Raw genomic sequence first — 63,092 nt, forward strand, 5'->3', positions numbered from 1 at the left:
TTGAAGTGTTTGGGATGCTAACTTATGCTTATAAAACGACTAAGAAAAACGCTATTAGGTGCTAACTTTTGCTTATGAAAAGGTTAAGAAAAATACTTTTAGGCCAAAAGCTAGAAACATATTGGGAGGTGTATCTAGCTACTTTCTTTTTTTTTTTAAATAAATTTAATTTTGTTTGACTATTTTACCCTTATTATAATAATTTGAGTTCAATTTTATCGTTTTTAATTTATTTTTAAAACTGTATTGATGCATGCAAAATAGTAGGGGTCCAACGGATTTGGACTAGCATAAATGTATTTATGTGGAGCATTATTGAGCAAACAATCGTGCAGGTATGACGCTGGGAACTTTGCGATTGTCCACATATCTTAATCCCGAATGTCAAACATTCTTTAAGTAAGGACCCCTTTCGCAAGTCCGATGGAAGTGGTTTATCCATAAGCTATGAAAAAAGGAGCTAAATTCTACAAAATATCTAATTGATCTATGGGCAGAATTTGTTAGTGTAGTAAGTAAGACACGACACTTAATACCATCAGTATACCTGTGCAACAAGGCTGCATTTTCGAACTTATGGATATGTTCAGCTAGATCAGAGTATTGTCATAAGCAGGTAGGTGTTAAGGCGCCCGAAAATGAGTAAGGAGCTCTTCTGCCATGATGTCCTCACTGAAGGGATTGTCGCCCTCAACAGGCCTAATCTCCTTTGTCACCTAGTGGCGAAGTTCCACCACCTCTTTCCTTAGTGACTACGAACTACCAGGGGGCGGACGTCCAGCAACCTCCTTGCCTGCAAATTCAATGGGAGTGGGATGATCCTGCTGGAGCACAATTGGAATCTGCTCGTCCATACCTTGACTTCCTGGTATTCCTCCTCTTTTCGGTTGGGAAGAGGGTCCTGCTCTGCTAGCTTGGGGACCACAAAAAGTCAAATTGATGGTCTCTATGATGAATTAACGTAGCTGCTCGCAGAAGAGTGGATTCATAGAAATAGGTCCAGCTGTTGGGTCAAGAGTTGGTGCTGGAGCGTCAGCTCCTGAGGTCGGATCTGGAACAGAAGCATTATCAACTCCCAAAGTGGGATCTGTAGGACAACAGGTCCCACTGCAGTAAGGAGGGAATAGTAATTTCTCACATCAAAATCCAAGTGTTTGCACAGACGGCACCAACGATGCGTACCAAAAATTTGGTCACATCATAAGGGTCAAAGGATAATCTATGAAATTCTAAGATTATCGGGGACTGACCCTGCAAAACAAAGGTTATCATTCTAATGCTAATTCAGTAATGGATTACAGAAGAAATAAAAAGAGAATTTGATCAAAAGTGAGAATAATGGTGAAATATGATATAAGAGTGATAACTATTCGTATGGAGTAAAAATTTAGGCTTAGAATAGCTAAAAGAACCAAGAGAAAATAATGAGGGTAAGTGAGAGTTTGAGTATGAAGAATAATGTTATCGAATGACTGCACAAGACCTCTATTTATAGGCTTATACAGAGCATGATATGGAGGTGATTGTGAAGTGCCGTTTGTAGTTGCAAAGCCATTTGAATTGGCTATCACCCAGAACAAACCGACGGAGATTTGAACTAGATTTGATTTAGATACACGAGCTGGGATGAACCATGCCACGTCTGCCTAAAAATCCAGGAGTTGGTTATTTGTAAATTTCCCAGCTCATTTGCCTCCGACTTACTTACAACCACCTAGAGATATTTTAAGGTAATGTGTTTAAATTTGTTGGAAAGTTGTATGGCGTATCCACCTAGCTGTATGATAATGTATCCAGTTGGTATAGGCCTATTTATTGGGTCTGTCAGTTCAGTGAAGTAGGATGTAGGACCATGGACTTTTCCTTCTTATTGATGAGCCTTGCCCTCCTACTGATTGGGGCCAGCTGCGTTCTCAGTCTGCTGGGTTGGTGTGCCTATTTTTGTGGGCTTTGCCTCTCTACTAGTGGGCTTGATCCGTCAAGTTTAGGGGCATCATCGATATGATGCAAATTTTTTATCTTTTTAGTAATTTTGATTTTGGACGACAATAGTAGTTAAGTTTTGACAAAATTGACTTATCTTTATCATTATAAAAAAAATAAAAGTTAATTGAAGTGTCCTAACAGATAATCATTATATGATTCTCTCCATAATATGGTTAGATTTTTTTTTTTTTTTTTTGGGTAAACACTCTTAATTGTACAAAAAGAAAATTATTATATCATCAACAAATATATATATTTTATATATCTATTCTATATTTTTTCTTATTATCTATGTATAATATTTTTTTAAATAGCCAGTAATTATATCAGTTATAGTTTCTTATATATACCAAATTTTATTTATCATATATTATTCTACATAAAATATTATCCCTATATGATAATAAATTATAACTAATAAACAATTTGGATAAGTGTATACAAAATTTATTTTTATTTATTTAAAGGATTATCACAAAGATAAAGGGGTAATTGAAAGTTTTTTTAGTTTGAGGGGTAATGACGAAGGTGGTATACTTTAGAGGTGTAAAATGTATTTTAATTCAATTTTAATTTTCTATGGATTAGTCATTGTTACATTATAAAATTTAATTTATTTATAATTTTTAGTTTTATTAACCTTTCTAAAATATTCCTGTGTCTCTTTAAGTTTTATTTTGCCATGTAAGAAAATTTTAATTTAGATAAATATTTTTATCCAAAAGATTTACAAATTTGTTCAGATAAATTGGTTAGGAATACGATCTAAAACTCATACTTATTTCCATCTCGTTTAATATTTTTATTTTATTTTTTATTGTTATCATATTACATTTGAATTTATTTATAATTTTATTTTATTAACTTTTATAAACCACAATTATCTGGTGTCTCTTTGAATTTTATTTTACTATGTAAGAAAACATTTTTATTTTTATTTAACGTAGATACAATCTAAAATTCATTTTAATATTAAATAACACTCTTATATTTTTATACTTGCTAATTATTTTATTTTTAAATTTTGAATTATTTATCAAATACTCATTTATTTTAAACTTTGAATTATTTGAATTTTTTATCGACTTAATTATCAAATTTTTATTGATTTAGCATAATTCGAGTGCTAAATATCGAATCCAAGTATAAAAACATTCAGTAATTATCAAAATCGAACCGATTAATTCGATTCAATCTTTAGTATAATATAATTGCGTACTGAAACTTTTATTTACTAAAATTACTAAACTTTTATTATAGACTTCAGACTTGCTCGACTGATTTTCCTTTTTTTTTTTTTTTTAATAATAATCAGTTACAATAACAATACATAAATTTCAATTATCAATTCTCAATATATATCAATTAACGATATCATATATACACTACAACAAAAATTGATTATTTCGCTAAATCATAAATTTCTATGACTTAAAATTTATAGTAAATCAACAGTATTTATCAGGATTAGACAAAATCGACCATGGTTTATCAATATTTGCTATAGTTTTACCTATGGCTGAATATTTGCCACGGTTTCTAGCTGTAGCAAATGTTTTGGCCTCACTTACAGAAACAACGGCTAATAGTTGTTGTAGACTAGTAGCGGCTAATTAGTTAGTATATGCCATGATTTTTTATTTTTAACAATGGTAATTAACCGTTGTAAAAAGTTATATTTCTTCCAGAGATGCATAATTAATCAACAACTACTATTAAAATGAACTAATACCCAACAGATTGATGGACTCGAATCACAAACTCTTGGATACAGGGTCTCAATTTCATCAATTAAGCTAGATCTGTCTGCTCGGGCTTGCTCAACTTCTATTAAATCAATTAAACAAAAGAGAAAAAAGCAAACAACCCCTTGTGATATTGAATATGAGTAAATTATCTCCTATGAAAAAAATAATAGCAATATACCTCTTTATATTTTTAAAAATTGCAGCAATTTATTCCTTTGTGTTTTTCAAAATAAAGTAAATTATTTTATTTTAAAAATTATAGAAAAATAAATCACTATTAATTTTTTATTAAAAAATTATTTATTTATTTACAATGTCATATAGAGATAAATTGGACAACACCCTTAAACAAAATGACGCTTTTCCACTAGTTTCCCGAAGATAATCCTTTGCACATGTCCGAGGCTGTAATATTTTGACTCAGACATTGCTTGCACATTGCACATGATTATTTAAATATGACTGAAGTAACTCAGTCGGCTAATGTCGAAACTTCTTATCTATTATGTTAAATAAAGTGGACGTGTTAGGTAAGATATGATTACACACTAGATGTTCAGAACGTTAATGTGACATGTAATCTATCAGGACCACGTTTAGGGGAGATTTGGCTGAAATGGTTGAAATTCGGCTTGAGACACATTATTAGAATTAGAGACGATCTTGATTTGATCGTTATTATATGTGAGATAATTGATGTTCAAAAGATAACAGTTAGTAAATATGTTTTAAAATCAGGTACAATTTGGAACGGTTTTGAGTACGCACCTAAGCAATTATGCGAAAAACCGTTCATAACTATGAGGTTTATTTAAGACGGAATGTGTTACAATGACCATTCCAAAAGCCAGTATAGTTGGAATGATTTTGTTGTTTTATCAATATTGTATTATTACGACCGTTCCGAATAAAGTACAAAGGCTATAATTCAACGGACAAAAAATCGTTCCTAAGTCCGGTCCAATGACCATTGCAAATTGTAAAATAACGGCTACTTTTAGAGCTAAATATGTGGTCTAGTACCCATTCCAAAGCCCATTTCAATTTGTTCTATATATATTCCTCCCTTTTTTATTTAATCTCACTATCTTCTTCCATTCTTCTTATTTTCTCCATATTTCCTCAATCTTTCTCGAATTTTTTTGATCTCTCACTATCCCACTAATATTTTTATACTCTTGTTCGTCAATCTCTCTCAAATTTCATTCATATTTGAAGTTATTTTAATTAGGTAACAACTTTAACTATTTATTTGTCAATTGATTATATTTATTATAATTTTGTCAATTAAATTTAATGTTATAGTATTACATATATATGTATTTGTGTGTGTGTAAGACTCATCATGTTAAGACAGTTGAAGAGATGGATGTATGAGAAGAACCTTCCGAGTAGGGCAGGTCTTACTCCAGAGTTTGAGGATGGTGTTGCTACATTTATAAAATAGGCCAAGTCTCAACATGCATATATGGACGGTGAGAAAATTAAGTTTTCTTATTTAAAGTGCAAAAATGAAGTTTTCAAAATCCCGAACGAGGTAAACTTTTACTTGTATATGAAATATTTTATGTCGGAGTATTATAATTGGATTTCTCGTAGCGAAGAGAGGGTGTAGGAATATTTTGAGGCCGTCACCGCGGCCCCTTTGCAGGAGGAGGAAACTCCCATTTCTCATGACGAGGAGGGTACTAGTGCGCATTAAGGTGATGCGGCGCATGGTTCGTGATGCTGTCGGGCCGGCTTTTTGGTCTTATAATTTATAACCAGGATGGTGTGCCTCATGATGGTACGAGGTTGTGTCCTACTGATGCTGAGCCTAGTTCATATTACGATGGAGGCCCCTATGATTATGTGTTTGGGCTGGCATCTCAGTTTCACAATGTATTGCATGCTGCCGAGCAGCCATTGGGGAACAGTTGCACCTAATCTCAGTTGATACCTGTTACTAAGTTGGTGAATATCAAGGCCGAGGGCCATATTTCTCAACATATATATGATCAAATATTCCAGTGGGTTGTACTGACCCGCGACAGTGCGAAGAACGAGACATTCACAATGCGCGCTATGTTGATGTGGACCGTGAATGACCTACTCACTTATGAGATGACGTCTAGATGAATTTTCACTAGTGTTATGGTGTGACCATTTTGTATTGAAGACACGTACATTCTATTTGTAGAACGGTAGGAAGGCATACTACTTTGACTAGCACAAGCAATTCCTCCCCCCGGACCATCCGTACCGTAGGAACAAAAAATCACTCACTAAGAATCGAGCAGAAAGGAAGGTTGCGCTGCCAGGATTGTTGGGAGAACATATCCGCAATTGGGTTGAAGAATTTAGTCTTGCAGTTGAAGTACCGTTGTCACTCCCAGACGGGTACAATAGTAAGCATAAGTGGACAAAGAAAAGAAACTTCTGAGAGCTCGAGTACTGGTTGACGCATTTGATACGACACAATCTTGTTATCATGTACATAGAGAAAAATGTGTTTGACTATCGTGATGGATATAAAGGAAAAAATGAAGGATAATCTGAATGGACGGAAGGAGCTGAAGATCATATATAATCTACCTGAGCTTGATGTGGAAGAAAGGAGGCTGAACGTGATGTCCAAAACCGTATATACCCTGACCAAGGAGTAGAAAGGAAGAATATGTGAATGGATTAGTCATCTTAAGTTTCTTGATAGTTGCGTGTTTAATTTGGCTCGTTTTGTCAACATGAAGGAGTTGAGGCTGCACGGAATGAAAAGCCATTATTGCCACGTATTCATGCAGAAGTCGATCTCGGTTGCCTTCCGTGAAATGTTTTCTGAACCTGTGTGGAGTGCTTTAATAGAGGTTAGCCTTCTATTCTAAATTCTATGTTCGACGACATTAGTTGTAAACAAGGTACAAAAATTGGAAGCTAGTGTCGCGACCATCTTATGCAACCTCGAGAAAATATTTTCGCCAGCTTTCTTCGACTCAATGGAGCACCTAATTGTTCACCTGCTATATGAAGCACACGAGGGAGGGCTTACATGTATCCATTTGAGAGGTAAATACACGAGTTATTCTAGTTTTTTGAAATAGTTCTAGTGTCATTTGGTTTCTAATAAATATTCAGTTATTAGATTTATTCGAGACTTGAAAATGAAAGTGAAAAACAAAGCACACATCGAGACGTCAATTGTAAAGGCTTACCTTGTAGAAGAAATCGGTCTATTCACTTCTCACTGCTTTGACCTGCAGATTCTTTGCAAATGAAACAGGCCACGTAGAAATGACGACATCTGTATGAGCGACACTAGTATCCAGCGGTCTATTTTCAACTAACCTGACCGAGGCAGTGGTGCAATAAAGAAGAGATGGCTCAGTGGATCAGAATGCCACATAATTGAGACGTACATATTGACCAACTGAAGTAGTCACGCCATACTACGAGTAAGTGTAAATATACCAATATAGTTTATTCACATTGTCATTTTGGACTTTTAACCATTGTATTGATATGTATGTGAACAGGTCCTTTTTAAATGAACTTTACGAGAACCACCATTCAGAGGACCCCGTTATTGAGGAGTTAGTAGCTACTCAATTCAAGGATTGGTTCAAACCTCGTGTAAGTTGTGTCTTATGAATTGTGCCGTTTGAATTGGAGCTAGTAGCTACATGTAGATCGTTGTGTTTAAATGTCATTAGGTCGACTCAAAGGTGCATCCTCATTATCATCTCGTTGATGTAAACTTCAAGAAAGTATACCAAAAGAACAAACCTTTCATCCTAGCACAACAGACAGTACAAATCTACTATACGGAGTACCCTAGCATGAAGAGAGATAAAGTGGATTGGATTGGCTATCTGCAAAACAAAAATCAGAAGAGTCATTGATGACTCTCGATGGACCGAAATTGCATTTCAAGAAGATGAGATAATATCTACCCCACATGTTGCGACCGACAACCATAATTATGACCTGCATGATCCAAATAATATACAATTAGTCGTTGAGCTTTCTATTGCTAATCAACAAGGAGCAGGTACATCCTGATCGGCAAATTGTGAATCTGATGACCAATCTGATGAAGATAACTTTGACGAGAATTACGAGATTAAAGAAGACAATAATTATGATTAAAAGTTCAATGTTTCTTTAATTAGACATTTGTAAATAATTCTTGGATAAATTACTGTTTAATTATATATATATATATTTAACATATTTGTCTATTAAGGAATGGTTATAAATAGAAAAGACCGTTCCTAAAACGTTGTAAATAGCCACGGTCAATACAAAAACCGTTCCTATTGTAACTATTCCTCGTTGTACGTGCATATTATTAAATATAACACTAGGAACGGGCAAACAAATAAAAACCTTTCCTGAAACTAATACAAAATTATTCACAAATAAGAGGAAAATTCAAAATTTATGAATGGTCAGAATAAATTAATCATTTCCAGAGGAGTTCCAGACAATTTTCACTTGGCGCCATATGGAAAGTGGAGGGAAATTCAATTTTAAGAACGGTCACCGTTCCTAGATTAAATTTAAAGTAAACCGTATCGTTCCCTACATGAATAGTAATAAAAAATCATGCTTAACTTTGTAACAAAATCGTTCCTAACAGGCACAAATTATTCCTAGTTCACTTTTCGGTTAAGGTATCTGTGCATCCGCGAACCTGATTAATTCCAAACTTAAATTTATAAAAATACTATACATTTTTCAATATATATATAGCAGTTTGATGTAAAATGGCATGGTCTGATTGACAGTTACATTGTTTTGAACCTCGTTCGTTGTGAATTAGATACGATATCTCAGTATACGTATAACAAAAAGTTCCAAAACTTCATCAAATGTATTATCTTGTCAGAGTAATCATATCCAACGGTCTGAAGAAAAGTTTAACGATCTGATTAGGCAATGCAGTATAATAGTATAAGATGCTACTAACAATCTTGGATATACAAATATACTTGATCTAAGAAAATGTACAATTTATGAAAAAAAATTACATGTGTCCAATGGTCTACATAAATTTATGGTCAACTTTTTTTTTTTTCCAATAACATGTCCGGAATGATTTTTTCTTTATTTTTATTTTTTTAATTTAATAAAAAAAATTTACTCAATTAGGAATGGTCGGTGTATATATAGGAACGGTCTTTCTATGAGACCACTAAAACAACATCGTCTGAAAATAAAACATTGTCGTTTAGGTTGTTTTAGCATGGGTTAGGAACACTTAAATAACTAAATTAGCGTACCAAATTGAAGTGCAAGGAACATAATCCATAGCACATAAAACGTCATCGTTCTATTTAGTTAAGAATGATCTTTGGAACGTTTTTTTTTTGTTTTAACTGACCGTTCCAAAATTTTATATATATTTGGATACTTAGCAGATTTTTTTCCTTTCTCTCCCACTGTCTCACTCTATTTCTCTCTCTCCCCGTTAGGCGACTGTTTGCCTTCCTCCAATCGCTAGCCACCGTCCACCCTCCCTCTCTCTCTTAATCACGGTTAGTTCTCCCCTCCCCGTCAGGCGACTGTTCGCCTTCCTCCAATCGCTAGCCACCGTCCACCCTCCCTCTCTCTCTTAATCACGGTTAGTTCTCCCTGTCTCTCTTTTTTATAGTTTTTTGCCCGATATTTTTAAATTTTGATTTTCCCATTTCTTAAATTTTTTTCGAAAATATTTGTGAAAATATTTCTGAAACTATTTTAGAAAATAGTTACTGAAAATATTTTTAGGAAGGGTTTTTTAAAATATTTTGAGAAATAATATCTGAAAATATTTTCAGAAAGAGTTTCTAAAAATATTTTCACAAATTATTTTCTAAAAATATTCTGAAAATATATTTTTCTAAGATTCAAATATATTTTCTAAAATTAACAAAGTTTTTGAAAATATAATATATTTTTCTGAAATTAAAAAAGTTCTTAAAGTTATGGGACCAAAGTGAATAAGGTCAAAGTTATGGGACCAACAATGATATTTTTCTTACTTGATTTAAATTAATGGTATCATGTCCTTTTGGTCATTTTATTAATAAAAAGAACTTATTATCTCAAAAACACTCTAATATTTTGTAAGATATGAAAGCCTCTTATATGCTTTAAAATAAGATCCAACATTTTATAAGCTCATAAAACATACAATGAAGGAGCTCATAAGATGTTTTAAATAAAATTAGCCAAACACCCTCTAAACACATTGTATCAATGAATAATGAGTTAATAATTAGGGTAAATTATATTGACATTCTCTGGTATTATATCTAATTACACAAGCACTTTCTATTATTTGCTACATATACAAGTACACCCTTAAAAGGGTATCGATGTAATTTACTTCCTCGGGGCGTTTATGCAAATGTTTGCCTCCAAAGAGGTATCAATATAAATGACAATTATCACGTCAAGAGTGTAATTACAATTTCATCTATATAGTATTTGTGTATTTAAATTCTTGCCGACATCCCTCTTCTGATTTAAAATGCTAGTGATGTTTCATTTAGTTTTACTCGTAGAGCAGCTGATCAAGCTGCTCATTTGTTACCACATTCTGCATTTAGTTTTGGTGAGGGATCCGACCCATCTTTTTTTCTGTATGAAACACTTATGGTCGATACCCCGTCTCGTTTATAAAGTATATTTTTCTATTTTTTAAAAAAAAAATAATATTTTTTAAAATGTGTCAACATAATTTGTCAAAATAATTATTAATCTCCAGATAGGAATGTTCAGCTATATCAAGACACAATAATTGTACTTTGTGATGGGATTGGCTCTCAAAATTTTGGAGTTTGCGGTTAGAAAATTGTAGTGGACGTCACTGTTGTGAACCCATCAAGTCCACAGGTGCGGCTTCTGAGTCAACCTTTCATACTTAAATTTTTGGAGTATTTAGCTATTATTTAAAGGGTGTTTGGTTATTATTATTTATAAAATTCGATAAATTCATATATTGTATAATAAATATTAGATATTGATAAAGTGTTTAATCTTATTTAAAATATTTGAATAAAATAAAATTATGAATCTTATGAAATGTTAATGGGTGAATAGTAATTTATCCCCCTGTGATATTGAAAATGAGCAAATTATCCCCCTAAAAAAAGTTGCAATTTAGCCCCCTGTACTTTTTAAAATGAAACAATTTACCTCCTTATACAGGGAGGTAAATTACTTTATTTTAAAAATCATAAGGGGGTAAATTATTGTATTTTAAAAAATATAGGAAAGTCAATCGCTATTTATTTTTTCACAAGGGGGTAATTTGCTCATTTACGATATCACAAGGGATTTGCTTGCATTTTTTTCAAATGTTAATGATAATGGGAAAAAAAAGTAACAACGGCAAAAATTATATACTGAATTAATGTCCTTTTTAGTATTCTCGACTCTTAATATAAGCGGCTCATCCATCTCTAAACGAATTAATGGTCGTATTTAAACAGCTCAGATTCATAAACTTCGGCATGAAAAAATTAATGACCTAATTTACTTATATAAAAAGCATATGAACAAATCCTTACTAATTGTGAATAAAAATAAATTCAGGGATGCAAAGGAAATATCACCTCAGAAGAAATTAAAAAAAGAGCAGCACAAACAGATCAAAGACCAGATCATCCATGAAAGGATATAAAGAATTCAATAAGGACTAAGTTGCAATTTTTCTCTCATTACTGTAAACTTAAAAAATGATGTAAGAATTTCAATTGACGCTTTGTAATAAAATCCTCCCTACAGTTTTATGTTGCAGCAGAATTAACGTACATCCTCTTTGGCGTTGATCTAAAGTCATGATTGTCTCTCTACGTGCAGATTTTAACGATTGACCATGACTCCAGAATAAAACTCCATTAGCTCTCAGCAGTGTCTCATCCCATGTGCAAGACTACGAGGTGACTAGGAACCAACACAGTCACATTGCAAAAACTCTACAAATACTGTGAGAGTATAAAATATTTCTCAACTCATAAACTATATGAAATCTATATCTCTCTCAATGTATCAAATGAAGAAAGCTAATGGCCCTTTAAATAGTTGAAAAAATTTTACCGTTATAAAATATTAAGTGGCCTAATAAAAACTCATAATATTATACTAAAATCAATTATAAATAGATTACATAAAATATATAAAATATAACGGCCAAATACTTATTAAACCTTATAAAATCATAATTAAATTATTATAATAATGTAGCCATAAACCTTAAATAAATATCAAATTAAACTAGCACATTAAGATCAAATAAAGTGTTGGAAATAATTTGACAATATTGAAAATTTTAAAGCTTATTTCCGACACAAATTACCTTCTTATTGGAAAAACAACAGTTTTACCTCCCTGTATTTTAAAAGATGCAGTAATTTATCCTCTTTATTTTTTAAAATGAAGCAAGTAAATTGCTTGATTTTTAAAAAAAGACAAACGATAAATTGCTATTATTTTTTTATAAAAAGATAATTTGCTTATTTATTATATCACAAAAAGATAAATTGCATTAGACCCCTTTTCTTCTCTAGTTTTAAATCACATATATATGTCATGTGAATTAATTCTAGAGATGGGTCTTTTTTTTTAAAAAAGAATGAAAAGGTACGTACCTTAGCCATTTCAGCTTTAACACGAATTTCATTTTTATGTTTAGCATTAATTTCAAATGATTGTAATAAAATTAAATTTATTAATTGTCATAAAGTGTTAAAATAAACATGTTTTAATTTGATATGTCATATATTACAACACTCAATCAATTAAGTTGAAACAACAATTTTATTGCTTTCAAGATTTAGTTCCGATAATCGAAACTAAACAGTAATAATATTGTAATAAAAGATATACGTGGTTCCATAAATACGAGGTTTTAATATATTTCCTCCAAGGTGTAGACGCCAGACTTGGGGCGACAGATGGTGCCATGTGTCGATCATTCGGTGCTAGCTGTAGATATACTTACTTTTGGTTCGGGCTTCTTTGCGTCAAGGTTTGTTTAGTCTTAAGCTAGTTCTTTTCAGGAGATATCTTAAGGTTCGGGCCCATATTTCTTTTTAGCCCATTAGTTACCAATCATATAACAAGCACACCACAAAACAAGTGCAATAAACATGCCATCAATTGTGACGTAGAACAAAAAATAGATGTGTTATGGAAACATTAAATTGATGAAAGTCGAAAGCATAATACTTGAAGTGTGTGGTTTGACGGTATATAAGTTTATAATTTATCATTCAAAGGGAGTTACAAAGTGATCTACCTATGCACTTGATTGTCTTTTTTTTTTTATATATTAAGATAAGGGGTCGCCATTCATCACAAAATTCCGTCGTTTTGACCATAATTTGAGTATCTCTTTAGCTTTTCATTTTTCAATGAACTTTAATTCTTTTTTCTTTTTTTTATTTTGTGTTATTGTGTTGTTATTGTTTAGTTTTCATATTTTATTAGATTATACAAGAATGTTGAAGTGTTTTTGAGCTTATAACTCTTTAAAATAATTGAAAATTTAGGAAATTTGATACATATTTAGTCTAAGTTAAACCTTCTTCTTTTAAACTACTTGCAGATTTTATTGCTGGAATTATCCATAAACTAAAAATAGAATTGAAGAATCTCAATTTTATCACTTCCACCCCAGCAATTTTCCATCATTGGTCAGGAAAATAATTGGTAGATAAAAATATAACATATATATATATATATATATGTATCTTACTACAAAAAAAAAATTAAATTTTCATTGCACTATAAATGATCACAGCTTAAAAATTGTTATAAATCACTATTATTAACTATGGGTAAATAAAACTCAAGCAAAAATTTTAATTTTTACCATATTCGTCAATATTCGTCATTTGTCATGATTTTTGCCACACTTGTAGAAACAACGGTTAGTGACTGTTGCGAAGTCATTGTTAATTTATATTTGCCACGAATTTTTTCTTTAGCTATAGTACTTAATTGTAGTAGAAAATTATTTTTTTTTTCTATTGTGTGTGTGTGTATATATATACAATATGGATAATTACACCCTTCTCCTCTAAGATTTGGTGTAATTACACGTAAATCTCCTGTGGTTTGAGAAATTGCATCCAAAATCCTTGATATTTGCTTTCTTCCAAAAAATAAGTTCCTGCACTGGTCAAAATTTACTAAATTTGATTATATTAACAAAAAAAAAATGAATGAAAATTGATATTTACCCTCTATTAACTTATTGCAGGTTAAATAATTTATTTGGACTAAACTACCCTTATAACGATGAAAATATACCTCCTTACATGCATTACCGTGTAAAATGTATGAAGGTAGTTTGATCATAAAAAAATATTTGACATATAATAACTCAATAATAATTATCCGGGAGGTAAATATATATTTTTTTATTTTTTTATTAATATCAGCAAATTCGATTAATTTTAACTAACGAAGAAACTTATTTTATAGAAACAAACTTCTAAAATATTAGATAAAATTTTCGAAATTATAAAAAATTTAGATGTAATTAATGAAATAAAAGGAGAGAACTGTAATTATCACTAATTTAGAAGATGAAAAGGACAAGAGATATAACCCCCAAAAAAGGAAAGAAATTGCAATGAAGCGGACACGTGTACGGCCAAACATAGAGATATTGAGCCAGAAGCTATCACATACGAACACGCTTCCCATCACAATTATTTCCATCATGTTAACAATTTTTATTAAACTATGTGCAGATTCACAATACTTATCCTCAGAGAGTCACAGGGGATTCGTGGCTTACATACACCTAACCACCAGCACTTTAATTCCCCTGAGGTGAACAGCACGTCGACATGTCCGATTTTAATTGGCTGCCAAAGACACCCCTCGGTTTCTGAGGAACAGAGGATACACATATTACATCCATATCCACATCGATGGAAATCGCAGCAAAACGACAGCGCAGCGGGGGGGAGTGTGGGGGTTCACACTCAAAAGTGAGAACAGCCGGCGGAGATGTTTGACTTCTTTCACCTAAACCCCACCTAACATTAGTTTATTCGAACAGGTCAACACCGCTCTGCGGGCCCATGATATCTCACCCGCATTGAATCATTTTGTCCGCTGGTGGGACCCACACCGGCACGTGGCACACTACTGTGTACCCTGACCCTGTTATCTCATCGTCCACCTAAAAATCATTTTTTTATGAAGTGTACTAGATGCAATATATTCGATTTTTTTAAATAATAATTTATGTATATAAATTTTTTTAAAAAACATATTAATTACAACATATTTTCATAAAATTTATCATAATTATAAATATTTTTTATTCTTTGAAAAATTATAAATACCCCTCACATATAATACTTGTCTAACACATACCTCCCTGCAATGGAGACTTAGGAGGGGGTATTTGCTACACGACCGATAATTCTAGAGGATATTTGTAATATTTGTAATTATGACAAATATCAGAGAAGATCGTTGTAGTTCACCCTAAAAAATATTGATGGGGGGTTGTACTGAAAGTCGTACCAAAATCTTTCGCACAGTGTCATTCAGAATTCGTTATGGTGATCGAAGGTGTTTACCATCGTCCTCGATCCATTCTAAATTCTAAAATGTATTGATTCATTATGACCATCTGATCATTTTAGTGTTTGTAGTTCATGTAAAATTATAAATTTAGAGAAAATTTATAAATAGTCGTCCTTTGTACAATACGTATAACTTTTATTACCCTAATCGTATTGGGAAGAATTAGTTTATTAATATAAAATAAAATAAACAATTTTCGTTCATTAATTGGAAAGTCGATTTTCTAAAAAAGTTGATTTTTTATTTTTTACTAATTAACTTGAGCTCGAGTTGTCCTTCGAAGATCACGACCAAATAAAAATAAAAAACATGAGTGGCAAAAAAAATTAAACTGCGATATTAAAATTATCAAGAATTATATTATCAAATGATTTTCATAATTTTAATGATGATGATTCTTTAAAAAAATATTGTCAGTAAATACAATTAGTGATAAAATTGTTATTGTCAATAGTTAAATGACACATATATAACGATGGTATACTAACAACAATTATACTTGTCATTATATTTAGGGTAAATTACAATAACCTCTTTTAAGGTTTGACATGATTACGTATACATTTTCGTTGTTTAAATACTCCTTGATGTTTGATGAAATTATGTAATTTTTGGATAGAGGTATGAAATAGTCAACTTTGCCCTTCCTGTATTTTATTTTTAAAAAAAATTAAAAATTTATGAAAAATCAGAGGGGATGAATGAAAAAATTTTAAAAATTATAAAAATATATCCACTTAATTCATAAAAAAACTGAAAAAAATTAAAAAATAAATAAAATTATAATTCTTAATCCATAAGGGCATTTTGGTCAATTTACTACATAAATGGATTGAAGTCTGACGAATTGGGCTAATTGTTAGACGATCGTTAAAATCAGGAGGGTATTGACAATTTTACAAACAATGAGGGGTATTCGTAATTATACCTAATTTCAGAAAAGATTGTTGTAATTTAACCTTATATTTATATTGTCACTATAAATGAGACGTTAGTTGTCTATAGAGCAACAGAAGGATACAAACTCCGATGAGTAGAGTAAAAATACCATATTTATGTTAATTTGTTTTTAACTACATTAATATAAAATGTACAAAATTCAATTTAATTTTAATCAAAATATTTAATACATCACTAATTCAAAATAAAAAAATATATTTCAAAAAATAAATAAATAATTTTTATTATGAAAAATGACGTCATTGACTCGACCAAAGCTTCGACCGAGTCAAATAGCCAGTGTCGACGACGGTGCCAACAGAGAAATAAACAGCGGAAGGCCAGTTAACTGCGAATCGACGTGTCGCATTATTAGAGGAGGGTAAGGGGATTGGGCCCAATGCACTGAGGAACAAATAAAAGATGCCTTTTTTTGGGAGTAGTGGGCTCAATTGACAGTCCAAAGCCCAATCATTTGTCCCCTTGTCTACGTGTCCATGGACATTTAATGTGCTTCCACGTGGTGTACCCTGTGCCGCACATGTGGTACAATTCAGCCCATTAGGCCCACGCTTTGACACTAAGGGTAGGAAGGGGGATCCGAATTTAATTCACAGTACTTAGGATTAGGAAATGTGCTGCCCAATTGTGCTCTGCTGTCCCTTTCAATTTTTTATGTGTCACCTCCAAAAAATAAAGGAAAAATTTGTCACAATGAATGTTGATGTGTGATAAATAAAACCCAAAAAGAAAATGTGCATTAATGATATTAATTGGTATGGCAAGGCACAAAGTCATACTTGATGTGAGATTTCTGGAAGCAACCAAAATAATAATAATAATAATAATGAAAAAGATAAATTATGTCGATATTATTTAAGATTGAGTCTAATTACACAGATATTTTCTATTATTTGCAAAATTGTAAGTACATTTTGTGAGGCTATAAGTGTAATTTACAACGACACTCTCTCGAGGGTGAAAACTTATAATTTTGATGTTGATTCTCCCACTGCATGAAGTGTACTTGTAATTTGTAAAAGATAGGAGATGCTTGTGCAATTAAATATAGCATTAGGGTGTTTTGTTGTAATTTTCTTCAAAAGAAGTTTGTAAAGGATTTGAATCTATCTCAATATTAAGGAATAACTGCACTGCCCTCTTTTAAGGTCTAGTGTAAGTATACGTAAACTCCCGTAGTCTGAAAAATACCCTTACAAGGGTAAATATTTACCTCCTTATACGTATTATCTTGTAAAATTATGTACAGTTAGTTTGGTTACAAAAGATTTATTTGACCTGCAATAGGTCTGTATTATGTCAATCGGTGTTAGATACTCATTCAGCTTTCTTTGTTAATATCTAAAGATTTGGTAAATTTTGACTAACAAATGAGTCTATTTGTTAAACAGAAATAAACAACGTGAATAGTAGATATAATTTTTCAAACTCATGGGCTCTATGTGTAATTACACCAAATTTTCGGAAAGGCAGTGTAATTATCCATAATATTAGTTATCAACACTTGATATATTAGTGACACACACTAAAAGAAATATTTTCTATATTCTAATAAGCAGGATTTAAAAATAATGATAAATTAATACTATCAATTATGGTCAACACAAACTGGCATAAAAAGTTTATGTTAGTGACCACACGTCAATATTTGTCTATATGTACATATATATATATATATATATTGTCATGACCTTTAATTATGATCAATATTTTGACCTCACATATTGAACTAATAATCGATTGTCATTGCACAACGGTAATTAATTACTAAGTATTGTAATTTAACTTTTGTCCATATCAATTACCCATAATAAAATAATATCTCTTGTAGTATCACTTAATATCTTTTGAGGGGGCCTGACTGTAATTTACTTCACGTGGTGTTTGTGCAAGTTTCGGTCTCTAAGGCAGTGTTGAAGTAAATTACTATTACACCAATATGTCTTAGCCTAGTGCTGAGGCTAAGTCTGAGATCTCTTGAATAAGTTCGAGATCATGGGTTTGAGTCCTACAGGACGTGTGGGTATTTATCTCATTTTATGTAGTATTTGTCTTACTTTATGTAAATTATTATAATCTGTTTACAATTATATTAATGTATTTGTTGAATTGAGAGATATTGTAAATTTTTATTTTTTATTTTTAGTATATTAATGTATTATTTGAATCAATATAATAATAAAAGAAAGTAAATTACTATTGCAAGAACGTGGTGAATATTATTTTCTTTTAATGGATAAAACGAAAAAAATTAAATGATAAGTATAGTACTACAATTCTCAATTTATAGATAGGGTTTTAAATATTAAATATGCTTTAAATTGCTGCAGAATAATTATATACGCAATAAGTATGCAATTTAAGTAAAAAATGAAACTGAATTATTTCTTGCTGCTAGACAATAATTTAAATACCTCATAAATTAAGAATAAGTATTTTGGAAAAGGGTAACTGAAATTTCAATATTAATGCAACCCTATTTAATCTTTTTAGAAACATGAAAGCAAATACTACATACACTAAAAGAATTGTGATTTTTCATTATAATTAATTGTTATAGTTAAAAATAAAAATATCGTGGCGAATACTAACCAATCATGGGTGGCAACAACGGAGAATTGCAATTTACGTTCCATAATTTATCCCTTTTTTGATTTCGGTCCCATTATTTTACGACTCAACAGATTTAGTCCCATAAATTTCAAAAAATTACAATTTACGTCCCATCACCTGTTTTCGTTAAATTGTTAATGGAAAAAGCACGTGCAACTCACATGCAGTGCTGCTTCTGTTATCAATTTAATGGAAATGGGTATTGGACATAAATTACAATTTTTTTGAACATGTGGGACTAAACTGCTAAGCGTAAAACAATGGGATCAAAATCGCAAATGAGTAAGTTATGGGATGTAAATTGCAATTTTTCCAGCAGATGGCTAATGAGAAATGGGAAATGGGGTTGTGACCTTGTACAAAAAATATTTACATAGCTCACATCCAACTGACCCAATTTCACATGCTACTTGTAGCTCGTATCCTCCTTGCCTACTTTTAGATCATAGGATTTTATTAACGTTTTAGAAGTTGGGTCATTTTCAAGAAATGTATACGTCCGCTTAATTTATACCAAAATATTTTCTCCATCTCTATTCTTCCCTCTTTAAATAAAATTTTGGTTTCAACAAAATAATTATTTTTGTGTGTGTATATTTTTATATCGTTATTTCTTAAAGTAGTTGCAATGAGTTAGTTGGTTTAACAATTAAAACAGTTGCTTATTTTAAATTAAATGGGATGTTCGTTATTTTAGCCCATTGAAAAGGGTAAAATACATCTACATCTCTTGAAATTTGTTGTTTATAAGTTATCTTCTCATTGTTTGAAAAATTATAAATAGGCTTCTTATGTTAACGTCTATCTAACAACGAACTCATTTTGTTAGCCTCCATTATGTTTCTATATGTCGATTAGAGTAGTTATTCAAATCATTCTGATTTGTTGATTAAAAAAAAAGAAGAAGCATTTAAGAGATAAGAGAAAGAAAATGACAAATGGCAGAAAATTGCAATTTACATCCCATAACTTACCCATTTGCATTTTTTATCCCATTGTTTTACGACTCAACAGATTTAGTTCCATAAGTCTAAAAATGTTCCAATTTACATCTCATTACTCATTTTTGTTAAATTATTAATGGACGGAGTACTGCACATGCTCTTCCTGTTATCAATTTAATAAAAATGGGTAATGGGATGTAAATTGTAATTTTTTTGGACTTGTGGGACTAAATTTGTTGAGTCGTAAAACAATGGGATCAAAATTATAAATAGGGTAAGTTATGGGACGTAAATTGCAATTTTTCCGTCGCAACGGCTGTTACCCGTTGTTTCTGCAACTAAATACTATGGCAAATACTTTACTCATAAGTAAAATCATAACAAATATTAATTAACTATGGTTAAAACGTAAGTTTTGCTCGATTTTATCTAATCGTGGTAGATGTATTGTTTTGCTACAATACTTTTCAAATTCCTATATTCATTTAATATTTATTAATTTTGTAATTAGTTATATATGTGTCATGTGTAATAAGGAAGATATAATTAGGTAAAATAAAAATTTATTTATGTAATTAAATTGACAAATGAAGAAGCTTTAATTTCTCTCTCTACAGAATTTATTATTATTATTATTTACAAGAAAATTACTCAATAGCTATAATCATTTTTGATGCAAAAATCAGCATGGGCTAGTTAGCAAAAATTATAGCTACTAATCTACATTAGTTAATATATATTTTAAACAATTCACCAGTTAGTAAATTGTTTATGCTAAGTTTATTAGCAAGTAAGTTTTTTGTATAAAATAATATAGATTAACAACGAGAACTTGTCACTCTGATTTTGTTTGTTGCTATTTTGAGCTATATTCTTATAGGGAAAAGTATTATTTTAGTCCGTTAAGTATACCTAATTTTAATTTTAGTCCGATAACTATGTCCATTTTTATTTAGGTCCAGTAACTTACAAAATTGCTTATTTTGAGTCCTCTGCTAGATTTTCGGACAATTTTATCCCTATGCAACTTTTAAAAGGCAGTTTAGTCCATATGCACTCATAGGGGTAAAATTGTCCGAAAATCTGGCAGAGGACTCAAAATAAGCAATTTCGTAAGTTACTGGACCTAAATAAAAATGGACATAGTTATCGGACTAAAATTAAAATTAGGCATACTTAGCGGACTAAAATAATACTTTTCCCTATTCTTATAGGATTATTTATCTATACTAATATAAAAAAAAAACCTACTTTTTACTCACAACCCCCAGATTGTGACACTGGTCACCATATTTAAAATATAAGTTATACCCTTAAATATTGATATCAATATAATTACTTATTTATTCCAAATGGTTTACGTTTTTTTTTTAAATCGTTAATACGCGATTATATTTATTTCTTATTTTCGCTCATATTAATCACTCGATCTATTTTTAATTATCTATTAATTTATTTTTAAAATCTTTGTCGTATATATGTAATTATATAAGTACAGATATTACGTGTCAGGATGGCTAGCGAATAAATGAAACTTGAGAATAAGTCAGCCAAATGCGTGTAGCAGTCAGTAATCAACAAGTACCGTAGTGAATGTTGTGAGCGGCGGATTTGCTTTGAATATACACATTAATGGACCACATCAACATGTATCCAGTACCGCAAGGGGGCTAATTAACTGCCCTCAATTTTTTTCATCACATTTTCATATTATATATATTGTCACAATAACATGTATTTTTTCCAAATTAAATAAATATATATATATATAATTTAGATTATAATTTAAAAATAGAGCCACATACAATACATACCAAAAAGGGTGTTTTGCTTTTTAAAAATATTTTATAAGTTCTTACATCGATTTTATAAGATGTTTTATAAACTTATAAAATGTAAAATTTTATTTTAAAAATAAACTCGTAAAATATTTGGATGAAACAAAATATTAAAGCTTATAAGATATTTTCACATCTTATAAAATGTTGTGGTGTTTGGCATAATAAGGTATTTTTATTGGTTAAATGAGAAAAAATAACATAATACCATTAAAATAAAATAAGTTGTTATTTTTTAACATATTTTGTATTTAACTATTTATAAAATACTTTAAAAAATAGTACAGATTGCTAACCTCTAAATAAAAAATTAATAGATAATTATGATTACAAAAATTTAAAAAAAAGTAAGGAATTATTACCTAAATTTTTTTAATAAAAATTATATATATTAATGATAGTAGAAAATTTGCATAGATACATAATTTATTTTTTTTTTGTTAATGTTATGCTCATTTCTATTCGTATAATTCATAATATCATGAATTTATATTTTTTTGTAAATATAATATCAATAGTAATATTATTTTTATTTAATTATAATAATTTTTTATTAAATAATGAAATACTTTTTTCTTTTTCAAATCCAAGAAAAATTAATTAGCAATAAAAATTTTGGATATTTTAAAAAATATTGGATGAAGTTACTTTTCTTAGGAGTTTATAAGATTCAAACATCTTATATTTTTGAGATTTTATAAGCTCTTTAAAATTTTTTTGCCAAACACCTGTTAAGTGTGAAACAGGTTTAATAGTACAATAATTAATTATTTCCTATAGTATAAATCACAACAGGTTAAAAATCGTAGTAAATCAATACTATTTACCACGGTGCAATCGTAGAGTTTTAGGCATATGTCTTTTGTCTTGTACACATGTAAATACATACTCATGGGGCATTTTGTACCTCCTGAGGTGCAATTTTCAATCTTTTCAGTATTTAGTGCTATAAATAGAAAAAATCTTTTTAAAACTATTATAGGGGAACTGTGTATTTGAAGCTTGGAGTAGTGTGTGTGCTAGTGTCACTCTCAAGAAGATCCCCTTGTTCTAGCATCATTGTACAATGTTTATTGTTTTTCGCCGTTTATGAAACCCACATTCTAAAATTGTGCCCAATCTACTGCCTTTGTACTGCACCTTGCTTGCTTGTGTTATTGCTGTCGAATTTCGTGTTGTTGTTCTTGGCGGTGCCTTGTACTAGTGTAGGCTGGAATTATGTTGTTATTGCTATTGGGCAGAACTAGTCATTTACTATCGGACTACTAGCTACACGGTGCCCCTTTGCCCGCATTGCTAAAGGCATCCTACGAGAGGTGGTATTAGAGCCTCGGTGCCTAACCATGGGGCCGAGGCGAGTTACTGTGACCCAAGCAAGTTCTACTTGAATGTCAAACCAAGATGCCGACAGCCCGAGATGGGCAGTATCGCCCAGTGAGTGAGCCGCAAACCTAGAGGATGAAACCTCTCGTTTGATGGAGATGGTGATGAATTTTTGGAGGACAAGGTCTCTTTCCTGGAATAGGAGATCACGGTCCTGAATTTTGAACTAGAGGAATATCGGCAGGTGGTCCAAGAAATGGGCAGTGCCTTTGGTGGTAGTGGCATTGTTGATATGCAACATGAGATGGAGCAGATGTCTATTGAGATTGGTCTGCTCTAACGAGTAGCGAGCAACGCCCCAATTGGTGCTCATGATCCTAATGTTAGGCTTCAAATTCCTAAATTGAAACCAATAGTGCTACTTATGACGTGAAGAAGATCAAAAACTTCCTTTTCAATATGAAACAATACTTCCTTGTTGCAAATATGGAGACGAGGCGAGGAAGGTGACAATTGGAACGATGTACTTCAAGGATGATGCCAAACTCTGGTGGCGCACCAAATATGCTTAAATTTAGGCCAACTAAGTGCGTTGGATACTTGGGGCTTTCTTCGGGAAGCGATTTGAGAGTAGTTCTTTCCAAAGAATTTGGAGTATAATGTCAGATAGGCAACGCAAAAATTCGAACATACAATCTCTGCGTGAGATACGTGAAATACATTTCGGCATTAATGTTGGATATTTGAGACATGTCAGAGAAGGATAAGATCATCACTTTTGTTGAAGGTCGGAAACCATGGGTGCATCTTGAGTTGCAGTGCCAATGGGTGACTGATTTGGGATCGAATGCTTGACAGATTTCAACCCTGAGTCCTGAAGGAAAAGGTAGACAATGTTTAACCCTACACAGAATAAGCGGGGAGGGGCAAAATCATTTAGGAGTAATTTCAATAGAGGTAGGGGAGATCGAAAGCCCCAAGCATCAGGTAGTTCATAGGGCAGTTCGAATAGGAACAAGTCCTAAGAGAACACGCTGAGAGAGCCATAGAAGAGCAGCAGATGCTTCCTGCGCGACGGCCTACATTGATGTCGGGTCTGCTCAAAGAAATAATTGTTGAACATGCTGGAGACCTTTACTGATAAGGCGTCGCCAACAAAGCTAGTGGAGCCACGAGCAATTGTGAGTGGCGAGAATGAATCTGAGGAGGATGGGACAACTTGGTGTGTCATCTCTCATTGGTGTAATATGTTGTCCCACCAGGTGGCAGCGAAGAAGACGATGCCATCCCCGTCGGGGAAGACTGTCCTGACTATAACTGGGAGCTATTTTGAGGAGGAAACACAATCCAAGACTTCTAGGAAGAAAGATTAATGTTCGTTGATATGAAGATTCATGATAAGCTAATCTATGTTATGATCTATACTGGAGCTACTCACAACTACTTTGCGAGCGCCAAGTGGAGAGACTTGAGCTCAAGTTAGAGAAGGGAGTTGGTCGGGTGAAAGCGATTAACTCCGCTGCACAACCTATTGTTGGTTTGGCCAAATCTGTGCTAATCAAGGTTGGTCCTTTCGAGGGCGAGACCAATCTTTCTGTCGTGGTGATGAACGATTTCAAGCTTATCCTTTGGCTTGAGCTTTCTCCAGATACATGTACCATGGTTTTACCGCATGTTGATTCACCGGTGATGTTGGGAGCCAAACCTTGTATCATCCCTACACTGGTAAGCGGACGAGCAAGAAAAATCTATTGGCCATGCAATTTGAGAAGGGGCAAAAGCGGAGTGAACCATCCTACTTTGCACCCTTTCTTTTAAGGAAATTAAGCAGGTGTCATGGCCCAGCCCTGGCCTAATAAAGAAGTTATTAAAGGAGTTTGAAGATGTGATGCCTGACAAGCAGCCTCGGAAACTACCGTAGAGGAGGACAGTCGATCACAAAATCGAGTTGGTGCTTGGCATGAAACCTCCCATCAGAGCACCATATAAAATGTCACATACTGAGCTTGTGGAGCTTAAGAAACAACTAAAAGATATGTTAGAAAGCGGTATTATCAAATCGGGTAAATCGCCATATGATGCGTCAATGTTGTTCCAAAAGAAGGCCGACTGTTCCTTACGTATATATGGCAACTATCAAGTGCTAAATAAAATCACTATGAATAATAAATATTGAATACCACTTGTGGGGGACTACTTCGACCGTCTAAGCTTGGCGAAGTATTTTACGAAGATAGACTTGAGGTTAGGCTATTGGTAGGTCCAAATCAAGGACGGCGATGAAGACAACAATTGACATGAGGTATGGAGCTTCCAAGTTTCTTGTTATGCCTTTTGTCCTGATGAACGCTCCAGCAACCTCCTCGGAAACTCCAAAGTTTACTTGACGAATTTATGCTGGTGTATTTGGATGATTTTGTTATCTACAATACGGTCTTGGCCGAGCACATAGAGCATTTGCAGCAAGTTCTAACGAGACTCCACGAGCACGAGTTATATGCAAATAAATGCTAGTTTGCTCAGCAGAGTTGAATCACATTGTGGAGAAAGGACAGATTTGGATGGACCCCATGAAAGTTCAGGCTATCAAGGAGTGGCGGCTGCGGAGCAATGTATAGGAGTTGTGATCATTACTCAACTTGACGAATTATTATAAGTGTTTTGTGAAGTACTACTCCGAGGTAGCACGGCCCACGACGAATAAGATGAAGACTTGGAATTGGATACCCTAATACCAAGTGGCCTTTGACAACTTGAAGGAGGCGATGGTGACAGATCTTGTGTTGGCCTTACTAGACATGAAGAAACCTTTAGTGGCAGAGACTGATGCTTCAAACTTGGCATTAGGAGGGGTTCTAATGCAAGACAGCTCCCAATTGCCTGTGAGAGCAGGAAACTAAAAGAAGTGGAGCGGTGCTATTTGGTGCATGAGAAGGAATTACTGGTTGTAGTTTATTGCCTTATACTTTGGCAGCGTTATTTGTTGGGCTCTCCATTCATGGTCAAGATAGATAACACTACTGTGAGCCATTTCACGACTCAATCGAAGTTGATCAATAGGCAGACACGTTGGCAGAAATTACTGTTAGAGTTTCATTTATGTTGGAGTATTAGGCTGGTTCTAGCAATCATTCGACAAACGCCCTAAGCTGTAGGTGGACTTAGCGACTTTGGGGTAGGTAGCAGTGCTCTCCTCTAGCGCGTTGCCACCTTTATGAAAGATTGGGCGCACGAGTTATTACCAAAAGATCCAGTAGGACAGGGTCCACCTTGTTGAGCAAGGCAATGCTCGACAGTTTTGGTTAGAAGATGAACTCTTGATAACCAAGGGAACCGCTCATGTGTACCAAAAGGCAGGGACTTGAGGAAATCATTAATTTCAAAATGCCATGACATTTTTTGAGCAGGATATTCGAGAGAAGAGCGCACCTACACATTGGTGCAGAGGACCTACTATTGGTCATAGATACAGGATGATGTAGAGACATATGTCGGCACTTGTTTGAATTTCCAGTAGGACAAGGCAGACCACCAGATTTGCTACAACCACTTTTCATTCCAAAAAGATTGTGGGAGAGCGTCTCTATGGACTATATTTCAAGATTGCCTAAAGTGGGAGACTTAAGCTCCATCATCATCATGGTAGACCAACTATCAAAATATGTCACATTCATCATAGCCCTAAAGCGTGTTATGTCGAAAGGGACAACTCATCTCTTCTTCAAGAATCTTGTCTAACTTTGGGGCTTTTAGAAAGATATATTTGGTGATTAAGATTCCATTTCATTGGTGTATTCTGGACTGAGTTGTTCGAACTCCTCGGGTTTAAACTTAGTACGAGCTCAAGCTATCACCTTAGCCAAATAGTGCGCTTCAATTCGATGTTGGAGGAATACATTCGACACTTTGTGCTTGGTACTAAGAAGAATTCGGTAAATCTCTTGGGTGTCACCTAATTGTGTTTCAATACCCAAGTGAGCTCATCCACTAATAATAGCGCTTTTGAAATTGTCATTGGTCAATAACTGTTCATCTCTGGACTATTGACTTCCCACAGATTGTGAGATCCCCTCTCGCTTGAAGTTTCTCTTTAGGAATGAAAGCAAAACATTGACATCGCCAAAAGTTGCCTACAGAAATGACAGAAGTGGATGAAAAAAATATGTAGATCAAAACTACTGAATCATCGAGTCAACACAGGAGACCTTGTGATGGTGAAGGTCCCAGACTCGAGATTATCAAAGGCATCAAGGGGGAGAGATTCTCGTCTGATGTAGATATATGTCCACCCTTTACCTATCATCAAGCATGTTAGAACAATGGCTTACAAGGTATAGCTGCCTTCCAAGTGGAAAATCCAAAGCATCTTTCATGTGAACCAACTAAAGAAATATTGAGTAGAGAAAGAGGACGACGCCCACAAGTTGAATTAATGAAAATGAAGAAGAAGGTAGTTGAAGTGATTCTGAATCACCTAGTTATTGAGCAGACAAAGAGGACAACACCCACAAAATTAAATTGACGAAAACGAAGAAGAAGATAGTTGAAGTGATCCTGAATTACAGAGTACTGTAAAACATAGTCACACAGAATACTTGGTGAATGGAGGGGATTCGAGAACACTTGGGAATGGGTGATGGAACTTAACGATTTCAAACCTCTTGTTGAAACCTACCATGCTTCCTTGGCGTCGGGGACATTGCTTTTGCATGTGGAGAAGAATGTCAAGGGTCGTTTATTCCATTACTATTTACTATTTTCTATTATTGTAATATTGGTCTGTATTAAGAGGTTTTTGTAACCCTCTAATTTTCTGTAATAGTTTGATTAGGGCTTGATTATTTGAGCTCATCATTTTTGGGATTTATTCCCAACAATAATGATAAGAATTATTTGTTGTCTGTAATTATTTTTTGTAATAATCTATACAATTTTTTAATCTTTTTTATAATAACGACTTTTATAAAATAATTATGACTATTATCTAAAGTATAAAACTTATTGTTGCAATAAAGTAGAAATTTCTTGTCGCCAACTCTCTCTCTCTCCCTCTCTCTGGCACACATTGAATAGGGTATGTGCACGAAAGCATAAAGCACCAAATTAGACAATACTGACTTTCTCATATAGTCGTTAGATGCTGCACCTAGTATCTTACATACTCCGTGCAACAAATTTTGCCACCTACTCAGACAAATGTGACAATTATCAATAGTATACATGCCAAGATTTGTTCCAACCAGTGCATAAAACCCAAATCGTAACATCAACTTTATCATCGGGTTCTTCATATTGTCCCAAATATTCATACATCCGATGCAACACATCTCGACATGTACCCGTTAAAAGGTATGTGTCGATCATCGTTGCAACCCGTGTCAGAGCGGATTTTGGCACACATCGTATGGTCCTTTATATGCTTGTTTAGTATGTTTCCCTATGATGTAAACCAAATTAATTCTACAAATCAATAATCACTCATATATATATAACACATGTCAACATGAAAGCTCAGCCATCGATTTGTATCCTTACAACTTTAGAGCTAATTAAAATTATTAGCAGCGTGGAGATTTGTCATTGGAAAATCGAGAAATCATATCATACATACGATTGATCAAGTGGGGGTCCGATTGATGACAAGGAGCAGAGTTTTCAAATTTAATTATCAGCCTTGTTTTTCTTTTTTATTAATTACATTTAGTTTCTTTTAAAAATATAAAATTATAATTTTTTTTTTAAATTACACTTACATTCTTCGTAGAATTCTTTGTTCACCACTATACCCATTTCGTTAGAATTTATACGGAAACTGCTGACCTCAGTAAAAATCTATGCATAAATTTATAATTTTAGTATAAATTGTTGATAATATGCTTAGTTCTATCATTTATCAGTGGCTACTATTTTATCTGTCCACAGTAATTTGAGAATAATATCTTATTATAATTACACTCATTTGACTTTATGTATATTATATTTATTTTTTTAAAAATATTAAAATATTATTAGAATATCTCGTTAGTTAATTTATGTAAAAATTATAATGACTTTTATACTACAATACGACAACTATCAAAATTAGAGGTAAATTATAAGTATAGATAACTAGGAACACATGTTTAATGAAAATCATAACAATATATATATATATATATATATATATATATAATTTTTGCAAGAATTCTCTCTCTCACACTCACTCTCTCTCTTAATCACCTCTTCCTTCTTTTCCTCTTTGTCCCTTTATTTCTTTCTTCCTTTTTGTTTGTTTCCTCTTTACATATGTAATTGTCATTAATTCGATAATGGACCGGAAAGGCAAAAACAACAATTCTTCTTTCTACCCAAATTCTTGACACGTCCACATTTCCATTCCACCGCAAATTCACAGCTTCCCACATCGGATGTATATAAGGACAAATATTACTACTCATATATATATATATAGGACGACGACTTTTTATATTTTGCAAACATCCAATTACTTTTTATTGCAACTTTAGTTAATCCTTTAATAGTAGATGTTTGGTATTTTTTTCAAATGATAATTACGTAATTATTTCAATATTTTAATAAATTAAATAATATATGAATTCAATCATTATATAATACTCATTTAATATATCCATATATTTAAGAATTAATAAAACAAGTTGTAATAAACTTATATAAAGTGAGACAAATATTTACACTCGAATTCATGACGTCGAACTTGTCTATGTTAAACAAATACTGCATAACGTAGGACAAATACCTTCATGTGCGGATAGACACAAACATATAACCTTAAACTTGTTCATGGGACTCAAGCTAAACTACTTGGCTAAAACATCAACGGGTCATAGGTATTTGACATTTTGGTTCTGCAAAAAGTAAAATTTACAATTTGGTTCAATATTTTTCTGAATTTCACATTCTGATGACGCATTTTCCCAGAAAATTCTAGATCTGCAAGGGACTTGGACGTGTGGTTTTCAGATCAATTTTCAAAGATCCAATGAAATATATTCTCAAATCACAAAATTTACAAACAAATAATGGATGAAATTGCAAACTTCAATTTTTTAAGGGAAAAGTATTATTTTAGTTCGCTAAGTAGGCCTAATTTTAATTTTAGTTTGATAACTATGTCCATTTTTGTTTAGGTCCAGTAACTTATAAAATTGCTTACTTTTAGTCCTCTGGCAGATTTTCGAACAATTTTGCCCCTATGAGTACATATGGACTAAAACTGCATTTCAAAAGTTGCATAGGGGTAAAATTGTCCGAAAATCTGCCAGAAGACTAAAAGTAAGCAATTTCATAAGTTACTGGACCTAAACAAAAATGGACATAGTTATCGAACTAAAATTAAAATTAGGCATACTTAGCGGACTAAAATAATACTTTTCTCATTTTTTAAAGGACCAAAAGGTCATATACCTATAATTAGAGAACCAAAATTTCAGCATTTTTAACCTTACAAATACTTGTTAATTTAAAGAAGCTATTAATTAATTCAATTGGCATAATATCACGTCATTAGTTAAAATTTAATATATTAATGTCGTATTGATTATGCTTGTCAATGGATAGGTTATTATCCTATTCATACCCAAAAAATAATTTTGAGACTCATACCCGTATCCTACCCAATGAGTAAAAGATCCTATCATACTCTAGACCCATGAAATTAAATGAGTGGGTGTGGGTAGGGTCTAATAGCCTAAAATACTTATGGGTATGAATAAAAATACTTATGGATATGATTATCGGCTTAATACCCTAAAATACCAATGGGTATCGATACAGTCTAAGCCCAAAGATGCTCATTTGTTTTTTAATTTAAAATTATTACATTCGTAAATTTTTAGTAATACATCAACTAAATTTATTTATTATTTTAAAAATTTATATAGTATAAAATTATTTCATTACATATTTTATTTATATTAATTACTTATTAAAATTTTTATTAAATATGCTAGGGCTTTTTATGTTGATTCCATAATTGCTAAAAATTAATTTTATGATCAAATTTAGCAAACTTATTAACTTGACATTTAGAAAATTAAAAAATACGAAATAACTTAATTTAGTTAAGTTTGACGAATAAATAAAATTTGTTTGAACTCAAATTATTAGAAATTCATCAAATCATAGTTGAATGCAAATACAAATTCAAATGATACTTAAGAGATCTAAATGAAAGTTAGATATATTATACTTAATTTCATTTACTTTTACCATTTCTTATGTCTGGATTTTTATTTTGAACTTGTCTCGACTTCATAATAAATTAATATTATTGGTCTATTATTTCGATAAGTTTAAGATTCTTATTTAAAATTTTATTAATATCGATCCGTCGTTTAGATCAAATCACGTTTATTATTTAAAATTTTCAATTTGCACCTGTTGAAATTTAAGAAGTTAGTTTTAGTTTATCGACCGATGGGTCCTGAAAATCCACTACTAAGTTTATTTAGTAACATACATTGTTTGACTTGAATATAAATTTAAAATTTGAGAACTGTTAATCTTTTAAATATATTGTAAAAGAAAAAAAAAATAAAATAACAAATGGGTCTCAAATGGATAAGACCCAAGCTCTACCAAATTCTTCTGAGTATAATTTGGATAATACCCTATGGGTATTTTATAGGATAAAGTATGGGTAGGGTACGGAAAAAAAGTAATGGGTATTTGTTGGATTTGGATCCGAGTAAGGCGATGCCCGCCCATTGACAGTCCTAATACTGATATGATCATAGTTATAACATTTTATATGGAATCACATCAATATTTAAAATTTATATTACACTAACCTAATATTTATTATAAAATTGTTGGCATATAACAAGCAATAACATAAATATTTAATTTTTAATAATTAATTCTTTTTTCCTTAGAGTCAATTGGGTGGCGTAAAGGTTATCTATTTAGGAGACTAATTAATTAATTAATTAATTTTTGTATCCCATTAGATATATATCTTAGTTTTAGGGATTATATATATCATATTTATCAGTAATGTACCTACCAAAATTCAATTTAATACAGGCGAAAATTAGATATTAAGTTGTTATCACATATAATTAGTGATACAATCTATAGGGATAGGTATATTTGTTACGGGAAAAATGCAAGCAACCCCCTTGTGACATTGCAAATGAGAAAATTACCCCCTTATGAAAACACAAATAGCGATTTACCTCTCTATATTTCTTAAAATACAACAATTTACCTTCCCTCCCTATAGTTTTTAAAATGAAGCAATTTACCTCCCTGTATAAGGAAGTAAATTGCTTAATTTTAAAAAAGTACAGGGGATTAATTGCTATATTTTCTCCATAGGGGGGTAACGTGCTCATTTTTTTAATATCAGAGGGGGATAAATTGCTATTCACCCTATACATGTCCCATTAATGTTTTTTTTTTTTTGTGAATGGTAATTACGAACATGATTATAATAACACCTCGATAAATTGAGCAATACACTAATTCAATCAATACATCAGTATGACTAAGAATAATAAACAAATTACAATAACTCATATAAAGTGAGACAAATACCCATATTTCTGATAGGGACTCAATCCCATGACCTCGAACTTATCCATGGGACCTCAGCCTTAACCATTAAACTAAAACATGTTTGATAGTTCCACTAATTAATTGACTTTAGTGACAACTTTGTATGCAAATTTTTGTCATTAATTATACGTAGCTAGTGACAATATTTACTCAAATATTGTCACCATTAAAATTATATAATTTATTATAGTGACAAAATAAACACTATTATCACTTAATATATATAACTACTGATTATTTTAATATTATGACTTATTGTAATCTAAAATTCTATATGTAGAAGTAAATAAAATTAGAATTTTGCCCCATTAAAATTTTGAAATTGCATTCATGGGCCAAAAAAGTTTCTTCTTGACCCCAAAGACAAAGAAATTTTTGTTATAAGTAAACACTATAATAAAATGACTTAATAGCTATGGAGAAAGTTGATACTAAAATCAACATCGAATTAATTAGTAAGAAAAGTTTTTGTTAGATCGCTGCGCTCGAAAAAAGATTACTATTGGCTACAATATTAATAGATATGGCTAAAAAAATGATAAAAAATTATTATTAACCATGGTTAAATAAAATTGGTATAAAAAAAAAACTAATTTCTCCAACATGGAGGAATTATTCGCCACAATTAAGAACCATGTTAAAAATATTTGTCATGACTTTTAGTCACCCTCAAAAAAACTACGACCGCTATCATTGCATGGCCGTGATCAAACTATTTGCTATTGCTATATATTATTGACCGTAGCTATCAGTCATGGTTAAATATTATATTTCTTAGGGAAAAGTATTATTTTAGTCCGTTAAGTATACCTAATTTTAATTTTAGTCCGATAACTATGTCCATTTTTGTTTAGGTCCAATAACTTACGAAATTGCTTACTTTAGTCATCTGACAGATTTTCGGACAATTTTATCCCTATGAGTGCATATGGACAATTTTACCGGTATGAGTTATTTTTTTTTGTAGTAAAGAATTATAAAGAATATTGATTAATTGTTGTCAGACTTAAGTTGTTGCATTAATTTTATTTAATTATCATTAAAAAAATTAATTTACCATTATTTTTAAATCATAATAATTGATAATATAGAAATCAATCCATTTCTAGACAATTAAAAATAAACATTTTTTTAGAAAATTATGTTTTTATATATTGGGACTCGGAAAAAAATACTAATTTTATTTCTCTCTCAACTTTAATGAGGGAATGCAGTTTCCGTTCGTGTTCAATTGGCTAACAAAATCTTTTACGTGCATATATATAATTATACAAAATGCTGACTCATCAGTAAAGAATTAAATGAAATTTACGACTTAGGTATGGCACTGTAAGCAATGATTTCTTTATTTTAAAATTAAAATTGAAATTTTATGAACCAGTTCGATATTTGAGTTTGAATTCTACGAAACGTGTGGGTGTTTATCTCATTATATATCACTTTATTATAATTTATTAATTTTTAATTATGTTGATGTATCGAATTAATTGATATATTATTTAATAATCTTTTTATTTATTAAAATAATAATGTACTTATATAAGTATGATTTTTATTTAAAAAATAAAGAAGGTACGGCATCGTAAAAAATTTTGAAAAAACAGGAAGCTGACTTAGGCAAACGGCTCCCTATTTTGGTGCCATCTCATGATGTAGACTGTGCAGGTACGTACGTTGACAAGTAAATCAATTACTCGTCTTTCCCACCTATACATTGGCTACGTGGTACTCTTTTCTAATTGAGCCCATACCTAGGAATTGGAATTTCCATGTAGATTTTAGTTCATATACAGGGAGGAGGTTTCGTGTAACTATATGTAAATTTTTTATGATGTAAAAAATTACTTTTAGTATTTATGAAATTTATTTTCGTTTAACAAATAAATTCTTTCGTTAGTCAAAATTTATAGAATTTTGTTGATATTAACAGAAAAAATGAATGAAAATTGATATTTACCCTTAATTGACTTATTACTGACTTATTGTCTGTCAAATAATTTTTTTCAGATTAGACTATCCTTATAACGATGAAGATATACATCCTCATATGTATTAATACGTGAAGACGTATGAGGATAATTTGATCATATAAAAATTTGTTTGATCTGTTATAAGTCAATAATAAATCAATTGGGGCGAATATGGAACTATTACTGATATTTTTGTTAATATCAACAGATTTGGTGAATTTTGGCTAATGAAAGGATTTATTTGTTAGACGGAAGCAAACCTCCTTAGGATTGTTAGAATTTCTCAAATCACAGATGGTTTATGTGTAATTACACAAAATCTCGGGAGAATGGAGTGTAATTATCCCTATATATTGATAGATATATGAACTTTATTTTCTAATTCTCCTTCCAATATCTCTTGATCTTTTAATTATGTATTCTAGTTGGTCTATATAGAGCGAAGTTGAGGCTCCATGACTATGAAGTCATGAGTTCGAACCTCATAAATATAAATTATTTTTTTGCTACACTATAAATGATTACAGTTTGGAAATTATGATAAATTACTACTATTAACCACGGTTAAATAAAATTAAAGTAAAATTAAAATATTTACCACGTTTAGTCAATATTCACAATGGTTTTCAGACAGAGTCATTCTGACCACACTTGCAAAAACAACGGCTAATGACTGTTATGAAGCCATAATTAATTTGTATTTGCTACGATTTTCTTCTGTTGGCTATAATAATTAACTGTAATGGAAAACAATTACATTTATATTTTTCTATTTATACTTAACAATCAATAAGTTTTGTAGGGACACGTACCCGTATCATTATGGTCTATTTTTATTTGATTTTTCAAAAATACTAACCCCTTTTTTTTTTTTTTTAAGTAAGAGCAATGAAATATTATTAATGACAATAAATTGATTACAATTAAACCTGTCAGATCCAACAAATACTATTACAACAATCATACTCTGATCAATAAATCTAAACAACACCTACTATTCAGTAGAAACAACAAATCTACTATTCAGTAGAAACAACATCCCATGCATAAGATGGAATCCGAATACATGACCTTTAAAATCATGGGGCCTTAACTTCACCAATTAAACTGAACCTCATTCTCAATACCAACTCTTTATTATTGCAAACATTATACCACTACATATATAATTTCATAGCTACCAATTAAAGAACCATTATTGATGATATTTTTTTAACTTTTGAAAATGTTCACCAATCTTTATGAACTTACTATATGTCCATTTGCTTTTCATTTATCATTATAGTCAGTAATGTATAAAATTAAAAGTCCGACACTTAATCTAATGAATTTGATAGCTACCCTTTAAAATATACATAATTTTGAGTCATGTTTTTTTCCTTTATAAATGTGTAAGTATAAGCAAACTCATAAATGTTGTTCTTTATTTTATTTATTTTTTATATTCTAAATATATATTTAAGTATACTCGACTGTTGGTAATGAAATAAAATGTGTAGCAGAGTTGATATAAGATAATATGATTTGTATTATAAATACACATTATATGCGAAATAAAGCTAATAGCAACGACATATATTTCTTATAAAATATAGATTAAGGAAAAAGTGTTATTTTAGTCCGCTAAGTATGCATAATTTTAATTTTAGTCCAATAACTATGTCCATTTTTGTTTAGGTCCAGTAACTTATGAAATTGCTTACTTTTAGTCCTATGGCAGATTTTCGGATAATTGTACACCTATGCAACTTTTGAAAGACAGTTTTAGTCCATATGCACTTATAGGGGTAAAATTGTTCGAAAATCTGCCAGATGACTAAAAGTAAGCAATTTTGTAAGTTACTGGACCTAAACAAAAATAGACGTAGTTATTGGACTAAAATTAAAATTAGGCATACGTAGCGGACTAAAATAATACTTTTCCCTGTAGATTAACTTTGAATTTTTTGAGCAAATTAAAAAGAAATAATAACATCTTAATTACAACATAACTAAAACATTAAGATTACCGCTCTATGTATGCATTTCTATATAGTTAGTGATTATTATAAAGATATCATTTCATAAATGGACTATTTTTTTTCTTTTTTTTTTTTAATTTTTAGGCACTGCCAAAAAAAAATATTTTTTTTCTACACTATAAATTTTCGGGGCTTAAAAATCATAATAAATAAATACTATCTATCAGGGTCAGATAAAATCAATACAAAAAATAAATTTTGACCATAATTAATCAACATCCACTTTGATTTTACTTATAGTCAAAATATCTGTCATAATTTTTAATTAGCTGTCGTAAATATTTTAATCTTACTTTTAGAAACACCAACTAATAAATTAGGATGCAGTCGTGATTAATTAGTAATCTCAATATTTTTTTATTTTTAATTATGATAATTAGTTATAGTAAAAAATCATATTTATTTTAGTGGGGAGAGTTTAAATTGGAGTTTTGACCTCTAGGATTTGGTTTTTCAAACCATGGAAATTTAAAGAGATATTAGGGTGTTAATTACTTGTAATTAATATACTAATTATTCCCCAAAGAGGTCACTGTAAGTAGCCCAAACAAATAAAATAAAAATTGAAGTAATGATTACACCGACGCGGTTAATTTATCCTATATAGTAGCTGCTATTATTCGATCACTAATTTCCCAACACTTATTTTAATTAATTACCAGAGTGAGAGTTTCATTAATTCTTTTCGATCACAAGTGGAAACCCTACTTCAAAATTAAACGAAATTAGGGTTACATAGTTAATAAAAAACTTTCAGGGAAAAGTATTATTTTAGTTTGCTAAGTATGCCTAATTTTAATTGTAGTCCGATAATTATGTCCATTTTTGTTTAGGTCCAATAACTTATGAAATTGCTTACTTTTAGTCATTTGACAGATTTTCGGACAATTTTAATGAGTGCATATGGACTAAAACTGTCTTTCAAAAGTTGCATTATGGTAAAATTGTCCGAAAATCGGCCAGAGGACTAAAAGTAAGCAATTTTCGTAAGTTACTGAACCTAAATAAAAATAGAAATAATTATCGAATTAAAATTAAAATTAGGCATACTTAATGGACTAAAATAATACTTTTTTCAAAACTTTCACTAAGAAACTAACAGTAAATAAATATATATATATATATATATATATAAATGATAAGCGAAGGAACAAAAACTTGTTATATACTAGTGTAAACACTAGAAAAAATTTGCTATTATATACATTTTAATAGCTACGGATCTAAAGATAGTGGTAAATGATCATTATCAATCATGGTCAAATAAAATCGATGCAAAAATTTAATTTATTTATTATAATAGAAGTATTCTCCGTTAGCAAAATCACGGCCGATAAACGTTGCCTAGCTGTAGTAGATAACTATTTACTACGTATGATTATTTTTTTTTAATCATGTTAATTAGTTATGATTAAATTTTATACTTCTTGTAGCGACATCAATTGAAACAAATTAATTACAGCCTTTTAGCAAATCAATATACTAATTAATTTTTTGTTTCACAACAACAAATGACTTAATAGCTATCAAAAAAAATTTAATATTAAAATTAGCATCAAAGTAATAAACAAGTAAAATTCTCGTTGTAATTAATTCATATTTTTAATATATATTTTAAACAGTTCGCTGCTAAATTCTTTAGCAATTAAATTTTCTTTGCTAAATTTATTAAAAAATATAGATTAACAATAAAGAATTTAATTGCTAATTAATTTGACTGTACACATTTTTTCCCTAGCTATTAAGTTAATTTTTTTAGAATTTTAGTTGATCTTCCATTTAGTTTATATATATAATATTATATTTTATATTGATGAGGACTGTACAAATAATATTGAATTAGCTAAGGTAATAAAATTCCTTTGTTTTTTGTTTTCTTCATCAAGTACATTAAAATGTTGTCATTGATTACCACGCGGTTTGTGAGGCAGAGAGGGAAAAGAAGAGAAAAAAATGAAGAAAACAAGAGAGAGAGAGAGAGAGAGAGAGGGGGAGAGAGAGAGAGAGAGGATCACTAAGCAAACAGCTGACTTTCTTGCAAGCAAATGAGTAAATGCTGTTTGCTGTCCGGTTTTGACTCTTTGGAAGGTAATAGCGCCCCTTTTACCCCTTCGTCTCTACATAGTCAGCCTAAACATCTACTTTGGTCTTTTCTCTATATATTCCCCAAGAGAAATCCCACCCCTTCAGTTAGACTCCTGTCCTGTCCCTGCATTTGCATTTCTCTCCTATCCTATACACAAACCTCTCCATCAAAATATACAAACCCTGCTTCAAAGAGGAGAGACAGAGAGAGAGAGAGAGAGAACAAAAACCCTTTTCTTGAATTAATCGAAAAAAGTTCACCTTTTCCTTTGTTGTTTTGATTCAAAATTGATATGGGAAGACCACCTTGCTGTGATAAAATTGGAGTCAAGAAAGGGCCATGGACTCCAGAAGAAGACATCATCCTCGTTTCTTACATTCAAGAACATGGCCCTGGAAATTGGAGGGCTGTTCCTACTAACACTGGTAAGAAAAACAGCAAGAAAATCAAAAGAAAATTTTTGTGGAATCTTTTCAATTTTCTACTCATTTTTCCTTTCTCAAGTTTTGGTTAGTTACAATCATTTAAAGCTGTGCAATAAATAGTCTGCAACTCACCACCACCGTCTATTAACTCCTGTGCTAGAATTCAAAATTTTCAGTTTGATTCCTCACTCAAATCTCTTTAATTAATTACCCTTTAACTTTTCAGGGTTACTCAGATGCAGCAAGAGCTGCAGGCTCCGGTGGACTAATTACCTCCGGCCGGGGATCAAGCGCGGTAACTTCACGGAGCATGAGGAGAAGATGATTATCCACCTCCAAGCTCTTCTTGGCAACCGGTATGTGTTTATATGCGTATATCTAATTTCCAAACCAAACAAAACGCATAGAACACACTAACTGTGAAGCCATGCAAGATCTCTTCAAAACTAGGGTTGGATCTACTAATGGACACTAATCCTAGCTAGCTCTCAAAAGCAAGATTCATACTTAATTGATTAAATTAGTGTGTTTTAATTAGAGTGTGTATATAATTTGTTTGTGTGCAGATGGGCTGCCATAGCTTCATACCTTCCTCAACGAACCGACAACGACATCAAGAACTACTGGAACACTCACTTGAAGAAGAAGCTGGCGAAGCTTCAAGGGCATGATGAAAAAGGCCAGAATGGGAGTTCACCTGATTCCAAATCAGTTTCAAAGGGCCAGTGGGAGAGAAGGCTGCAAACGGACATTCACATGGCTAAACAAGCCTTGTGCGAGGCTCTCTCCCTTGATAAATCAGGCACAGATTCGTCGACACTCGTTTCTCTCGACCCTCAAGAGACGATGAGGCTGCCTCAGACATCTACATATGCATCAAGCACTGAGAACATCGCTCGTTTGCTCGAGAACTGGATGAAGAAATCACCGAATTCATCTCAAACTGTCTCATCTGAGAGCACTAATTCGTTCAACAACCCTTCATCAGTTGGTATGAGTTCCAGCCCTAGTGAAGGGGCAATCAGCACAACGTTCCTCAGCTTCAATTCTTCGAACTCCGAGTCGGTGTCGGTGTCGGTGGAGGATCAAGAAGCCAAATTTGAGGCTGCAAATTTCACACCTGAAAATGGGATTGTTCAATATGAGAGCAAGCCCAGCTTGGAGACTCAAATGCCCCTCAGTTTGCTGGAGAAATGGCTTCTTGATGATGCTGCTGCACAAGGGCAGGAAGGGGATTTCATGGACATGGCCTTGGGTGATGAAACTGCTGATTTGTTCTGAGGAAGGGCTTAATTCTTCAGAACAACTGAGCAGTTTTAATCAGGTTTCTTTGTTTCTTGGGGGGTTTAATTTTAATAGGCTTTGAACTGAATAGTTTTTACTCTATATATATGTAGCCTGATGACAGAAAGATGAGATGATCTCTTCCTTGTGTTTCTGGGAGGAGCATAAAGTGTAAATTACTAGTAGTGTTAGACTCTATTTGCATATGTGGTGGATAGGAATAATTAAGCTCTTAATTCTTATCTTCTTGGAACAAAATGTTTGTACTTGTGCATCATTTGGTGTACATTTCTGAGAAATGAGAATTACGGTTTGACTTCTAATGGTTTGGGATTGAGCAAAATGCACAATTGTTTGGCTGCTAACTGGATTGATTGGCCTTGGCTTTGGAGTTGAAACTAAATTTGTGCCTGAATTATTCAATTTTGCCAATAATATTGTTATAAAATATGGCCATAACTCATTTGGTAGGTCCAGCTCAAACCACCCACACCTTTCACCAGGGTGGCTCAGTCCAATTACCAGCTTGACCCATTCTTTAACCCGGTCCATTATCCAACTCGGCTCCTCTTATATATTTACCCTTTTACAGCTGGTGAAACCCTAACCCTATTTTCACCATCTTCTCATCTCTCTCACTTCTCTCTAACTCTCCCTTCTGGGTTTTCCTCCTCTGTCGTTCTTCTTTCTCTCCAAAATTAATGCCTTCCCCTTATATATATCTCTGATGGTTTTCTGATGGAGACAACAATCAGAAACCTTCTTTCTCTTTCTCTCTTTAAATCAAAGACTTCTTTGTGAACGAATCTCTTGAGTGCAAGATTGAGTGATTTGACTAGTCCTCTTTGGACTGAGCCTTTGGTGGTTATTTGGGATTAGCAACCGTGAGAGGTTGCCGGTGTTGATGGTTGTGGGCTTCCCTCTACTGGATCTGGCCGCTGAGCCAATCGTTTATTTCTGTTCTCTCTTTTTTTATTTTTTCTTTTACTGCTTCTTCTTCTATAATTTTAAATCTTTGTGATACAGTTTTAAGAAAAGTAGGAAATCAAGATACAACTAAAGATTTATGGAATAAATTAGAAGAATTATATACTTAAACTTCTTTACCTAGTAAAATGTTTTTGCTTGAAAATTTTTTTCGTTGTAAACTGAATTTGTCTAAAACCAATAAAGAGGATTTGGACGATTTTACAAAATTAATTCAAGATATTAAACTAAATGGAGATAAAAATATTGATGATTATTCTCCTATTGTTTGATTAAATGCTATTCCTAAAACCTATATTGATGTTAAAGTTGCTATAAAGTATAGTGGAGATAACGTTAACTTAGACACTGCAATTAATGGATTAAAAACTAAAAGAAATGGACTTTAAAACTAATAAATCCAGTCAGGTCCAAAATGAGGTAAATCACGTTAGCGGAAGAACAAAGAACAAAAATTTTGAATATAAACATAGAAGACATAGTAAAGGAAGGAGTAGAAGTTGAAGTTGATGAAAGTCTAGAAATAGGGATGAAAAGAAAGAAGATGCTATAATTATGGAGGAAAAAGACATTATATTAAAGACTGTAAAAGTCATAACGAAATAAGAATAAAGAAGATGCTAATATGATTACTGAAGAAAATTCTGGAGAAGTATATATGGTTTGTGATGTTAATTCTATTCCGTCTTTTCTGAATATGAATGAATGGTTAATTGACTCTGATTGTACTTTTCATATGAGTTCTTTTAGAGAAATTTTTACAAATTATAAATTTGAAAAATTTGGGTTTTGTGTCCATGGCTAATGAAAAGCTTTGTGAAATAAAAGATTTTGGTGACATATGAAAATGGTTACAAGTTAACCATGAAAAAATTAAGGCATGTTCCTGATTTATGCCATAACTTGATTTCTTGTACTGCCCTGGAAGAAGATGGGCATGAGGGTAGATGGGAAAAAGAATTTATGAAAATAATGAAAGGGTCTATGGTTGTTTTCAAAGTTGAAAGAATAAGAAATTTAATGTATGCTCTGTAACTGTTTTGAAAAATGATAAAACTAGTTTATGGTATAAGAGATTAGGCCACATTAGTGTAAAAGGCTTAGAGTTATTACATAAAGAAGATGTTTTAACTGATAAAGTAAATAAAAAATGGATTTCTTGTGCACTAGAAAAACAACATAAGATTCATTTTCCTGCATCACCTCACCCAAATCCCTCATCATCATCCTGTACACTTGATTGTGTTTATACTGATGTATGCGAACATGCTAATAATGCCACTCATGATAGAAATAGGTATTTTCTGTCAATAATTGACAATTATTCTAGAAAAGTTTTTAGTTTCTTAATGAAACAAAAATCTAAAGTTTTTGAAAAATTAAAAAATTGGAAAACTTTAGTGGAAAATCAGATTGGCAAGAAATTGAAAGCTTTGAGAACAGATAATGGTTTAGAATTCTGTAATCAATAATTTTTTCGATTTGTGTAATGAATTTGATATTAAAAGGCAAATAAAACCACTCCCTATACCCCCCCAACAAAATGGAATAGCAGAAATGATGAATAGATCTCTGTTAAATAAAGTAAGATGTATACTAGTTAGTTCAGGTCTGTCAAGAATGTTTTGGGGAGAAACTATTTTAACTGCTGCATATTTAATAAATAGATCCATGCTTGTTGCTTTATTAGAAACAATAAATGAATCTTTGTGGTCTGAAAAACATGTTGATCTTTCTTCTTGCACATTTTTAGATGTTCTGCTTTTGATAAACTTGATCCGTTAAAAAAAAACTGTGTTTATTGGTTATCCTGAAAAAATTAAAGGTTATAGGTTATGGCTTAGAAGCCAACTTGATTTAAAATAATAATTAATAGGGATGTGACTTTCAATGAATCTGAAATGCCTTGCATCACTAATACACCTAGGAAAAACAAAGATGTAGATATAGAATGTACCTTTAATAAGATGGAGGAACCATAGGGAAGAAAAAAAACAAAGAACTAATAATCTTGACGAGAATATAGAAAATTATGAACTTGAAGATAACTTGTAAAATTGTCAGCATGTTAGGGATAGGAAAAGAAGAGAACATAGGCTTCCTTTTAGATTTAAATTTATCTTGTGTTAAATGCTGAAAATTTTGAACTTAGTTCTTATGAAGAAGCTTTACAATCTGCTAATTCAAAACATTGGATGGAAGCTATGAATGAAGAAATGAGATCCTTGCATGCTAATAAAACTTAGGTTCTAGTTTCAAAACCTAATAACTATTCTGTTGTTAATTATAAATGGATTTTCAAAATAAAACAAGAAAATGATGCAACTTGTTTTAAAGCAAGGCTAGTTGTAAAAGGTTTTACTAAAAAATAAAGAATTGATTATACAAAAATTTTCTCTCCTGTTGTGAAATATACCACTTTAGAATCATGCTTGCTCTTATTGCTCATTTTTTGACTGAGAATCGAAATAAATGGATGTTAATTAAAACTGTTTTCTTGCATGGTGACCTAGATGAACAGATTTATATGCAACAACCTAGTGGTTTTATTGATAAGCAAAAATCCAATTATGCCTATTCACTAAAGAAATCCATGTATGGATTAAAACATCCTCATGGCAATGGAACAAGAAATTTCATCTGTTCATGCATTCTTTAAATTTTAAATGAAGTGCCTATAATCATTGCTTGTACTTTAAATATGATCATTCTGTTCCTTTATTTCTTTTGCTATATGTCGATGACATGTTAATGATAGTCCTAGTATAAAATTGATTAAAGAACTAGAAAATAACTTAAGTAGAGAATTTGAAATGAAAGATTGGGGTGATGCTAAGAAAATGGTAGGAATGTTTATTGATAGAAATGGAAGTAATTCAATAATTTTTTTGAATAAAAAATCTTAAATTGAAATAGTGTTGAAAAAGTTTTCAATGTCTAATTCAAAACCTTCCTCTATTCCTTTAGCTTCACATTTTCGGTTAAGTAAAAACCACGAACTAAATTGAATCTGAGAAAAAACAAATGAAAAAGATTCCATACTCTAGTGCAATAGGATTTGTTATGTATCTTATGCTTAGCACCCACCCAGATATTGCTTATCTTGTTAGTTGCCTTAGTATATATATATTTAATGCTGGGTTACCTCATTAGGATGCTCTTAAATAGTCATTTAGGTATTTAAATAGTTCTACGAATACCGGCATAAAATTTTCTAAGTGTGCTGATAGTACTAAATTAATTGGATATGTAGATTCCAACTATGTTAATAATAGAGATAGTAGGAAATTAACTACATCATATGTGTTTACATTATGTAGTACTTGCATAAGCTGGAATTCTCAACTCCAGCACATTGCTCCCCTTTCGAACACTAAAGTCGAATATATTGCGACTATTGAAGCTTCTAAAGAAGCAATTTGGCTAGAAGGACTATTAAAAGAAATAGACTTTCTGTAGGAAAAAACTATTTTTGACAGTCAATCTGGAATTCAATTTTGTAAAAATCCTTTCCTTTATGATAGAACTAAACAAATAGATGTTAGTATCATTTTATTAGAGACATAGTTGGAAAGGAAATTATTAACTTAGAAAAGATAGATTTTGAATCCAATCTTGCAAATATGGAAACTAATAAGTGTTTACCAATAGAGAAATTTAAACTTGCCTTAAAATCTTGAACTTAGAATAATTATCTTTCTTTAGTATTCTTTGCACTTTCTAACTTATATATATACAAGTACTTTTCTTGTTTTGCGGGTTCTATTCCGGCAAATGACGGTGAAGAAGCCAGACTCGATTCTGGATTTGGTCCCTCTTTTGGGTCTTGGTCAAAAGTGGAGAATATTATAAAATATGGTCCATGATCCATTTGGTAGGTTTAGCCCAAACCACCCATACCTCTCACTAGGATGGCTCAGCCCAATTACAAGCTTAGCCCATTCTTTCACCCGGTCCACAACCCGACTCGGCTCCTCCTATATATTTACTCTTTTACAATAGGTGAAAATCCTAACCTTATTTTCACTATCTCCTCGTCTCTCTCGCTTCTCTCTAACTCTCCCTTCTTGGTTTTCCTCCTACGCCGTTCTTCTCTCTCTCTCCAAAATCAATGTCTCCTCATATATATATCTTTGATGGTTTTCCGATGGAGACAACGATTGGAAACCTTCTTTCTCTTACTCTCTTTCGATCAACGAGTTTTTTTTGAACAAATCTCCTGAGTGAAAATCTGAGTGATTTGAGTAGTCCTCTTTGGACTGAGCCTTTGGTGGTTTTTCGAGATTAGCACCTGTGAGAGGTTGCCGGCCTTGGTGGTTGTGGGTTTTCCTCTATCGGATTTGGCCACTAAGCCAATCATTTATTTCTTTTCTCGTTTTTTTCTTTTGCTGCTTCTTTAGATCTGTAATTATTTATACATATTTCTGTATTCTTGGTTTGTATAAGGGTTTTCATAACCCACGATTTTCTGTAATAGTTTGTTGGGGTATAATTATTTGGGCTCACTACTGGTGGATTTTTTCATGAAAGATTTTGCTGAAATTGTAATTTGAGGTTTCATAAAAGTTGTAATTTTAGTCCTGTGACTTTATAATTTTGACAATTTTAATCCTGTTTTGGCTAATTTGATAAAAAAATTGCATGTAACTTGCACGTGACATAATTAAATTACAATTTTAGTCTTATAAATCAATTCGTGTAGGACCTAAAAATGTCAATTCTTCTAAGTTATAGACTAAAAATATCAATATCCCCTAAGTTACAGGATTAAAATTGTAATTTAATTGGGTCATACGTAAGCCACGTGCAATTTTCTGGCCAGTTTACCCAGAAAAGAATGAAAATTGCCAATATTTTAATGTTACAATACTAAATTGCAAAAGCCAATTTTCGTACAAGTTAAAAAATGTCACCTCCATGCATTATGACTAAAATTACATTTTACCATTGAGGTTTCACAACTAACAAGGTCTTCCATAGTCTAATTCCACAATTACATGTATTTTCTTGTCTATTTATTCATTGAATGTGCTCTTAAATTTGAAATTGTTAACGTAAATTAGCTTTATATATATATGGTATGTGCAATCAATAAAATAATGACTTATTCATAAAAAAGAAATTATTCATTTTCTGTAATTAGAATCACATATATAGACATATATAAGCTAAATTGTATTTACTGCCCCGTATATTAGGGGTTAGCATTTCAGGGACTCTAGCTAAGGGTGTTGCAAATACAATCCCAAAATTATTTTTTTTTTTGCTATTGAAGGACTCCGGCAACCAAATTTTGCAAATTCGCCGGAAACTACTTACCTGGACACAAATTAGGGTTTCAAATTGGGGCTTTTACTGATATGACGAGGGAATAAAAAATTATTGCCAACTAAGCGCAAAAAAAAAAAAAAAAAAGAATAAAGAAAACAAAAAATTATTGCCAACTATTCTATTCATATATATATGTATATCTCATATATAAGACATTTTCTTTTTCTGATTCTTACATTTTTTACTTAGAGAATCCGCTAAGCTTTTAAAAAACATGTTGAAGCTCATAAGATATTAAATCTTATTTTAAAAATAAACTTTTAAAGTGTTTGAATAAAATAAGATGTTAAATTTATAAGATATGAACACATCTTATGAGATATTAGGATGTTTGGCATAATAAGATTTTTTATTGGTAAAATAACTAAAATGAGCATGATACCATTAGAGTCAAATAAGTTATTATTTCTTGATGTATATTAATTTCCTTTAAAAAAATTTTAAATTCTTTATAAATAGTACACATTAATTTAATTCTGAATAAAAATTTAATAGATATTCTTTTTACAATAACAAAAAATAAATAAATTATTACCTAAATTTTTGAATAAAAATGATATATGTACATTCATGCTAGTCGAATATTAATATTGATATATAATTGATATTTTCTTTGTTAAGGCAATGATTAGTTCTAGTTTATAATGCATTGAATTTATATTTTTCAATAAATATAATATCAATACAAATTTTATTTTTATTTAACTATAATAATTAGTTATTAAATAATGAAGTTTTTTTTCTTTTTTTTTGAATATTAGAAAAAATAAATAATAATATATGTTTTAAAATCCTAGAGAGAGAAGGAGTGCGTGTGTGTGCGTGTGGGAGAGAGAGTACGAGTGAATGAATGAGGATATTTTTATCTTAAAACACATTAATTTTATATAGTTTATAAACTCTTATAAAAAAAATTAGAAAAGTTAACTTTTCATTTTTAAAGAGCTTATAAGATTCAAAATTATTAAACACTTTATTGGAGCTTATAAGCTCTTAAACATCTTATAAAATGCTTTGAAGAGCTTATAAACTTAGCCAAACGCCCTCTTGATAAGCTATGGATGAGACAGAATTTTGTTAGATTTTTGTTTGACTTTTTAAAATGTTGTGGTTATGCAATTAATGTTAGTAGTAGGGTTGCAATTTAAGCTTTCAATGCATCTGTGGAGAGGAAAGCTCAACTTGTAATTTTCTTGAGGCTATGCATGACATAACATTAATGAATTAAATTGATAAGAATTGTCCTTAGGGCACTGGATGTGAACAGGCAGGTTAGAATTATACCATACGTACCATCAAAATAATACATTATTAAATATATATAACGTCAGGGAAAAATTGCATAATGTTTGGATTCATTTTCTGACTGTTTTGTTGTGTTTTGTAGAGATAGAGAGAGAAAAACAAAGACAAACAAGTGTGTGTTAGAGATAATATGTATGTTTGGATTTGTTTTTAGAGATAATTTAAAATAAGTATTATATGTTTAATGTTGTATTTTGAGAGACAAAAATTACTATTCATTGTCAAATCATGTCTTTTTTATGTATATTTATGTATATGTGTGTGTGTATATATATATGTATTTATACTAAAACAATTAAAAATACCTAAATAAGGTGCTTTTGAATGATGACAAACATTGGGCATGTTTTGACTTGTCTGGAAAATTATTTGAAAATAAAAATAAATATAGTATTGTATTTTTGGTGTCCTAATAAGCTAATTTTTAATTTAGTCCCGTATCATATATTTTTCTCACATTGCATCTCATATATTAATAAAAATTCTCAATTTATTAGTGACGAGTGGATGATTTTTAGGATGGGTTTTGTAACATCTTTTGTGTTGAATTTAATATTAGCTCAGTTTGTAAGGCAATTTTGGAGCCGTACTGTTTGTAATTTTGCAATGCTATATTGAAACAGACTCTGTTGTTTTTAGTAATTTTAATTGTAAATTAATTATTTTCTTAATTTAAATTTGATAGTTAAATTTTTTTATTATATAATTTATTTAAATTTTAATTTATAAATTTTTTTTTCTAAAATACTTAAGTAAATTAGAGCACAACTAAATATTAAACGCACAATTAATAACATAATATATATTAATTAAAAAAAGAGTATGAAAATACAACTTTGACAAAAAAAACTGCCTAATCTATAGCTCAGCCGAAGACACGATTCTTGTTCCTGTTGGGATTTTTTTTTGGTGGAAATCCATAGAATTGAAGATACATTTCTATTGCCAACATCCATTTTCATTTGGCTTGAAAAACATTCAATTCAATATTGAATGTAATGAAACTGTTTTTCAAAATCAGCCTCAAATTGCAATTGAATGAAATGAAACAGCAATATTTTTTTTCAAAATCAGTTTTCGGTTTGGATGGGGATTCATGGCCATTAATTTTGTCTTCATTGTTGTTTTTAATTGCTGGATTTTGGAAGCCTATATAAAGGCTTGTCTCTTCATCATTTTGAACACACCACAAACAATAAACTTTTCTCTCCCTCTCTCTCTTTCGGCTTCTATATTTTGTTTAAGATTTGAGCTATAAAGTTCTGATTATGAGCTTCTGAATGTTTAATCGAGGTGTTTTTCGGTATAGTGCTAAAATCGAAAGAACTGTAACCGTCTTATCCTGTGAGAAATTACGTTGAACCCGGTGCACTACTGATACGGGACGTATATTTTCTTCAAGGCAAGCAATAATTCTGCGATTCGGTTAAATTTACGACTTCAATTGGAATGAGAATTGTTACGATACAATTCTCGTTGTAAGTTTTCGATTTAAATTTCTTGTCATAAATAACGTTTCTAATTGCTTTATGTTATTTGTTCCAACGTGGCTTTAATTGCTTTTGATTTCTAAATTCGATTGTAATATTTCAAAACGTCGTTTTGATTGCTTGAAACCAAAAATTTTTCCAACAATCTTGAAAAAAATATACAGGTTTTGAAAAATTGGATTTTTTTATTGGAACTGTTTTGGAAAACGCTATTTTCAGACTCATTTTTTGAAACGTTACTTTTTGTTTTCTAAAATACTAAAGATGGCCGAGCCGATTTCTGTTGCAATTTCGATCACAACCAAGGTCGACTTGATCGGTTTGCCAGACAAGTTTTCGGGCCATTTTTTCAAACGCTGGGAACAACGAATGAAAATTTGGTTGACGATGAAAGGATTCTTGTCTGTGATTCAGGTGATCAGACCTGAACCTACAGATACTGATCCCAAAACTGCTAAGATAGCTAAGTGGACAGAAAGGGATCAAATAGACAAAGGAGCAATTTTGTCAGCCTTGTCAAATACGCTCTTCGATGTCTATTGTTCCGATTCTTACACTGCTAAGTCTCTATGGGATGAGTTGGACCAGAAATATAATACTGAAAAGCAAGGACTCGAAAAGTATTTTGTTTCCAAGTTCATGAGGTATCAAATGGTTGAAGATTGGTCTGTAGCTGAACAGACTCATGAGATTATCAACCTTGAGCATGCTCTGGCTGATGCTGAGATGAAGCTTCCAGAGAAGTTTCTGCTCATTACCATAGTGGACAAATTTCCCAAATCTTGGAAAAATTTTGGCATGACACTCAAGCATCAGAAAGGGAGATTGTCTGTGGATGATCTTATGATTGCTATCAACATTGAGGAACAACATAGAAATCAAACGCACAAGATGCCTGTTGAACATCAACCAAGGGCCAATCTTATAGTGGGGAATAGAAAGTGAATAAGATTAACACAAACTCGAAAGCCATCAATAAAAGTAAGGCCTTCAAAAATAAGAAACCAAAAGCAAACAAACCATGCTGGAACTGTTGACAGGTTGGACACTGGGCCAAGCTTTGTCCTAATAAAAAGGCCAAGACTGGGCAGGTAGCTGTCGACATAGTTGTGGGAGGTTCTAGCGGTGCTAGCACCTCAGGAGCAACTGGCGCATATGTATCTATACAACCCAAACTCCTGACTATTTGTGAACCGTATGATTGGTTGATTGACACTGGAGCGAATGTTCACGTTTGTTCAGATAAATCTCTCTTTGTGTCTTATCAGGCCATCAGTGGAAGGACAGTAAGCATGGGGAACTCCAGTACAGCTGAAGTACTTGGGATAGGAAGCGTGGACTTGAAGTTTCCTTCAGGGCGCATTCTGTCGTTAAAAAGAGTTTATATGTACCCACTGTTAGAAGAAACATCATTAGTGGTTCTGTAATAGTTAGGGATGGATATGAGTTAGTCTTTACATTTAATAAAGTTGTAATTCAATAATTTGGTATTTTTGTCGGTAAAGGCTATTTAGACAATGACTTGTTCAACGTTCGAGTTGATAATAATAAAATTGATATTTCTGATTCTATTATATTGAATGTGGAATCTTCTACTCGTGGCATAGTAGGTTAGGTCATTTAAATCTAAATTCGATCAAACGAATGATGAATTTGAATTTAATTCCTAGTTAAAATATTAAACGAAATCACAAATACCAGGTTTGTGTAGAAGCTAAATAAGTTAGGAAATCCTATCAGTCAATTGAAAGGGATTCAGAAATACTTGATTTAGTTCACACAGATATTTGTGAGTTCAATGGAGTTTTGACCAGGGATCATAAACGATATTTTATCACCTTTATAGATGATTGCAGTATATACTGTTATGTGTTTCTCATGAAAAATAAGGATGAAGCCTTAAATAAATTTATTTTGTTTAAAACTGAAGCAGAAACCCAAACTGGTAAGGAACTTAAAAGACTAAGGTCTGATAGAGGAGGAGAGTATGAGTCAAGTAAGTTCAATGAATATTGTCAAACTTTTGGCATTGTTCATGAAGAGACTCCTCCGTATTCCCCTTCATCTAATGAATGGCTGAACGAAAGAATAAAACATTCAAAGATATGATTAACAGTCTCCTACTAACCTCTGGGTTACCAAAGTATTTGTGGGGAGAGGCTTTGAATATGGCTTGCCATATTCTGAATAGAGTCTCTATGAAACACAATACGAGTACTCCTTTTCGAGTTGTGGAAAGGTAGGAAACCAAGCCTCAAATACTTTTAAGTGTGGGGGTGCCTGGCAAAAGTGCTTATCCCCGAACACAAACGAAAGAAATTGGATTCTACGACTGTCAATGTTGTGTTCTTGGGCCATGTGGAGACAAGTTATGCCTTAAGATTTCTGGTTATTAAATCAGAAATTCCAGGCATTGAGGTCAACACAATAGTCGAATTTCGTGATGCTGTATTTCTAGAAGATGTATTTCCTTTAAAAATAGGAATATCTTCAAATGTTTCACTTGATGATTCACTTGCCTCCACATCTATTCCTAAACATGTGAAAAAGATGCCAAATGTGGGGGTTAGTTCTAGTAGTTCTAATCAGACTCATGAGGAGTCAGATGAACCTAGACGGAGTAAGAGAGCTAGGATTGTCAAAGATTTTGAAAGTGACTTTGTCACTTACAACATTGAGGATGATCCGATCACTTTCAAAGATGCTATGGCTTCTTCAGAAGCCAAGCAGTAGAAAGAAGCTGTCAAAAGTGAGATGGACTCCATTGTTTCCAATGGAACATGGTACTAGTCGATCTTCCTCCGTGGTGTACTACTATTGGGTGTAGTGGATCTTTAAAAGGAAACTGAAACTTGATGGGACCATAGATAAGTTTAAAGCCAGATTGGTGGCTAAAGGATTTAAACAAAATGTGGGAATAGACTATTTCGATACCTATTCTCCGATAGCTCGATTGACTACAATCCGGGTGCTTATAGCACTTGCTTTGGTGTATAATCTCCCGATTCATCAGATGGATGTGAAAACAACCTTCTTGTATTGTGAACTCGAGGAAGAAATTTACATGGATCAGCCTGAGGGGTATGTAGCTCATGGTAACGAACATAAAGTTTATAAACTTGTTAAGTCTCTATATGGACTTAAACAAGTACCCAAACAGTGGCATGAAAAGTTTGATAAAACTATTCTTGCATTTCTCTTCACTGTAAATGAGAATGATAAGTGTATATACTGCAAGGTTAAAGGAGATAAAATGATAATTCTATGCCTGTATGTGGATGATATTCTGTTAATAGGATCATGTCTAGATATTATTACCGAAACCAAGTCATTTTTTCAAAATAAGTTTGAAATGAAGGATATGGGTGAGGCTAATGTTATTCTTGGCATGAAGTTGACTCTGTCAACTGATGGAATAGTCATTTCTCAATCCCATTATGTTGAGAAGATAATTGAGAAATTTGGTTATCAAAATAGTAGAATTGCTAAAACACCACATGATCCTTCTGTAGCTTTATTCAAAAATGAAAGTGGTGTTCCGGTTGCACAGCTAAGGTATTTCCAAATTATTGGGAGATTACAGTATCTGGTAAATGGCACGAGACCAGATATATGCTTTTCAGTCTCTAAGCTGGCTAGATACACAAGTTGTCCTGACAAAATCCATTGGAGTACTTTGGATAGAGTATTAAGGTACCTAAAGGGCACGGTGTTACTAGCCATACATTATGGCAAATTCCCTACTGTTCTTGAGGGATATAGTGATGCTAATTGGATAGCCAAAAACTCCGGGAGTAATGGGTGTTCAGGATATGTTTTTTACCTTAGGTGGGGGTACAGTCTCCTGGAAGTCTGCGAAACAGACTTTGATAACCCGGTCTACGCTTGAAGCCGAGTTATGTGGGTTAGATACGACTAGTATCGAGGCAGAATGGCATCGAGGCAGAATGGCTATTTGGGTTATTATCGCAACTTTCCATTATAAGTCAGTCTCTTCCACCGATTGTTGTATATTGTGATAGCCAAACCACAATAGCAAAGCTGAGGAGTCCTAAACACAATCAAAAGACCAAATGACACGTCCAAGTTAGACTGAAGTCTATAAACGCATTTGTGTCAGACAGAGTAATGGGTATTGACTTTGTTGGAATAAAGGACAATGTGGCTGATCCTTTGACGAAAGGATTGAATCTGTCACAAGTTCATAAGTCTAGATTGGGGATGGGACTAAAAACCCATGAGTGATTTATCTACGACGGCAGCCCAACCTTTTGAGTGGAGATCTTATAAAGAAGGTTCAATGTGGTATCAACAAGTTGTAAGGGTATGTTAGAGCACCAAATAGACCGATACTTTGTATCTAGAGTCTGTCCCCTAAAATTCTAGAAGGTGTTGTTACTGCAAGTATAGTAAGAGTTTATCTCTGAATGGGGTCAAGCCTTATAAGACGAGATGCTAGCAGTGCATCCCTGGAGACGCTCAACTAGTGAATGTCGTTGTTTGGCCGCAACTAACGAATTGGGTTATTTCTGAAAACATTCATGAACAGGATCAGGACACGTGGCCTAAGTGTCAACCCTAAAGATCAACACAAAGCTGGTGGCTTGTTGTTATTGACAGACGTTGTCACACTCACAAGTTTAAATTCAAGGCTCAATTCAATTTGACCTGGTGATAACTAACATTAGATAACTTAGACAGTGGTTCAAACCGAAAGGTACCGTTGTTGAAAGCAAGTCATGAAAACTTGAGTTCAAATCTATGAGTTTGTGGGGGATTGCTCGAATCTTTTTTGGTGGAAACCCATAGAATTGAAGATACATTTCTATTGCCAACATCCATTTTCATTTGCCTTGAAAAGCATTCAATTCAATATTGAATGTAATGAAACTATTTTTCAAAATCAACCTCAAATTGCATTTGAATGAAATGAAACAACAATTTGTTTGTTCAAATTCAGCTTTCAGTTTTGGATGGGGATTCATGGCCATTAATTTTGTCTTCATTGCTGTTTTTAATTACTGGATTTTGGAAGCCTATATAAAGGCTTGTATCTTCACCATTTTGAAAACACCACAAACAACAAACTCACATTTTGAGTTTTCTCTCCCTCTCTCTCTTTCAGCTTCTATATTTTGTTTAAGATTTGAGCTATAAAGTTCTGATTAGGAGCTTCTGAGTGTTTGATCGAGGTGTTCTTCGGTATAGTGTTAAATACGAAAGAACTGTAATCATCTTATCTTGAGAGAAATTACATTGAACCCGGTGCACTACTGATACGGGACGTATATTTTCTTCGAGACAAGCAATAATTCTGCGATTAGGTTAAATTTACGACTTCAATTGGACTGAGAATTGTTACGATATAATTTTCGTTGTAAGTTTTCGATTTAAATTTCTTGTCATAAATAGCATTTCTAATTGCTTTATGTTATTTGTTCCAACGTGGCTTTAATTGCTTTTGATATCTAAATTCGATTGTAATATTTCAAAACGTCGTTTCGATTGCTTGAAACCAAAAAATTTTCCAACAGTTCCGGCCGCCAACTACTGAGATCCATAACTCTTATTTAGTCCGGGCTACTGAGCCTACTTAAGAAGCAGGAGGTTCTTTCCCTTCGACGGGTGCCTATTGGTCCTCCAGTATCTTTTAGAAGATCTCCAACCTTTTCAAGATTAATCTTTTAGACTGGTGCATCATTTAATCATAGCATTCAATTTTAAATCAAGTCGTTAGATATTATCAAACAAACACAATCTTATATGCATTAAAGTTTGGTACAAATCGGTACCAGTGTTGAGATATCATACCTAAAATATATGATTGATACTTATGTTGGATTTTCTAACGGGTTTTGTTCCGGAAGATATTGAATCGCCCTAAAAATTATTGCAAACTCAAAATTTGTCTTTTCTTCTGCATATGACTTATAATCTTGGTAGTTTTGTGACAGATTTTTAATAAAATTTGTTATGGTTCTAGTCATTTGATTTTCCACGAACTTTTCCATTTTTATGCCATAAATTTTAGTTGAAATGGTTTTGTGACAGTTTAGATAAAATAATTATTCACAAAATTTAGATTTTCCTCTAAATATTGAATTTTCTCCTAAATTTGTTATAGTTTGAGGAGGGTTTAGTCACGATTTCGATTTTAAAAAACCATTCAAAAATTGATTCACCACAACAAAAAAATTGAATTTCTTGCCAAATATATTTTAATTTTGAAGCGGGTTCTGTAATAGGTATTTTAAAAAAATCCATTATAAAAATAAAATATAGCCTTGTGGAACAAGTTTAGGAAGGAAAAATATAGTCGCTATAATTTAAAACGACATTTGGGATGGGTATTAGAATGCATATGCAGCCGTGTCAAATTACCATCACTAAAAGAGAGTAGGCTTTTAGAGATGAAAATCAGAGATGAAAAATTATTCGTCAATAATTTTTAACCTTCAGAACATATTCAGAGACAAAAACTATCGTCTTTAATTATAAAATAATTTTATAGCATTTTTTTTATTAATTGACGTTTAAAAAAATATAAGAAAATAAAATTATAAAAAATATTCTGCTACTAATTCCATCTTTGATATGAAATTAAATACAAAAATTTAAGATGGAAACTTTTCGTCTAAGAAACCATATCTTAGAGACGGAATCAGAGATGGAGTTTGAAAATTTTTTTAAAAAAAAAATCTGTCTTTTCTTCTGTTTCATAATTTAGGCTTCTAAGACGGAATTAGATATAGATTTGATTTTTTTTAATTATTATTTCCATCTTTGTTTATCTCTGAATTGTTAATCTGAAATGCGATAGAAGCAAACTCATTAAAAAAAAAATATTTTGTAGGAATTTTTTTTTGTTAGGTTCTTTATTGTTTCTTTTTTTAAATATTCTCTTTTTTGTTCATGAGCCCTGCAATTAGATCATATCAGCCAATTGCGTTCATCTTCGGTGACCTCAATTGACGTTCCATCGGCGAAGCATCGAGTGAAGACCACTTTCGACATTATTTACTGGATTGTTGTGCCGTCGAGGGAGATTGAGGTGGTCATAGGAAGAGCAGGTCATTGGTTTCAGAAGATTCGAGAGGATATGTTTGTTCTTTGTCCGACTTTTCCCTTTGCTCTAATTATTGTGTAATTGGTTTAAATTTAATCATATCAAATTTTAATTAATTTTTTTAATTATATATCCTAATTAAATCAATTAATATCACGGATTTAAGTGAAAATTTACGTGAAAAATACATATCGTTGGGTTTTTACAATGTTTTCATTTGTGAACATGGAGTTCTTGGTAGCTCTCTGACTAAAAGTTCTTTGGGGGATTTGTCTATTTCTTTTTTATTTTAATTTTAATTTCGGAGGGAGAAGCCATCGTTAATTTTCACCTATGACTTTCCTCTACATGAGTATTGAATTATGTTGAGCTAAATACTATAAAGATATATATAGTCACATGTGATGCAACCTTTTGCTTTTCACACTACCAAATATATATTTATATATATATTATGATTAAATAAAATTAATTAAAAAATTCAAATTTGTAATTCGCCAAATGATTAAGGCTCAGGTTTTATGAATAAATTCAAAGCAATCAGTTCGAGTTTATTATAATGAATATTTATCTCATATGAGTTTATTGTAATATCAGTTCATGATACTATGAATATTAATTAATCAAATCAATGGATTTATCAATATATTGATATTAATGTAATAATATATAATCAACATTTCTATATATATATAAAACAAAAAGGAAAGGGTATGGATCTAATATAAAAATAATAATTTATAAATCTGTCCCTACGCAGTCAAAATTTGTCTCAAAATATTTTAATTCCAAAATTGAGTTTTGTTTTGACTTGGAACCATGAATTTCCACCTATATTGTTCGTGTTCTCTATATCTGAAACTAATCCGTCTCTAACCTCTATTTTACCATATAATTTATTTATTATATTTTGTTAAGTTCGTATGAAAATTCATATCTGTAAGAGATCGATCAGTCTCTTATTCGTAATTTTATTTTACTAATCCAGACAGATTCAATCTCTAATTCTGTTTTTGACATGTGAAAATTAAGTAAGAAAATTTTTCGTTTTTGATACCCTATACTCCGATAATTAAGAAACTATTTTACAATACTACCTGTTATGGTACACTGTTCTTGCATTCATATAATAAATAATTATTCATATTTTAAAATATATTATAAATAATAGTAATATATAAATCAATACATTATATTAAAAAAAAGAAAAAATAGAAGAAGAAAATTAATTTATCAATTAATGTAAATTTAAAAAGTTGAATAAATTAATTATTTTATTAGTTTAAGGGCATTTTTGGCTTCACAAAAGTTTGATACGACGATATCATTAACGGTCATCTGTGAATGTAGAAGGACTTTACTTTTTATACAGTAATCAAATTCGAGATCCATATGCTCGGCTCATGTACTTAAACGCATATTATATACGAGTTTATTTTGAAAAGATGAATTTTATTCTTTAAAATAAATGCTCATTCTCACTATTCTTCTAAAGATTAGATTATTATAGATTTCAAATTTTGCTTGGTTTAAAATTTTAGTGTCAAATAATAACTTATTGACTCAATGAAACATGAGTATATAGTTTTACATTTAAAATGAATAATAACGGGAGCCAATAATTAAATCCATTTTTTTAAAATATCATTATTACATCCACATGTATACAGGAAAAAATACAAGAAATCCCATATAATATTGTAAATGAGCATATTATCTTTTTATGAAAAAAAATAGCAATTTACCTCTTGTATTTTTTAAAATATAACAATTTACCTCCTTCTGTTTTTTAAAATGAAACAATTTACCTCCATAGACATGTAGGTAAATTGCTAGTTTCTTTTTTATAGTAGGATAATTTGCTCATTTACAATATTACACGGAGTAAATTGCTATAACCTGACATATATATATACATATATGTACATATATATGCAGAATATTCAAATCATAATTCATAATAAAACAACAAACTCAGATACGATGAGAAAAACACTCATGCATACAAATGAATTCGAATCAATAACTTTATACTTATTTATGGAACATTAGTTTCGACCCTTATGTAATTCCATATTCATATGTTGATGAGATGGGAACATTTAAATCGTGTTGTCCGCGACACATAAAGTCCTCACGTGGGCCATTTTCGTGCGAAAGTATGTAATAGCAGCATACATATGTTGATCGATTGGCATTAATAGGTAAAATTAATAAATGCACCTTGTCTAATATCAACACTACCAAAAATTTCATGCATTTAATCAGAATAATGTAAGTGTTCAATTATAACATAAAGTTGTGAAGTCACTATAATTAGGCATGAATTTGATAAGTTTAGCAGTTGGATTGAGGGGTAAGGAAAACTTAAACTATACACTCATATATGTACATTTGATGGCGATCAGGTTGACGAGATTGAGGTCCTATGACTCTAAAGTCGTGTATTGGAACCCCAACAACATGTGGGATACTGTACTTTAATAGAAGTGTTGATTAGATATAGTTATCTGATAATGATAATTTGTATATAAATGTTATAAAACAAAAGAGAATAGTAGTTCCTCGCTTCCACTTTAAAAAATATATATATTATGATAATATCAATCACGAAATATCAAGTAATAATTCTGAAAAATTGTCATTGAAGTGTTATAAAAGTGGCAATAATTTCGATTTCATCACAATATAATTATTAGTATAACAAGAATTGTGCATAGAGTTGTCAATGTAAATCAGTAGCTGTCGTGACACCATTCCTGCATGCATTTAACAAATAATCTTTCACATGTTAAAATATATTATAAATAAGAATAAAATATATTAACCATGGCATTTCAATAAAAAAAAAAAAAGAAAGAAAGAAAGAAAGAAAATGAAATCAAGTTAAGAGTGTGATCGGCACAACAAAATAATTAGTGTAGTGGTGTTGCAAATATCATTTGTGATTGAAAAGATCCTTTATATATATTAGTATGAATTAGTATACTTTTAGTGTAAATTATATTTTTGATCCCATGAGTGGACCTATTTTAGATTTTAGTCCCACGCTCAAACCAAATGTTTCGGGAGTTGGCCATTGATGTCAAGCATGACACATAAACGAGGGAAATCCAGTCTCGTGCATGCGCGTGTGATCGCATCCGGGTAAAGAGGCCGTTCAATGCCACTTGCCACCGTACTCAAGCCATCATTAGTCCATATTCAACTGGCAAGTGTCAAAGTTTAATCCAAACTGGCACTTGGGTATGTTTCACCATACGTAGGACCATGCCCGGCTCCATTTCTGCAATACGATTGATTGTCCTTGGAACAACCATGGTCCGCCTTCTATAACTTCTTCCATTGCCATTATAGTTTTGAATCGGAAGAAGAAAAATCCATTTGTTGTGGCCGTGACTTCTATTAACAATGGCCAAATAGATTTGACATAGTCCTTTACATGATGAAAATACGGTCTTTTGCCCAAAAAATAACCCATTGCTGTCACATTCCAGCGACGTGAACCATATCCAACGTGGGTCGTACAATAATTTCGCCATTTTGCATCATTGGTGGAACATAAGTCAATATTTTTCGAGACGAATTATAGAAAATATTGGCAATTTTATCATAATAATTCATGAATTCGAACAAGGTTGAAGTGGCACATTACCAACGAAGATTTCGGTGGGCGAAGATGTCGGTAATTGTGGCGTGGCATCTGCAATCACGTCCACTGGTGCAACATCAACAGAAACAGCGTCGGCAGTAGGCAGTTTCGAGCATCATCGGCGGGTGAGCAGTTACAACAGCTGTTTTAACGGCCGAAGCTGCTGCAACAACGACTTTGGCAATTTCAGCTCGTCCAGTCGCTGGCACCATCTGTACAGTGGCTGTAGTATTCATAGCAGGGATAGGCGACGAAATCCAAGTAGTTTTCGGCCAGCAAACAACACCCAGTCGCGAAGCGTTCTCGACAAATGAAACCTGCAGTGAAGGTTGCTAATTTTCTTTCATCAATGGACGATTCAGAGTCGTGGGAACCTCCATCATCATCATCTTCGATTCTCTAATGTTCTGTATCTGATCTGGGCTAGGAGTAATTGGCTGCGCAACCATGGCAGCTTCATCTCGCGCCGCTAGCACCTCCACAGAAATCCTAAGATTCAAACCTACAGCAGCCCTATTTTCAGAGATCTGCAGCAACGGTGCCAAGTAAGGAGGATGCTCCGCCGCTTGTTCAGCCATCAAGCGCACCAAACGGCGAAACAGCAGCTCCTGCGAATTCCTGTCACCTTCTCCATATTTCGCTGTCCAACGCCGGTGGAGATCATTCAGTGCATGAATAGATTCTTCATCCCCTTTGTCGATTACTCTATTGGCCAAAGCAATAAAATTTGCAAACTGAAACTCCATAGGGGACCGATTAATCGCGGGCGCATCTTCCCCATCCAAACTGTCATCGATCACTGCTGCGTTGTTGTTGTTCGCCTGCCCTCCATGTTCGTCAACAACATTCCCCAACTCGTCACTGTCTATCCCCACAACCGTATCGTTTTCATCCTCGTCGATCGCGGCGTCAAAGTGAATTTCGTGTGAATTGTGTGTATTTTTAGGTGTAGTAATGTGTGAAAGAGAATTAGGAGAGTCCATGTTACATTCACTACTAATTAATCTTTATAAAATTACATTTACGACCTTGTTTAATGACCATCAAATCTGACTTTAATTTATGGTTCAAATTTAACTAGTAAAACAACGGTGCAGATTTACTTTTATTTCAACCGGCACTTACAATTTAAATATATATTGAATTTAAATTATATATAATATATATACAATTAAAAATATATAGTTTTACATGATTAAAAATCAAACATATATATATAATATACACGGACAGAGGAGGGGGGAGGGACGACGTTGGTGGCAAAGGAAAGGGGATGCTCTGGCAGCGGGGAGGCGCGCAAGGAGGGTGTTGGTGGCTGGGGAGAGGGGCGACGCGTAGATAGGGAAGGGGAGAGCAACAACGTTGGTGGCAGGGGAGAGGGGAGACCGTGGCAACAGGGAGGGGAGGTACGCAAGGAGGAAAAGTGAAGGGGAGGAGGCAACAGGAACTGGAGGGAGGGTCTAGAGAGCGGAGGCAAAGGTGGCGACGACGGCTCTATGGAGGGGTGGATGGGTTGGTATTAGGGATGAAATTTTTTTTAAATATTAATATATATATATATTTAATATACTCATTATCATTATTTATATATAATTAATAATTTATATAAATATATAAAAAATAATATTTTATCTTAAAATTAATCAAGAAACACAATAAAGGTTTATGCACTACATTCACCATTGTAAAGGGGTAACTTGCTCTAATTTAGAAATACAGGAAGATAATTTTGTATTTTTTTGTACAGAGGGGTAGTTTGCACATGCTATATTACAATGGGGTTTCTTGCATTTTTTTCTGTAAATTAATAATTCTATAAAATTATGAATATAACTCGGACGATTTAGTAAATATGATTCTATTATTGTTTGCTTCTTCTTAAAATTTAAATCTAACTATATTTCATCTCTAACTTTCCTTATTGCGTCCAGAAACTCTAGTTTTGTGTTCTAATATGGTAACAAAAAATTGCAAAGTTGTTGTTGCTATGAGTGCTTCCTTCCTTATTCACAAAGGTATTGTATCATTGTTGGGGTTTTTTATCCTCAATAGAATTTTGAAGAACACCAGCTCTAATTTTTTCTAAACTTTGAACCTCTTAACATGTATATGTTTAATTCATAAAGAGTAATGCAGGTTTATTGAATCAAATTTAAATTAATAAATTATTAATTTATTGATTAATAAATACCTATTTAAATTAATAAAATTACATGGCCTCGATATTATTAATTTTTAAAAGATTTTACTGTGTAGGCATATGTATTAAATATAGGAAAAAGTATTATTTTAGTCCATTAAGTATGCTTAATTTTAAATTTAGTCCGATAACTATGTCCATTTTGTTTAGGTCCAGTAACTTACGAAATTGCTTACTTTTAGTCCTCTGGCAGATTTTCGGACAATTTTACCCCTATGAGTGTATATGGACTAAAACTGCCTTTCAAAAGTTGCATAGGGGTAAAATTGTCCGAAAATCTGTTAGAGGACTAAAAGTAAGCTTTTCGTAAATTACTGGACCTAAACAAAAATAAACATAATTATCGAACTAAAATTAAAATTAAGCATATTTAGCGGACTAAAATAATATTTTTCCCTTAAATATATGTAGGTGAGTAACTATAGGTATAGCAATGAGGTTGTAGTGAGACATATTTTAATCTTTAAACACTATTCCGCCTAAAATTTGAAGAGTTTTAAAATTGTATAATTGTCGAAAAAAATTATATTTTACGTCCCATAACTTTAATTATTTGCAATTTTGATGATAAAATATTATTGAAGTCACCAAGTTGTAACCTTAACGAAAAGGTTATGCAATTTTCGTTCCAAGTGACCACTCTATTAATTTCCTCATGGAACATGTGTCGCTCACATGCTCGTTAAAGTTGAACGTGCATGGATGAAAAG

General features: G+C 31.9%; 1 protein-coding gene across 1 annotated transcript; it reads left to right on the forward strand.

The window, feature by feature from the left end:
• Positions 38,585 to 40,674, forward strand: LOC105157040 (myb-related protein 306). Its single transcript, XM_011073337.2, has 3 exons — positions 38,585 to 39,067; positions 39,294 to 39,423; positions 39,634 to 40,674. Exons 1-3 carry the CDS (start codon positions 38,935 to 38,937, stop codon positions 40,346 to 40,348), a joined length of 978 nt encoding a protein of 325 aa, XP_011071639.1. The 5' UTR covers positions 38,585 to 38,934; the 3' UTR covers positions 40,349 to 40,674.

The sequence above is a fragment of the Sesamum indicum genome, linkage group LG3 (genome assembly GCF_000512975.1).
Source record: "Sesamum indicum cultivar Zhongzhi No. 13 linkage group LG3, S_indicum_v1.0, whole genome shotgun sequence".
Taxonomy (NCBI): Eukaryota; Viridiplantae; Streptophyta; class Magnoliopsida; order Lamiales; family Pedaliaceae; genus Sesamum; species Sesamum indicum.

Bases quoted from the DNA above. Each gene is read 5' to 3' on its own strand.
- LOC105157040 (XM_011073337.2), top strand. From the start codon at position 38,935: ATGGGAAGACCACCTTGCTGTGATAAAATTGGAGTCAAGAAAGGGCCA. The intron at 39,068-39,293 runs GTAAGAAAAACA...TTAACTTTTCAG, and splicing joins GGCTGTTCCTACTAACACTG to GGTTACTCAGATGCAGCAAG. The intron at 39,424-39,633 runs GTATGTGTTTAT...GTTTGTGTGCAG, and splicing joins CAAGCTCTTCTTGGCAACCG to ATGGGCTGCCATAGCTTCAT.